The following is a 63,014-nucleotide window of genomic DNA, read 5'->3' on the forward strand; positions in this document are numbered from 1 at the left end:
GGACAAAACAATTAAATAACAATATTAATAATTAATATATATATATATATATATATATATATATATATATAAATTGTTAACAGCAATCACATTCCTATCATGCCCAGGCATACCCAGATTCCAGGAGGCACTCGCAGACTTGGCATGATAGGAGTATGATTGCCCTATCTACCCCTTCTCACTCCCTTCTGCACTATCTACCCCTTCTCGCTATCTACCCCCTATCCCCCGTCTCACTCCCTTCTCCCTATCTACCCCCTATCTACGGTCTCCTTTTTAAATAGCGCTACAGAATCTGCAAGTGTTATACAAAAAATGTGATATAATGGGTTAACCAAAACGTATTAGACTGCAAGCTTAGGACTTCCTAGTGTCAACGTGTAGCATGTGCCTTCACTTTATCCAAAGATAGCAATAGTAATCCCTAATAATCTGATATTATCCATTAATAATAGGCCATTTTTTACATGTATAAAACCCCAAGTTCTAGCACAGACGGAGTTACCATTAAAGAAATAACGTTTTCAGGCGTTTTGTCAATTAACTTGCATTAACGGCTACATGTTTGCTTATCTAGGACTCTAACAAAAACTTGGAGCCCCCTTCTAAATAGACAGGGTGAACCCTGGTTTGTAGAGGATTTGTTAAAGTACTTTAGTTCATTAACCTGTAGAGGAAAAAACAAACTTTCCTTTTGGAGAAGCTGCAGCTTCAAAGCTGCAGTCCACCTGTCCCAGTTTTACACCACTCTAGGCCAGTGAGCGGCAGGAAAGCTTCCCCATGGAAATCAGTGGGAGCGCTTTCTGCGTGAACTGGGGTTCTCGTTTCTTTCTTATGGAGACGTTTTAGCCAAACACATTTCCAGCTGGGAGCAGGTAAAGAAGCAAGTGCACGGAGGTGGTGGATACTCCACGTATTTACAACGGGGCAGAAAATGACAATTTAAGGGTCAATCACCCGTCATACTCATTAAAGCACATATGATGGCTGAAGTGTCCCTTTAAAGCCGCTCTGTCACTATTCCAGATCCTGCCTTTTATAGTTCAGTACACAAAATAAATTAAAATAAACAGAACGTGTATTAGGAACGATAAGAGCAGCCATTCTAACTTCCGGTTCTCAGGAATTACGCGATCTTCCAGATGACAGAAGAGTGTGAGATAGAAACCCTCTCTCCGGTCACGGTAAGAGTTTGGAAAAAATGAGTAAAATTGTTATATCATTGTTTTAACGGGTTTAACTACCGTATTTGCGCAAATATAAGACAAGGTTTTTTCCAGAGCAGCTGTTAGTCTTTTATTCAAGTCCGTTTTATAATACGACCTTAAATGGAGGTCTGACTATAAGACTAAGATCTGGATCCCCTGCAGAGCTGCAGGGGACCTGGATCCTCCTCTCTGGCAGCGGGTGAACTTCTGCGCTGTGCAGACAACCCCCGCTGCTGCCTGGCACTTCCTCTGGGGCTTCTATGATGGAGCGCCAGCATGACATGTCCTTCCGGTGCTCCGCCCCTGCGGAAGTGCCAGGCAGCAGCAGAGGATGTCTACCCGCATCGTGCAGAAATCTGCCGGCTGCCCCCACTAGATACCAGGGAGGCTGGAGCACAGGGCAGCAAGTCTGGGGGGGCAGATTGGCATATCAGGGGGTATAAGGCATATCTGGGGGGCAGAGCGGCAAGCCGAGGGGCAGATGTGCATAACTGGAGGGCACGCTGGCAAATAAAAGGAAATAAAAAAAAATAGATTTTTCTCAATCATAGTTTTTGTTAAATACGAAAAATAGTTTACATGTGAATTAATATTTACTAGAAAAACTTTTCTATAGGGTAGTATTATATTCAGGCTTTTTCTTTTTTTTCTGAATTAACATTCAGATTTTTTTGTGGGCGTCATCTTAATCGAGCCAATAAGGTATGTTACATTTCTGGACAAATGTTTATAGTGCTCATTTGCAGAAAAATACTACCGTCTGAACTTCAGGTACAGAGGACATCTCAAACGTCTTTCCTTATTTAGTTTTGTATTTTAGTGCTAATAGGGAAGGATCTACCAGCTCCGGTGCACCCCAGAGGGTTTAGCCGCAGTATATAATATAACACTATAGCGACACAGTAACTGCTTAAGACACTGGAAGTGTTTAACAGTGGGACACCTGGATACATACATACCTACTATGTTTAAAGGCCTCAAGCGGTATAACAACGCTAGATATGTGAACAACAAAACAATGTTTCTAAGTAAAGTAGGAATTTAACTAATGATGAAAAGTAAATTTGCTCAGGAGGTTAAACCTGTTACAACCGTCCAGTGACACCAAGCTTCACCATGGAGAATTACCATCCATCCATTTCTCTAGTCCTCCGCTGATGTCTCTCTTCTCCGGGAGCTCAGAATATTTGCTGGGTATCACACAGGGAAGCCACCAGAAATTTTGGGGCCCTTACAGGACAAATGATCTGGGCCCCCCTCCACAGGTGACACCCCCCCACACACACAACCAGAAATTTCGTTTCTACTCGTTTATTTGGAAGCAAAGATGGCACAGACAGGTTTATTGGGGCACTGACAAGCTGTTTAGGGACAAAGATGACACAGACAAACTGGGGGCATAGATGGCACATACATGCTGTTTGGGGGCAAAGATGGCACAGACAAACCATTTTGGGGCACAGGCAAGCTGGAGCAAAGATTTACAGACAATCTGAGGACAAAGATGACACAGCAAAGCTGTTTGGGACACAGACGGGGCAGATAAGGTATTTGGGGACACAGATGGCACAGCCACACTTTTTGGGGGCAAAGATCACACTGACCAGCTGTTTAATATATATATATTAAAGGATACACTGTGCTCTCACAGTGTTGAGGTAATTGAGTGCAACTGGTACAAGACTGATTTTACCCCTTACTGGCCATTGCATGGTAAAAAAAATGGGGGCTGATGGTTGCTTGGTGGCTCCAGTCATTGTGTTGGGAGCTGTTGATCTGTGCTCGGCAGTACCAGTGAAGAACCCCCCCCCAAAAAAACGTATTAATTGCACCAGCAGTCAGCTGTATTTCAGGTGCCCGTCACTGCTGCAGCCAAGCATTTTTTGAGGATAAAGCGTTGGGAGTCTTTCTCTCCCTGAGCAAGCCCCCCAAGTCAGGTGACCACATCGGCCATGCTTTCCAGGACACATACAATTTTTACATATTACTGATCAGCCCAGATAAAATGCCGCTCTGCCTTATGTGAGGTGTATAGACTTATGGAAGGGAACCAATTATAGGTCAGCATTATGTAAAAATTATATGTGTCCTGCAAAACATGGCTGATGTGGTCACCTACAGCCAGGCCCCTTACAACTGTAATAGTTGTACCCCTGATGGCGGCTCTGGTATTAGTGTTCTACAGCCCTAAAAGTCAAAATAATGTGAATAGAAACACCAGACTACTTTCTGTACGCCGACCAGTGCAGGCATTCTTTAGTTACTGGAGATAGAGAATTAGTCTCATCTGACTCCGCCCCCAGCTGCCTCTAATAAAAGCAGGAAGTGTACCTCAATAAACATCTTGCACATGCTCACTAACGCCTCCATTCTATTCTGAGCACTGATTTGCTTGCATTCATGGAATTGGGTACAGCCCACTCTGAAACTCCTCCCGATACAAAAACACATACACATTAATTTCATTAAAAAAAAGCTTTTTTGTGTTTTTGATTTACAAAATGGGCAAGTGAGTTTTTGTGGAGCACAACTCCTGTTACCCTCAACCAGACTGATAATAAGGGCGGTGGGAGTTGTAGGCATTAAAAAGTCAAGTGCACCAGAAGTGCTTGGTATATTTGTGGAAATGTGTATTTTCTACCTTTTTGTGTATTTTGTTTCATTAGCAATGAATTTAATGCCTTTTGTGTAATGTTGTGTTAAACTATGGATCTATGTATAGCTTAACACCTTAAGGACAATGGGCTGTCCCTAAACCCATTGAAAACAATGCATCTTGAGCCCGTACATGTAGGGGTTAACCGTTGGCCATTTTGGATATATACCGTCTTGGAGTTGGATGCCATTCTTTAGAAGTTAGGTGTCTATATTTTTCAAACACCACGCTGAGCTGATGCTTTATGGCAATGCTAATGAAGCCCATTCTTCCATAGACTTCCAGTGTCCAACTGGGTGATTAAGACCAGGCCATTCTATTGTTTCCCGCAGGCATTATAATAAGAAGTCAGGGTGTTTTGTCTAGTAGATAGATAACAGTTCTAAAACACATACACGTGGCAAATACACAGCTGTCTGAAAATACTGGATTATCTAAAAATGAAAACTTTCAAGACAGGAAATAATATTTAGTGGGTATTTTAGGGGAAAAAAAACTCTTTAAGCATCATGGGGAGGTGTTATCGTTATTAGCTGACACCATTGACAATCATGGTGTCCTTTGTGGGTGTTCCTCCTGTCTCTTGGGAATGAATTGTCGTCTAGACTACCTGTTTTATTCTTGTTTCTGGTGTATAACAACAGAAAGCCAGGAGACCGCACGTTCTCACAAAACCAGCTGGAATATGCAGCGCGAACCATAAGCAGCCATCTATTTAAAAGTAGCATATAATAATTGTCAGTCCATGAGCAGGCCTGGACTGGGACGAAAAATAGACCTGGGCATTTAAGACTGAGCCCCCATTTTTTGTTTTTGTTAAACCAAATTCTGACAAATTTAATATACCATTTCTTGTTGTCTATTAGCTTTATTTCAGCATGCTTTTGTCACTGTAATCAGTTTGTAATTTGTCAGTCACAAACTCACAGCACTGCAGGGAAACAATCTTTAAAGCTGAAATGCCCCCCCAAAAACTAGTGTGGCACTGGCTTGACTAGGCCTCTGAACCTTGCCTCCTTGGGCCTTGGCTGGTCAGGTCACCCTCACGACAAGTGAGTCTGTCAGGCACAGACTCACAGCACACACAGCAGGGAAACAATTTTTAGAGCTGAAATGCCCCAAAAAACTAGTGGCAGTGTGGCACTCCTTGGGCCTTGGCTGGTCAGATCACCCTCACGACGAGCGAGTCTGTCAGTCACAGACTCACAGCACAGCAGGGAAGAAACTCAGACCACCCCAACTGAATTGCGGCGCTCAGCCAATCCTATAGGCGGAGCAATGTGACGTCCGCTAAGTATAACCCATGAGCAGCCTCCCAGGACTGCAATATGCGAATAGCGAGATGGCCGTCTTTCAAAATGAAAGACAGCCAAAACTCGTTATGAATTTTTTCCCCCTCAATTATAGGTCGACTGGCCCGGCCCGATGGCCAGTTCCAGGCTATTTAGGCTCAGCAGCAGGGGGCACCACAGGCACGGGGCATTAACCTTTTCCGATCTCCCAAAGCATAGTGATTCCGAATTGCTTTCATCATTTCTTGAATTAATTGACTTTAGAGTCTCTTTAGAGGTCTGCGTGGCTTCTCGCTGAGGATTAAACATGGCGGTAGGAGGATTTCTTTAGCTTCATGTAATGTGGTTATTATGGATCTTGTGCCCCAATCTGCTTGACGACACCGCAGAGTGAAATCAGCACCGCGGGATTGTGGTCTCCGCGGATCGGGTGGCAAAATCATAACAGTCCAGTCCGCAGCAGGACTTTTGGGAGGTTTGATAGTTAAGAATGGCAGGTATATAAAGCCCTTACCAAGCAAGTTAAAAGCCCCAGGGAAGGATATTTAATAGGCAAGTTAAATAACACATGGCTTGTGAGCCCCCATGGACTGGCCACCTGGGTGCTGCAGTGTGAAGCCAACGGCTGGATATGCCGGCCACACGCTACGTGAGCATAAAAACAGAGATGACTTAAGTGCCATAATAATATATATTATGATGATTTTAATATATACGTGTCACTGATGTAATGAAATTTAATTCAGGAGCCATATGCCAGTCCCATGCATGTTTTAATTCCCTCACTGTATTAGCCTCTACCACATCTGCTGGGAGGTTCTTCTATTGAGCTACTACTCTCTCAGTAAAAACACATGAACCAAGCTCCCAGCAGAATACGACGGTAGAGTCTAATACATGTATGGGATACACATATGTCTCCTGAAGATGTGACCGATTAAGGTCTGAGTCTTTACAGAGGGAAAAATGGGAGACTAGACTGGGGCCAAATGGGGCTGATCTGCCGGCCAATTTTATGTTTCTATTTAATATAATCAACTTTTTTTTTTTTATTAGATAAGCAGGTGCAGGAAGTCACATTTAAAATAACAGGGTCAGGGTCCGCAGTTTGACTGCCAAGGTTCCAAATCAGCGGCCGACGTCGAAGACTCAATGCCGGGTAGATAAGGCTAATGAAGTATGAATTGCTGCGGAGTACAGTGAGAATGCCAGATTACAATTCCAATTACACGCTTTCATCACACCTATTCGCATGGCGTTCCCAATAGCCTGGAGGACCTTTGAAGGTGATGAATGCGTGTTTGTAATGGGAAATCGAGAGATACCTGAAAGCTGTATAAACAAACACGCGGTACGTTATATAGAAACCCCACGCCCCACAGGTTAAGCAGCTGATATGTCATCCAACAAATATGTATTCTGTGTTCTTAAACTCAATCTCTTCCTTTTGTACATTTCCATTTTTGATGTTGAAACTCTTTCTTACGTCCCCATCATATGATATGATATAAGGACAAACCTGTAAGAGATAAAGAAAGTAATATGGAAAAAAACGGTATTTACGGAGAAAGAACTCTAATTAGAGTGACTGGACTGCCGCGTCGAGAAATCAAGGACTCGACAATAGAACATAAAAGCTCTACATGTATTAGACTGTCATCTTATTCTTTTTCAGTATTCAGGTGTTCTCCCGTAGTATAATAAAATAGGTGCGACTCTCTCTCTTTGGGGCGCACATTCTGTCCATTAAAATAACATGATATGGATGAGAAATACAGCGCAGACGGGGTTAATGTTGTAAATGACTATTGTAGCTGGAAATGGCTGATTTTTAATCTTTATCACTCCCATCACTCCTGTGTTCCAATGGCCCTTTATCACTCCCATCACTCCTGTGTTCCAATGGCCCTTTATCACTCCCATCACTCGATGGTTAGAAAACCCTTTTGCAATTATGTTACAGCTAAAAATGTTCTTGTTTTCCATGAAAACAGCTAAGTGACCCCAAACTTTTGAACCATAGTGTATATGTTTGCCATGGTAGCAGCCTCCTTAAGTTCCTGCCAAGCCATTATTTAATGCGGGCAATAGGGGTCAGCTGCACCGGACCCAAGCATGTGTGTCTCGCCACTGATGCTTCCTACCTCGAGTTCTGTGCATCATCTGCTGGAGTGGTCCATTGGGATATGACATCATATGACATCACTCAGAAGCAGGTGGTTCATAGAAGGTGATGGAGGAAAGAGTCCCATAGGAAATGAAGCCTTGTTTACTTTTCTTCGGATGAGTGGGACTGCACGGACCATCCTGGAGAAGTAAGGAGGAAACCCCAACTCATGGTCCAGTTTCTAAAAGGTCCCATTTGGGCAATGTTTCGGTAACAGTATCCTTTCTTCATATACTGACAAACTCAACTAATAACAACTGGGTATGTTGCATTGTTTGAAAAGTGGTCTTATCACCATAGCAACCAATACAGTGTTTTCACTGATTGGACCATGTCCGTAAGACCATAACTCGCTCCGTTTTTTGCAGCTTTCCTTCTTTTTTTTTATATTTGGAGAATTAAAGGACCCCAGTGAGGATGTGACCGCTATTCCTTCTGCTTCACCCGCGGTCCTTCCAAAGCCTGAATAACGTATAAGATACAGAGGTAGGGGCTCCTCAAAGTTCCACCAGGAGTATTAACATGGAGGGTTAGACTTTTTCCTGATTGTCCAGGACCTCTCCAGAAGCTCGGGAGGCTTGGTTATTTCATGCATGTTTGTAGCAAATCTAAGCATGAGAGAAATATCAGGGCACCAGGATATATTCAGCGGTAGAATGATCACAACTCCTATCACTAGTGGAAATGTTCCAGTTGGGGACTACTTGGTGGACCTTTCATAGAAGCGAGTGCCACTCCATCCCCAAGCAGAATATTTCACAACGAAGACATAACTGTAATGAAAAGAAATACTAATGGGGTCCACTGTAAAGAGAAGTTGGTAGATAATAGGAACAGCCTCCCAGCAGAAGTGGTAGAGGGTAATACAGTGAGGGGATTTAAACACACATGGGATAGGCATACGGCTTCTAAATCTAAGAGAAGACCAGGATTAAGGTTTCGTCGTCCACAAAGTGACCCTGATATATCTGTTAGTATTGAGGTAGATGACGAAGGTGCGAGTGGGACTCCTTCAAGCCTGGTGCTTCCCTGCAGATATGTTTCTAAATACCCCTTCAGCTGTGAATCAAGACAAAAAAAAAGGGTTACATTCCATATAGGAGCGATAAAGCTTGAACAAGGGGCCTTAATACTTCTGTGTCTGAGAACAATAATGAGATATTGGAACAACGTTCTGTTGTGTGCCTTTCTGTATTGTAAACAGTCTTGTTTATATTGTTTGTTACAGAAACATAGAATCTGCCGCAACTTCGGCCCCATTCGGCCCCCGCCGGTTTTTCCTGCTGTAGAGACCTTAAGCGGTCCTTGGTGTCGTCTTACTAGCAATCCAAAATTACCACTCCACTTATGAGTACACCCTAATAGCAGTGAATGGGTTAAAAATACAGATTTCCATTAACACTCGCGTTGCCGAGGGTTATTAATGTTCCCCATATAATTGTTACATTCCAGTAACTAAGTATTACATTTTATCAACCCAGAACTCAAAGAAGAAAAAGAGACCGAATATAAAGGCCGGCGTACGTAGCCGAGAAAAGACTAAAAAAGGGAATTATGCTCAGAATTAGATCCGTTAAAAACAAAAAGCCAGCCACGCGTTTCGCCCGTTAGCTCCGACCGCTATTCAGACATTTGCACCGTTCTAACTCGAATAATAAAACACTCTTAGGGGCCGTTAATAAAAGTTACATTTTAACTTGGTCATTTTGGATTGTTATTCTTTCGTTTTCTGAGGATTCCATTCCCGAGTTTGTACTCGGCCTCAGACCACTTCTGCTGGGAGGCTGTTCCATTTAACTACCACCTTCTCGGTACAATGTACTTCCATCCTCAGTACACTTTATTTCTGTTATTAATGTTCTTTAGTTTTTTGTTACATTTCTAAACATTTGGCGCACAAAACAGAAATATGTTCCTGGCCTTTCTTGACCAACATAAAATTAACTATTTAACGTTTATTTTTTGGCTCTCTTTAACAAACTGATATTATTGTTAAATTTGTCTTTTTAATATTATTATTATTATTACCTTTTTTATTTACAAATATACGTTAATACATAGAGACTCAGGAGTCGGGAACCCGGCCCGTGAGCTGCCATCTCGCCTAATGGTACTTTATACAAAGTTACCGGCAAGAATGTTGGGCTTATGAGGGCCCCGCTCGTGAGTTAACAATCTAAAAATGTAACATGAATATATTACAAATATATGACTCACGATGGAGAAATATCTGTGACCTTGCCAAGTTTGACTTGGATTCTCGGGGTGAAATGCTGCTTCCCTGGGACTCCGGGTAGTTTCTTCAATTTCTGGGCAGAGGAACGGGGACTCCTTGCCAAGGTTCTACCCGCTTCCTACCTATTTACTACCCTCTGCCACCTACCTTCCATCCACGAAAGGCTGGAGCTAGGCATGCTTTAGGTTCCCCCAGCTCCCTTTTCTCTGTGCAAAGGGGTGAGGGGCACACGGCGGTCCGGTGTCCCTGGTGGTCTAACCGAGAGCAGCTCTTCGATCAGCACAGTTCTCTTTTCTCCTGTTCGTTGATGGCTCATGTATTCCTATCCACTTAGGGGTCAGGATATGTCCTCAGCAGGGCCATGGACAAGCTGACAGCTCAATTCCCTTTTGGGGCAAGCTGGTAAGTCTTGCAGTTAGAAGAAGATACTTTAATTCTTAGCTTGAGGTTCTTGTGGAATCATCACCATTCATCAGACCTTAGCGGACTTGGTTAGTTGGTCTTTAAAGGTCTTAAGTCTTCACAACAACTGCCTAGAATCAGGTTACCTGGTGGCTTTTAATTTTTAAAGCACCCCAAATCTATCAAAATTGCTCTTTCCTCAGGAAACTGGAGAAGAAAGGTCTGTGTATGTGAGAGGTGCAAATATCTCAGCTTCCTGACTAGGTTGGTGGGTAGTAGAGGGTGAGGAGAGGTCAGGACCCTGTGACCCAGGCTTTTGTGGCAGTTGCAGCTCCGTCAGCCTCAGTAAATGTGTTACCGGAAACACTGTATCAAAGTTAAATTATTTAAAAAAAAAAAAACACTCAAAATGAGTTGTGCTTAGCTGCTCTTTTTCATGAAAAAAGGCTTTTTTAATAACTCTACAAAAACACAGAATTTAATTCCCTCTAGAATGCAAGCATGTACTGGGACTTTAAACTTAATATGGACAGTAGTTGTCAAGGAACGGTGCCTCCCGTCTCTTTTTCCCTGGGTTAATGAGTTAATATGTGATGTATCTTAATAGATCGTTACTATTGGTAAATAGGATGCTCTGGCACTTTCTGGAAGTGGCGTTATTTTAAAAATGTGTTTTCCCCTTCATGATGATAATGAGGTACGAAGAATCAAGCAGTGAATCAGATCTTAAAAATACTCTTCCATTTCCTTTACTGGTAATGAGCAGCACGGGCTCGGTGTCATCGAGGTGAGGTTTCTTAGTAATCAGTTAATTATAGAGTCAAACAACCTCGATCTCTAGGGGAGGACTCGCAGCTTCTGGCCCAGAGGACATGTAAATCCAAGAAGCGCCATGCTCCCCATCACCAACTATAATTAACGCACACACAAACACTAACATACACGCTTACATGCAGATTAATACATATTCACCTTGTGTGGCGCCTGAGCTTGCATTCATAGCGGCTGCGCTACTACAGGAGAGTGGTGGACTACAGAGGGGTAGCGCTACCGAGCCCACCTCTGCTAGCCGGCCAGGCCTGTATGGAGAATAGGGGGGAGATTGAGATCTGCCCCCTGCACCACCAGGCCAGCTTGCCCCGTTGGTCACTCAAGTAGCTGAACATGATGAGGACAATACTTGGAGCAGGCTGAAGTGGAACGGTCATTTAGTTTCAAATTTGATCGTAAAGTAGCTGGGATCTGGGGCAAAAGATGATGGCCCAACTCGCATTATCTCTCGAATCAATGTCAAAATTCGTAATTCTTCCTCTTGCTCTTACATAGGCTGCCTAAACCAATCAATGACAATCAGGAACTCTAACAAGAGATAACTTAATGCGGAGGGTTAAGCATATAGATCATGCGAGTGTAAAGTAACGCAATATGGGGGTCACGTTGAGTGCCTACATTGATTTTACGCATATTATCAAGTGTGACATAAAAAGGAGGGGAAATGATGTCATTAAACAAATACATGCGGGGACAATGCCAGCCGCTCTCTGATGACCTGTTCATTGTCAGAGGTCATCCTTACAGAGTTCATGAAAGGAATGTTTGCTTAAAGCAACCAAAAGGGGTTCTTTACAGTAAGAGCAGTAAAGATGTAGAATTCACTGCTCACAGACGTTAAATATGGGCTAGAGAATAATATACTGGGATATAACTGGTAATAAGGGCGGAATTAGATGTTGCTTGTTGATCCCGTGAGGAATCAGAGGCCATTTTGGTGTCAACAAGGAATTGTCCTCTTTTTTTTGAGGCACAAATGGAAATCCCTTCAACGTTGGTTTTGCCTTCTTCTGGATCAACAGCGTGGTCAAACTTGACGGACTTGTTACCGCGATCATCCACCAATCAGCTTTGAGCCGTCACAGATAAAATTCCACCTGTGAGAGGTCTTCACAGTCCATTGCATTTTGAAGCGATGGTCTATATCGAAACCTGTGAGACGGATTATATAAGTGGAAGCTCTATCTACACGTATGTATTGTATGTTTACCCCGAGGTAGGGCAAGGAAAGTATTGAGCCCTCCAACCCTTGTTAAAGTATAACTCCCATGAAGCTCAGCTAACCTGGTTGTAAAGGTAGCTCTTTAGCTAAAAAAAAATTAAATGCCATTCTTCACATGAGCATCCATAGCATGGGGGCACGTGCCTCTCCAGAGATGCCCCCTTTGGACACGGTTGATATGTAGATACCTATGGCTCTTCCTTGTCCCTGATTATTTTTTTTTTCTTCACCCTACTGGTCGCCTCTGACTTCTTTGGCCGTAGACTTTTGGAAGAATCCCATCGTAGCGCTCGGCGGAATACGACGTCGGAATTAAAATCAGTTAATAACAATCCGATGAAGAAACCCAACGTCTCAAAGGTCACCCTACGTTCCTTCTGGAGATAGACCAAACAAAAGAGTCTTTAATGGATGACATCGCTATGAGAATTAATACGTTGTCGTCGGTCAGGTTCACCGGGTTTAAAATCCATGACTGTTGAAGAAGTCGTTTACATCCCTGTCATTGTCTATTCCAGATAACGAGCTGACAGCCTAAGGCTGGGTATTCGTTGTCTGTATCCTCTTCTATATCGCTGTTGTTTTTTGTTTGTTTTTTCTACATTTTTACATGTGTTTTTTTTTTTTTCTACCGGATTTCTAGTGTTGAAAGGGTTAAACCCGGGGAGGCATCTGACTAGTCCGTCCGCAGGGAGGTGTAATCTGGCTGGGGGAGGAGGAGGAGAGAACCTTATACCTGTGTCAATAGGTAACCCATTGCCATACACAGCGCAGAGCCACAACATCAGGGAGTCCAGAACGAGAGAAATCCCGATGAAGGTAAAAAAAACCCCCCAAAAAACCAATAATCGTTACTAGTCGCTACAAATGTGATTTCCTCCGATATACAGAAAAACTGTTACGACATAACAATTAAATATATATATATAGCATGTTTTAACGGGTTTTGTTTATACTGGCTTAAGGCTTAATCGCTCCGTGTTAAAGAGTCTTGGGTTGGCTCATAAACAGCACATCGGGGTAAAATCCGGATACCAACTCCTATCATTCTCAGTACCATCTGAGTTCTATTGCTGGTCGTTTATCAATGTTTGAGTATATATGTGTGGGATCTGAAACATTCTATAAATGTTATTTTGTCCCATGGCTCTGTGCTGTAATGGATGGGATATTTTGTAGCATTTTTTTTACCTTTTTACTGAAGTTTTCCTTATGTTCCGTGGAGTCTTTATTTTAAAAAATGTTGCATAAAGAGAATAATAAAAAAAATAATGTACATATTTATATATACAGATATCTAAAGTCTAATTGTTTTGTATTGTACGTATAATTATGTCAAAAGGGGCTTTGTGAGCGTTTAATATATATATATATATACATATATATATATATATATATATATATATATAGATAGATATATTATTTTTTTTATATAGATAGATATATAAATCTTAAAGAGATTTTTATTTGTCTGAATTATTAAACTCAGATATTCTCTGTTGGCAAAATTATTTGACGTTTTAATTAATAGATTTTTTTTTATTAATTTAGAAAATTAAGTAGATATTACCCTTTATTGGCTACCTAAAGTATAACAGATTACAAGCTTTTGAGCTCTCTGCCCTTTTTTCCAGGCATATTATATTAAGAGCTGCTTAGTCTCAAAAGCTCGCAATCTATTCTACTTCAGTTAGCCGATAAAGTGATCACCTTCACCGAATTTGCTATTTCCCTTTATACGGCCGACACGGCACTGCTCGATACCTTTCATACAAATAAAATGTTCATTTGTTTCATGGCAACAATGGAATTCTTCTCGATATTATGGATTTCCGGGCCGCCGTTATACCACCAATGCCGCCGATTATGATATACCCGGCGCGGGGGTATTTAACGGCACCCTATTTACTAAGGAGAAATAGGATCCAAATGCATTAAAGCAGGTGTCGGAAGATTAAGACAACCTCATCAAACCTAATTCTTTTTTTATTTGCAGCAAATAGTTTAATCAGTAAAAAAAACAGCAGGCGATGAATGAAAAGTCACCGCGTTATCACAGCGTCGGGCTCATTGTTCGCGAGGCGTTTGTTCCGTCCGTATCGTGATGTCAGAAGGGGCTTTGCGAGAGTTTTAAAAAGTTACTATTCATGAAAAGCCGCGATTGCCTCTAATTTGTTCCAAATAAGACTTGCGCTAGTAGTTTATTTTAAAAAAAAACCAGAATATTTAAAGAATCTTTGATGAAATTCTAAAAACTTTCCGAAAAACATAATTGGAATACTTTTCTCTCTGTTACTTTCATTTTCAAATTAATTTTTTCTTAAAATGTAGTTTTTGGGAGTTTTGTTTTTTTTTTTTGCATAGTTTTGTTGATTGATGTATTTGTGTCGCCTTTTATAAAGCCCTCTCTTTGATTTTAAGTCAGTTTGAGTGGTTTAGCGTAATATGGGTAGGCATTAACGTAGATCTGCCACTTTTGCCGGCTCCTACTTTTTATAGTTGTGTTGCGGGGTCAGACTGGTAATGATGCGCCGGCACTTTAAGGCCAGCGGCCGCCCGGTCACTTATTGATGTGGATCTGCTCCGGGTTCGTGTAGTTCGCACCTGATGTGCCGCCGGAGCGAGCGTGTGGCGCTGTCGGCCTGTGGCCTATACCATGTACAACACTATCATAAGGTTTTATTCTCAGGATCTGATTCATCCTCCCCATTAAGTTAACCATGCCCTATTGTTAAGTTGCTGGTTGCTTCAGGCGTCTGCTCAGGGCAGGAACCTGATTGGATAATGCTGGCTCTGCCACGAGCTGCCTCCCAGGGCTGGCACCCCAGGTGAGAACTCTCTCCATAGAATATTGATGGTTATTTTATGAGCTTCTGTCCCCTTTCTTGGGATGATTTCATCGAAATAATAATTAATTCCACATTAAATTAGATCTTTGTCCCGATAGTGTCCAGACAACTACCCCCTACAATCGAGACAAAGCAAGGGTTAAATTCCCTATCGGAGCATTATAGCTTGATGGAGGGTCCTTAATACGTCTGTGCTTTGGTACAAAGTCCTATTGTGTGCCTTTCTGTATTGTAAACAGTCGTGTTTATAGTTTTTGTGATAGAAACATAGAAGCTGCCGGCAGATCGGCCCCATTCGGCCCCCATCTAGTCTGCTGTTTTTTCCTGCTGTAAAGACTCAGACCATAATCAGCCCTTGATGTCGTTTTCAGGAGCCATATGCCCTCACTATATGAGCCTCTACCACTTCCACTTGGAGACCATGCCACTTATCTACCACCCCCATCAGTAAAGTAAGATAGATAAGGTTTAAAATTTGACGTTACTCCTCCATGAATGATTTTTGCGGGGTTAGCGGTTGTTTCCGTAGCCTGTCTTGTTTTGAGCAAAATAAACGATTTCTTACGGCTTTCTATAATCTATTTAAAAACTGTAAACACAATATTACCTAATATTCATATTACTGATTTACAACAAATATTCTGCCGTCTCAGATATAACCCGGCACTAATGAAGTGATATCACATTATTTAATACATAATAATAATAATTAATAATAATAGACATTAATAATAATAAAAATCTAAATTAATAATAATAGAAATTAATAATCTAAATTAATAATAAATAGACATTAATAATTAATAATAATAAAATAGATACGCTGTGCACTTTGATACTTGTGATAGCGGAGTCTCTGGGTTTTTGCCCCATTCTCAGGGTGAAGGGGCAGATTCTCAAGGTCTGGAACTGACTCCTTCCTATATACCCCCCCCCCCGCTGTAACCGTATATAAGACTCCTATAACCTGCTTCCAGTATGTTTTATGGTCGATATCCCTGCTTGAATGCAGGTGACTCAATTATGTGCATTAGAGCCATTTGGTCAACACAATTGGCAAGTCGCTACATACAATCTTCATGAAGGGCTATTAAAGGGTTAATTTTTCAAGGGTATGGCGAACTGTCAGCAAAAGTAATATAGTGATACCCTGCATCACCTTCTATTGGGCCAACACATAGAAAAGATGCGGAGGAGCGTAAGCTCTTGAGGCCTCAGAAGTCTCTTCAGATGGAATACTTGGCTTTCTTTTCTTATGTTGAAGTCTGAAGGCTACGCAGTATCTTCGCCACACTTATTTATTGTATGGCGGATGACGCCGCTCCTCATTCTATGGTAACGCTTTTTATTGTTAGATGCAGGAATAATGCATGTTTTTGTTTGCCTGAATTCTTTGACTTTTAAATCGAAGCCCTTTGTGTCTGTTGAGTAATGAATCCCCAAAAAAGTGACCTTTGTTAAGAAAACAGCGTTGTGCGCTTAGCGTGTATTGTTGCTGATATTTGCATTGAATGCCGCGCATGACGTTCGGTGACACAGCTCTCCTTCTTGGAAATCCAAATGTTTGTCTCCTCTCCCCACTATCAGCAGGCGGCTTTAATCCCGAGCGAGCTCCTTCCAGGTCCTTCGTCGCCTTTTCTTTCTTTAAGCCCAGATTGTTCTGTAACGCACTACTTGTTATGTCCCTTTCACCCACTGTACAGCGCTGCGGAATATGGTGGCGCTATATCAGTGCGTATATATTTATATTTCACCCTGGCATACCGTATCTATCAATCGCCCCTTGCGCTGATTTTAAGATTTTGGGATACCGCCTAAAGCCTTTTCTTTGGTATTAGCGACAATGCTAGCATGGCGTCTAGCGTTACAAGGGTTAAAGGCTGACTGGATCCTTTCTGTGTTCCATCCACGTGCGGTCTATACAGTCCCTTTTTTAAAGGATTTAATGTAATAATAAATGTAGTAATAATTTTTAAATAAGAGGTAATATATTTTCCCTAGATTCTAGTATGATTTTGCGCCACTTTGGTCCTCTGGTCAATGTTCTTTGACCCGCATCGTTCCATTCATTAAAGCAGATCCGCCATTCTACATTTTATTTTATATAGAGAATATAGATATTTCTTATTGCGGTTAAATATTAAAATAATCAAATATATATATCTTTTTATTTTTTTTTTTAAACCCACCTTATGTGTATACCGTGGTGAAAGTATCTTAATATCTTGTTCTTAGGACTATATGATTATTCCTCCCCTTTACGTTAAGTTGTAAAATTCTTATGTAGTGGAGAATTTCATTATTTTTTTCTAAATAATTTTTTACCTACTTATTTATTTATTTATTTATTTATTTACCAAGACCAAGGGGGATACGTCGACGTTACCCCAAGGACTGGTGCTAAAATTATTTTTTAGTAATAATTAAAAAATAAATTAAAAAAATTAAAAAATAAAAGGCAGAGAAGTGTTGCTCCGCGTAACTTGTCATTTTGAGTGGTATTTATAAAAAGTATTTATCAGTGTACATTGTCGGTGTCCACCCTTTTTTTTTTGTGTGTTGTACATATTTTAGAAGGGAGCGGCTGCCCTGTCGAGGCAGCAACGGCAGACCTAGCTTAGGTTCTATTACACGAAACAAAAAAAATCTATATATATCTATTTTTATCATTTACGCCTTTTATACTTTAATCTATTGGTGGAGCCGGCGGGCTAAATGTATCCCAGATAACTGTACAGCGCTACGGAATATGATGGCGCTATATAAAAAACAATAACTAATAATAATACTAGAATTCAACGATATACCTATTCATGTATATAAAGCCTCTACATGTTTATTGAATTCCCAAATTCTGAATTTACCTCCTACCCCGGGGTAACTCTTTTATCACCATACCTGGGGACTCGCTGGGTATGACTCAGAGTCTCGGGGGTTAAGTACTGCTGCCCCCGCAGCTTAGTGGTAGACGCTAATACAGTAAGGGAATTTAAACATGCATGGGATAGGCTGTGGCCTCTTTACATCAGGAAAAACAGCCGGACTAGAAGGGCCGAATGGGGCCGATCTGGCGGGAGATACTACGTTTCATTATGTTTCTTTATTTTTGTATTGAATTGCTAAAAACGTGCTTTGGGCTAGAGGACTGCACTGGGAGGCGGCTCCCGCGGGACCCGCCAAAAAACTTGCGGGCGGTCTTGCTGGGGCTGTGGGCGGGAGCGGGCGGTCAAGCACTGTACCTGCGGGTCCCGGTAATCCCGCGCAGTCCCGCAAGGCTGCCTTCTTGCTGCTCCCCTACAGCGTCTCCTAGCTTGCTCCGCCCAGGAACAAAACGGAGTCACGTGATGTGACGTCACTTCCTGTGACTCCGCCTTGTTCTTAGGCGGAGCAAGAGAAGAGACGCCGTGAGGGAATAACTCGAGGGCAGCCGCGCGGGACTGCGCGGGAAATCAGGTAAGGAGGCGGGCATGATTGGCCACAAATGTGGCGGGAGCGGAACACCCACATTGCGGGAGCGGGCGGGGGCGGGATTAAAAACCGCGGGAGCGGGATTAATAAAGTAGTCCTATCTATGAGATGGATGCTGTATCCTCTCTATGGCCAGACTCCATTGAAAATAATAAATCAAATAATAATAATAATCAAAATAATAATAATAATAATAATAATAAAAACAATAATAATAATCAAAATAATAATAATAATAATAATAATAAAAACAATAATAATAATCAAAATAATAATAATAATAAAACCAATAATAATAATAATAATAATACATGTTTTTAATGGCAGTTATATCCTTTTTTTTTTAGGATCATTTAACATAGAATATATAAATCAGGTTTGTGTCACTGCCCCCTCTCCCGTTATAATGCGTGGGGTTCCACCGAGGATGGCTGCTTGGCTCATGGCTGCCTCCTGACCTCAGCGGTGCCAGACACCCGTCCATGCGCGCACGTGCGCCCACACAAAGAAATGAGCTAATGAAAACATACTTTGTTGGCATTGTTACTCCGCTTATTGCACCGTGACGGCTACCGGCGTGCCGTGAAGCTTTGTTGGGACGCCGCCAGCGCGTGATTCTGCACGGTGACTGCGCACGTTTAACGCAAAGGACTTGGTGACATCACACCTCGTCCGACTTATGTGGGAGCGTCAAAATGTCACGTTACACTCGTAGCACGTGACACCTGCTACCTGAACCCTGAACTCCTGCCAAGGGATTAGAAATCGGGGAACCGGTCAGGACTACCTGCGGCCAAAAGATACTTCCAAGAGATTTCATCTGAAAAAGGGACTTCCGAGGCCTGAACAGTGTCACAATCTCCTCTTATGGCTACATCCGGCCTATACGAGCGATGTATACTCTTGACCGGCAGTGGTCACGGGATAGACAGCGTGCCCCCCGTAACAAGGCTGTGGTGCCAATGGGGACTTTTGAACACTAGAAAGCCCCCCTCATTGAATTGCATACCGTGGTAGAGACGTTGACCACCCAACATGCATTTGGCTACTAAGCCTTTTACCCCACTGCACATGGAGAGAACCAGCTGGGTGCCCCTGTTTTTTGGGACCACGGAAACCCTCAGCTTTTTTTTTTCTTGTACTTCATGTATTTTCCTTTCATCTCTTCGTTAGCCGTTTAATGGCACGGCTTAGCGAGTCACGCGCATGCACGTGGGGTTAGGAAGCGCTAATTTGCATGATTCTGGGAATTTGGTTGAGGTTTAGCTGTGCTCAGCGAGGGTAAAGAGCTTAGACGTTCCCACAGGGAAACCATAAAAAAATCCTCGGCTGCTTTTTATTGGCCCATCCGGACACCGTGGGGAGAAAGCGAATATACGCCGTTTCCTCACAACTCCGAGAGAACCTCGTAAATAACTGAAGGTTTCAATGGAATGTAAACGCTAGCCATACATAGGGGAGGAAAAAGCCACACAGAGGCAACACTAAAGAGGATGAGAGCTAACAGGAAGTGGGCATAGCCTGAGCGGGAAGTGGGGGGAACCAAACACATTACCCTCGCCATAAACACAGAAACGTAGAATTTGACGGCACATAACAACCATTCGACCCCCGTCTAGTCTACCTGTTACTCCTGCTGTAAAGACTCAGACCTTAATCAGTCGTTGGTCTCGTCTTAGATTCGGGAGCCGTATGTCTATCCCATGCATGTTTAATACCCTCACTGTATTACCCTCTACCACTTCTGCTGGGGGGCTGTTCTACTTATCTACCGCTCAGTAAATGAAAACTTCCTTACATCACATTAGATTAACATGAAACGGATCAGAAATCCAGCGCAGGCGGGGTTAATGCTGTAAATGACCATTGTGGCTGGAATATCTTCATAGGCGTACAGAGGCCCTTTATCACTCCCATCACTCCTGTGTTCCAATGGCCCTTTATCACTCCCATCACTCCTGTGTTCCAATGGCCCTTTATCACTCCCATCACGCCTGTGTCCCAATGGCCCTTTATCACTCCCATCACTCCTGTGTCCCAATGGCCCTTTATCACTCCCATCACTCCTGTGTTCCAATGGCCCTTTATCACTCCCATCACTCCTGTGTTCCAATGGCCCTTTATCACTCCCATCACGCCTGTGTCCCAATGGCCCTTTATCACTCCCATCACTCCTGTGTCCCAATGGCCCTTTATCACTCCCATCACTCCTGTGTTCCAATGGCCCTTTATCACTCCCATCACTCCTGTGTCCCAATGGCCCTTTATCACTCCCATCACTCCTGTGTCCCAATGGCCCTTTATCACTCCCATCACTCCTGTGTTCCAATGGCCCTTTATCACTCCCATCACTCCTGTGTTCCAATGGCCCTTTATCACTCCCATCACTCCTGTGTCCCAATGGCCCTTTATCACTCCCATCACTCCTGTGTTCCAATGGCCCTTTATCACTCCCATCACTCCTGGGTTCCAATGGCCCTTTATCACTCCCATCACTCCTGTGTTCCAATGGCCCTTTATCACTCCCATCACTCCTGTGTTCCAATGGCCCTTTATCACTCCCATCACTCCTGTGTTCCAATGGCACGCTGTGATCGCTGATCCAAGTTTAAGTTTAAAAGGATAATTGATGGTTAAAAATCCCTTTTTATAATTATTTTACAGCCAGAAATGTCCTTGTTTTCCATGGAAACAGCTGAGTGACCCCAAACTTTTGAATGGTGGTGTATAAAATGGAATGAACCCCTTTCGGTGATGACGTCTGCGTAATCCGTTCCAAACTGCGGGTTTTACGTTAATTACCCCAGAACAATAATTAACTTTCTTTTGGGACTCAAAGGGTTCCCTGTTCTGATCCTTTTCCAGCCGCTGTATTAAGTTGTCTTTTTGTTAAACCACAAAATCATTAACTCTTTCTCGGACTCTGAAATCGATGGAATGCTTTGACTGTGTGTGTGAATCCGCCTCTCCCGGGCAGGCAGCCAGCCGCGCATGTTTCGTTGCAAAGTACAGATCCGCCCTGTTTGTTTTTCACGAAGCCCTTTAATCCATGGGCGCCTTCGGAATTCCGCAGGGAACGTTGCACCGCTTTCCTAGACCCCAAAGGAACCAAGAAAAGTTAAGCCAACACGTAGTCCTCCAGTGGCCGTGGAGCTACAACTCCTACCATCCACAGGCAGCTTTAGCATAACTGCCAAAAATCCTAACTCATATGGGAAAGTCCTTAGGTTCTTTTACATGGATGTTCCAACCGAGGTTCTCCTGTTCTAGAACCGTGTGCTCCACATTTTTTCCCTTGAAGCCCAAGGTGCTTCTCAACCGTCGGGAACAACAAAGGTCGTGGTGGGAGCTCCAAAAGTGGTGGGGCCACGGTGGATACCAGGTCCTCAAACCTCATCTCCTGAGGCCGCGCTCCCACAAAGAGATTCGCTGCCCCTTCCTTCCCTCCCAGACCGAAGCGGAGACTCACTGAAGTGTTCTGGAAGGAGTGGAGGCCAAAAGGGACAACTCACCCCCCCACCACCACAGCCGAGTCTTCGATGACCTGGCTCCACTATATGAGTGAATCCAAATTCGGCCCCAGCCCACGGCTGGTAGGTTAAAAAATTACCCCTCCTCCACCAGAAGTGCACAAACTCAAAATCAATTCTCTACTGATGATGTCATAGTTTCAAAGTGCATTCCCTCTTACAAAATGTTAAGAATTGTATTATTGTTCTTTCCGTTGAAGCCTTAATCATAATAAATGATAATAAAAACAACATGGTAACTTTTACGAAGCATTTTTCAGCTTATATGGCAATAACCAATCCGTGTTTGTGTTTTGGGTCACATGACAAATAACCCTTCCCAACCCAAATCATTAATAGGGTAACATGTTACATTATTGAAGAGTTTGGATATTCCGGAGTGCTGGGAGTTGTGTTTGGAACGCTGCGTTCAGTTACATTCAGCAGAGTAGGTGGGACGGCGCCTTTAAAAAAACAAAACTATTCTGAAACTATTTGGGGCTGAAAGTATGAGATCAGAGGCGGCGGACCTGTTCTGCTGGTCCTGCATACGCTGAAAACAGAGCTTGGTCGTTCCCCTATATTCTTACTATTTATTATTTTAATATAGCGCCGTCATATTCCGCAGCGCTGTACAACGGATATACGTAACTTTTTTTTGGTGTAAGATGTCTTTTTTTATTAATGGATTTTGTTTTGTTTGTTACTCTTCTTTTCTACTTGCAAGATAACGGCTTGTTAAGATGTTAGCCGGTACGTAAATTACACAGGACCATAGAATTTGCCTGCAGATCGGCCCCATTCGGCCCCCGTCTAGTCGCCCATTTTTCCTGCTTAGGAGACTCAGACCTTAATCAGTCGTTGGTCCCGTCTTAGATTCAGGAGCCGTATGTCTATCCCATGCATGTTTAATACCCTGGCTGTATTACCCTCTACCACTTCTGCTGGGAGGCTGTTCCATTTATCTACCACCATCACGTTAAAGTAAAACTTCTTTACGTTAAATCTAAAATATAGTGGTATGAAATGCTTCTGCTCACTCTCTGTTTGTTAAAGAGAGCAGGTCATTTATGTTCTAGAGAAAAAAAGGCAGAAAAAGTGCCCGGATGAGAATAAAAACAATGGCAACATTCTGCCTGCTACGAAAGAGATAAGAAGTACATTTTTGAAACATTGTAACACCTAAAACCAGATGTAACTCTGTCTTATACACCACCATTCAAAAGTTTGGGGTCACTTAGCTGTTTTAATGGAAAATAAGGACATTTCTGGCTGTAACATAATTACAAAAGGGGTTTCTAACCATAAATTACCCTTTTAAACTTAAACTTGGGTCAGCAAACACAAAGGACAATTGGAACACTGGAGTGATGGGAGTGATAAAGGGCCATTGGAACACAGGAGTGATGGGAGCGATAAAGGGCCATTGGAACACAGGAGTGATGGGAGCGATAAAGGGCCACTGGGACACAGGAGTGATGGGAGTGATAAAGGGCCATTGGAACACAGGAGTGATGGGAGTGATAAAGGGTCTCTGTATGCCTATGAAGAGATTCCATTAAAAAGGAGCCTTTTCCAGCCACAATAGACATTTACAACATTAACCCCGTCTGCGCTGGATTTCCGATCCATTTCATGTTATTTTAATGGACAAAATGTGCTTTTCTTTCAAAAACAAGAAATGTTCTAAGTACCCCCAAACTTGTTAAAGTGTAGGTGACCCACAAGAGACACTTAACTGATTGAGGAATCACAACTAACAAACAGCTAGATGCAGAAGGATCACTCAAAACATAACTCACCAAAGGCACCGGAAAGCCTTCCATAGGTGAACGGAACGTAAGAGCTCTGCTCTGGTGCGGATTTAACACATATATTAATGCATAAGAAACACCGGTCCTACTGATATTGTTTAATGCACAAAACCTTGCTAGGAACGTAACATTTTTGTTAAATAACTGCCCAGAAAAAAAAACCACCAGATATTATCTGATTTACAAAGGAATCAATAATTTATATCTGGAATTCCGATGCACGATGTATGTGCGGAATACGAGAAAGTAAATACTCTCCGTTTAAGTAACTAACTAAGGTTGGTGAAAAGATAAAGTCATAGAACCTGTGCTTTTCGAAAGTCATTTCTATAATTAGAGAGTGTAGTTGGGGTTGGAATTTTAATAGATTTGCGGGTTATTTTGTGTAAGAATGCATTCAGCCCTTGACACCCTGATCCCCAGGCCATCCGCAACCCAACGCAATGCCGACAAGTCTTTTTCAACTCAACCGAAGATCAAAGAGCGTTTCGAATGTGGTTCTCAACTATCTCCAATAAGTGGACACGTGAGAGGTCATCTCATAGATGCCGGTGAGAAGGAGTTTGGGGGATTCTGGGGGATTAACATTGAGGAATTCGGTTGTAAGTTACAGCATTAGACACCAGAGAAGAACCATTCGTCCAACTTGGTCTGCCAATTGAAATCAGTCTCATGTTCATGCTTATCCCATGGATGTTCAAAGTCCACCACTTGTGTTGAGACTGGTAAGTTATGAGGGACAATTAGATGTGAGGAAGGATCCACATGACTCGCTACAATGTGGCAAAGGTCCATCTAATATGGAATGGATGTTCGTGAAGCTATTCCTCTTCATAGTCTTCAAAGTCCTTCCTTCACCATAATCACCGATGCAATGGATCAATTAGCAAAGTAGAACTGAAACGAGGAACGCTTTGTCACAACTTTGTCCACTATTTGCAAATGTTCTCTTAATATTGTGTTATCTGGAAAGACTGAACGTTCTCAAGGAAGTAAAAAGCTGAAACCGGGGAATAATTTCGAAACAAGTCCCTTTGTGAGAGGTTTTAGCGTCTATCGGCTGATAAGAAATGACCATAAATATTTGTGAGCCCGTTTTAATTACATGGCTGAGAAGATAAGGGTTGGTACATTGTGATCAGATGGGTTGACGCATGGCGCCAAGGGCTACGCAAGGTGGACCCATAAAGAGAATTTACGCAAGGATAGAGTAGGCATAAGGCTTTCCGGAACATGAGACGAGGCCGATGGCAATGGAAGGCTTGACGTCTTACAACAAAAAGAAGAAAGAGCAATATAGATGGTCCTTGTGGGTCTTCAAACCATTTTTACAGCCGGGTAGGATTGCACTTGGCTTAGAGGCATGCCTAGGGGATATATGGAAACTTTTTCATAGGCCTGAGGGCCCAGTGGGCCACTGACCTCATCATGGCCAGTCTGGCCCTGTAACCTCCTGAACATAAAACAAGATCCAAGGTTACCCTGTTGTTTTCAGAGAAGGCCCCAAAAATTTCTTTTTTTGACTTTTTCGACACCTTTTACCCCTTCTTCCCCATGAGTATTTTTCTCCGACCTTGTAGTGTCTTCAAATTACTTATGGAGAAACATCAGAACGTTAACACGATCTTTATACCTCAATTAGTTTATCCCAGCTTAGTTGGGGTTCTTCTACCCAATGTGATGGCCACGAGGTCTGGCTTACTGAAGACCCCTTCAAGCTTTCCTTTTACTTGTTTTTTTTCTGTTCTAGATGCAAACTCCTGATATCTACCTTTTCATAGAAAAAATATTTGCAGGCGGACAGAATTCAGCCCTGGGCTCGTGCTTCGTCGATTTTCTTGCGCCTCCCAGATAATTACTGTTTAATTGTCGGATCTGAACCTCTGGCGGAGAGTGCATATTGACTCTAGGCTAGGCAGGTGAACTTTATACACCGCGTCAACACCGGCCACCAAGTCAGTGTGGAGCTCAATTCATCAATTAATCAATAGGACGCCTGAGAAACAGGAACAAAAAATCCCCTGTTATATTACTATCTTAGTCCTTTATCTGTTAGTCCTCCCCAAAGACTGCAGGACGTAAGGTTTTAAAAGTGTTTTTGAATTAGGGGAAAAAAAACCACAAAACACAAAGTTTTAAGAAGGATTATAATTTTCTATGGCAACAGCCTATCAGTGCCTGTTTTGTTTTTTTCCTACCTTAATGGGAACAGTGATATATTATGGCCTAGGCCAACTAGGCATAGAGTGGTAGGTCCAGTGGGACCTTCGCTGGCCGCTGCTGAATGGGACCAGTTTGATCTCCCCAACTGGACCATTTACAGTATGGAGGCTGTAGTCAGATATGATGTCATGGCGCCCCACCATGAGGACGGCGACTGGAGTGGGTGGCTGGCTCATTTGTGCCTAGAGGGATACCAATTGCACTCCACTCATGGAGGCTGAAACGCACATCTCAGATTGTTGGTTGCCATTGTTGTCCGTAGTGTGACGTTCCCCTGTTCAAAGCCACATTGAGCTTAGACCTTTATTAGTCGGCATGTCCAGATGGGTGATTAAGACTGAGCCATTCCATTATTTACAGCAGAGCTTGATTATATACTCAGGATTATTTGGAACTGCCTGAAAACATGTGGGGGTATAACGTATGGTTATTTGACTTTGTTATCAATGAAACAATCGTCCGGAACACAATGACTTCCACTCTAATTCTTTTTCAGATCTAATGAACCAAAGTCACTGAGTATTTGGAGACTGGGATTGTTAACGAGCCAGGGGCACGATGTATTACCCGGTACGTTTATTTTGTTAATTCTGTATTTTGTGACAAGGCGCGCCGGTTGGTTTGGTAGCCCCGGCATTGGAAACCGTTTACAAAGCTTACTCATCGTGGCTTTGTGGCCGCACCGTATGCTGAAATTCTTAAAGGAGCCATTATAGCGATTTCTGGCTATTCTTACTATTGCTGATGTGACCACGACCAACGTTTCCAGCCTCGGATGTCACTCAGAACCTTTTCCACTCCAACCAACTTGGTCTTTGAATGGTACGGTGTTGTGGACGGCGCATCGCCCCATATTGCAGCATAATTATATAAATCGACTAAGCGAAGAGTAGACAGCCGGCTCCACTGGATGGACTCAGAAACCTGTTCATAAACCTATCCAGTGGAGCCAGCTGTCTACTTTTATACCGCTGTGGCGAGCTCCTGGGCACAACTTTCATACACCTGGAGACAGGGCCGGCCCAAGGCAAAATGCCGTCCCCCCCTTCCCCCCTTATCTACCCTTCCTCTCCCTCCGTCCCTCCCGCCCCCTCCCGCCCCCTCCCGCCCCATTCCGCCCCATTCCGCCCCATTATCTACCCTCCCCCCCCCGTACTTACCTTTCAGCAGTCCTGCGGCGAGACTCCCTGTTCGGTCTCGGTGCCGGCTTGTAATGTTGAGCGCCGGCACTCAGCATTACAAGCCGGCACCGAGACCGAACAGGGAGACTCGCCGCAGAGGAGAGAGGGGCGCCAAGCGGGTACTGACCACTCGGCGCCCCTTTCTCTCTCTTTCGCTTTAAAAAAATTAAAAAAAATTAAAAAGGGGCTTGGGGCGGCGAAGTGCCGCTCCTTCAAAAGTGCCGCCTGGAGCGGTTGCCCCACTCGACTCCATTGTCGGGCCGGCCCTGCCTGGAGATCGCTTGAATATCCTGTCTACACGCGTGGAACTCTGCAGTGTCACCATGAACATGCCTTTATACGCGTTTCTATCGAGGGTTTCCACATTGTGATATTAATTAACGCCGACATTAATGAGTAATCGAGTGGCAAAGAACCAGGTTCTGATCGTTACATGAATCAGCAAGCATGAAACTGTATCTCAGATACGTGCCTTCCGTACCGATGAGGAGCGATACCTGCAGCGATAATTGCTGTATCTCATGGCACTGTGCCTTATGGGGAAACGGAAAAAGACTAAATAATGACCCAAAGGAACAAGAAACGATGGGAAATGTCCCAAAATATTCTTAATAGACGCTAAAATTCTAATGCATGGAAAAGCAGGCGAAAGTCCTCACCTTACGGAATAAGCATGTTGCGTTGCATGTTAATGAGTTTGACAATGAATATTCCGAATTTGTCTTATTCATATTTTTAGGAATTTGATTTTTTTTGTATATATTTGTTGAGTAAGCAGACAATAGCAGTGGTTTTCATACCAAAAAAAACAAAGGGGCGGGGCTAACATTATTAGACAAAAATACCAAGAGAGATGTAAGACCCATTGTACAGCGCTACAGAATATGATGGCGCTATATAAAAAAAATAATGTGTGTCGCTCACCAATAATAATGGGAAACTCTGCCCCCTACAGCCCTCTCCACTATGTTATTGCACCCCTAATGAAATAAGTGCATTAATGACAATATACAAAGTAATAGAATCCGGCAAATGGCAATAAAAAGCAGCAAAACAGCAGATAAAGATCTGGTCGCGGGTTCATCAGAAGCAGGTGGGGCAATTATACCAAACGAGGTACGAGATCCGAAGCTAAATATTTTATGGAGTAGAATGAGGGAGGCGGGGGAGGGGGGATCTGGCTATATCCAAGCTATCGCAGAAACCCAGGTTAGGGCCAGCGGACATCGTGTATCATTCTGGCCCAACCACTTACCCGGTAGAGTTATGGCCCAACTCAGTGTTCAACGTGCATATGAAATACCTGCCCAACTCATACTGACCTAGAAAACCAAAAGGAGCACAGAAACGATCAGGACATGATGTAACTGCTGCCCAAAATTGTCTTAATTACTCTACGCCACCTGGTGGCTATATGAGGAACTGCAATCACTCTACACTTAACCAAGGCTTCTGAGAGTGGCTGAGATTATTCAAATCAGAGGAGCCCGGGGTTATTTACCCCTTTTCCCATGTTTCTGCAGAATTCTGGGTCTGAAGGGCCAGGCAGCCATCACTAATCTTGGCCTTCGGTATTCCGGGTGGTTACACCGATCCTACAATTTGTACAGCTGTCCACGGGGGTTTTATACAGTAAAGGATGCCGTACGAGTTCTGACGTCAGCAATGTTTTTGTCAACCTTGAAAATATGTGCTTGCGATGGCAAACACACCCTAGGGGTTTCTTTTCTGTTGTCAAACACATTGTTCTCTCCTGTTTGTTAACTCTTCTGCATACCTGGGAGCCTGAAAATGAGCGCGCTCTAATACCCTTCAAACCATAACCTTTTACAAGCCCATCACGTACATTCTATTGTTGTGACTCACTAATGACGGCAACCGAATAGCTGTACAGAAAGTCCTTACGACTTAGACGACCTGTATTCAAGGAGGGATTTCCGCAGTAGTAATAACAATAATATTGAGAAAAGCCCAAACCAAGATATCATTAAATCACAGTAGAATATGATGGCGTCAGCTACCGATTCAACTGCCGCCATTGCCAGTCCGACCCTGGGTAAAAACCTCGGGACAGTTCCCACGTATGGTTATCAGCAGCTCACCAATCATTTATGCTGAGCTCTGAACAAATATTTGCAGAGAGAGAAAACAATGATCCCCGTACGCCGTTATTGATCCAACACAATGCATCGCAGAACCCTGATACGGAAATTGATTTTAATGTAACTTATCAGCTAAACGAGCAAATAGTCAAAGTACCAATTTAGATACACAACTGCATGTTTATGTTATCTTCAACATATACCTCGCCGGGGCTCCTTCGTAGAAATGCTGGGCTTATTTCATATATGTGTGATTGTATGTCAAATCCCTGTATTAACTGCATTTAATTTAATTATGGCATTTTAATATAATCTTTGAGAAAACAAACGAATTTAATTTGTATGCCACCACCTTGCGTCTTACTTGCAATCCCTTATGCAGCGACCAGGGGGCAATACAACGACTAATTGAACCTTTTCTAGGTTCCCTTTTTGTTAAACTCTTTTGGACAAGAATACGCAGAATAATACATTGGATGATAATTTTTGGACCGATTGGCTGGGATTGCGGCTGAATATTACCTAAAACAAATGTTTAATAAGGATCTCTGCTGCTATGGCAACCTAATGGCTTAACCTATCAGTACCATCTACTTCTGTCCGAGATGGGAAAGAGAAGCATTGGGTTATTGTGCTTTAGGAATGGAAATAGATGACTTTCTGCCAAGATAAAACAGCCTTAAAGTACTAGTAATGGGAAACATGGAGGCATTGTATTCAGGAATACGTTTTTTTGTCGTTCTATAACACTTTTTTTTTTCCTATTTTTGTTTTCTTGTCATCATAAAGAATTCACAGAATGTTCATCCCCACGGACCTTATGACAATCCTGGCTTCCAGCAAGATTTCATATATTCCAATATCTTTGCATCAGCTCCACCTCCCGAACCCCAATTCCCTGCCGTGCCGCATTACATCCCACAGGTCTCCGCACATCACACGATTCCAGCGGCCCAACAAACCAAGCATCCTGTATGGGCAGGAAGTAAGTGGCTTTTCATGGACTTTAATTTTGGGTGTACATGTAATCAAACGGGTATGGATCAAGAAAAGGTTGCAGAGGGAGATGATGGATCCCCATTGGCATTATGGGGAAGAACTTTAGCTGTCTTTAAGTTTTAAACACCTATGGTAAGTGGATCTGATACATTTCCCATACCCTGCATTTTACTATTGAGCACACTAAATATATGCGGGAAATCAAGCCCTGATTGGCAAATGGCTAGTAGGCCACTGGCCAACATCGCTGCATTCTCACCCAATCTGCCACAACACCATACCTGTTCTCCGAGTCGACACCCGAGTCCTCCGAGTCGTGGTAGTGAGGTCCTGAAGCGCTCTTCTTCCCAACCATTTCCCCCTTAAATGGGGATTGTGTCCCGCGACGTCAGCAGGAACGCCCACTGACGTCGGCAGGACCACCCGCCACGTCAGCGGGACCACCCACTGCAGGTAGTCCTGGCCGCGTCCTACAAGAGTAGGCTTCGGGTGCCAGGGCCACCTTGTTCGATCCCGTGTGTAATAATGTTTCCAGGTTATATAAGCAATAGATACATAACAGAAACTTGGAAGCAGCCTCCCTATTTAATGATCTCCCCCCTGTTGGGAAGTTGCTGATTGTTGCTGATTGGTTCAGGCAGACTCTGTGTGGGTGGTCAGGGAAGCAGGAAGTTAATTTAATCATTCCTGTGCCTTTCATTTAAAAAAAAAACTTCCTTTTTAAATTTGGCTTTATTAGCCGCAGTTATACATTGGGTATATTTTAGAGGATTTATTAAAGAAAATAAAATTACTAGATCCAAATCTTCAAAATATCATAAAAAGCGTAGAAAAGATCAATTAAGAATTATTCCTGCATTTTATATTTTAATGCTCGGTGTAGTTTTGTTTAACTTTTTTGTTGATCCAAATACATGTTTCATCATTTTTAAAATAGGATTTTTGTAAAGTTTATTTTACTAAATAATTAAATAATACAGGATTAGAGAGTTTTACTTTAAAAATGAAAAAATATATATTTTTTTCATTATCTGATTTCTTTCTTTTAGAGAGAAAAAGAAATATTCTCATTGTTACTGCTATCTGTGTGCTTGTGGTGGCCGCGATAGTAGCTGCTGTTCTTGCTTGGTATTTTGGTAAGGACCATTTACTTTCTTTTTTTCTTTTTTTTTCTTGGAAATCGAGTTATCTGTGAAACTAAAGATTGTTTATACTTGGTTAATGCTTTTTTTATTGTCATGTACTCCAACGCTGTATCCTATTCCGCTTGCTTAGTTATCTTGAGAATGTTTCCCATAATACCGTATTTGCTCGAATATAAGACAAGGTCTTATATTCGAGGTCATCTTATTGGTATTGGTAAGTCTGGGGAGGCAGAGTGGCATATAGGGGGGGGTTTAAGACATATCTGGGGGGGCAGAGTGGCATATAGGGGGGTATAATGCATATCTGGGGGGCAGAGTAGCAAGTCGTGGGGCAGATGTGCATAACTGGGGGGAGGTTGGCAAATAAAAGGAAATAAAAACAAGAAATTTTTGTCAACCACAGTTTTTATTAAATATGAAAAAATAGTTTACATGAATTAATATTTACTACCAAAACTTTTTTTTCCTATAGGGTCGTCTTATATTCAGGCTTTTTCTTTTTTTCCTAAATTAATATTAAGATTTTGGGGGGGCGTCTTATAATCGGGGTCGTCTTATAATTGAGCAAATACGGTATGGTCTTCACACATCAAAGCGTTATTTGTCACCTATTCCCCCATCTATTCCCCCATCTTTATCTAAAACGTTTTGATAACGTTAAATAAATTGGTGTGATTTTTTTACCCGGCTCATGTTGGTGTCCCTTGGAAATCTTCTCCTTGGTTTGTGTTTTGAATCCGGGGAATTTTCTCTATTTGTTGCAGGACATCGATCTTCTTGAAGCCCAGTTTTGACAGGAATCTGATCAAATTTACTATCCATTGTCTAATCTTACCCACATTTCACAGTTTTTTGTCCTGAGAGCCTATGTTCTTCTGAAGCCAAAATAGTTCTCAAAAAGTTGCGAAATGTAACTTTTTGGTGATTCAGAATGCATCAAATATAAATATCAAAGGGGGTGTCCTACGGACAGCACCACGTTTCAAGCCGCTGAGCTCTTCAGTAGGATCCATTCTACTGCCAATGTCTGCATGGTGATGGCTGCCTATGGGCTCGATTTCATACATGAAGTCATTAATGAGAAGGGATAGCCACATACTTTTGGCCATAGAGTGTAATCTTTGCATTTTAACCTCCAGTAGTAGAAATATTGTCATGTTCTCCTGATTTGTTTCCCCAAAGTGACGAATGCAAATTGCGACATGAAATGTGGATCATCTTCAAGTTGCGTCCAGTCCTCCAAGTGGTGCGATGGTAACTACGACTGCCCTTCAGGAGAAGACGAAACTTACTGCGGTACGTATTGTGACTGGCCAATGGCACCCCGTTCCCCCGTTCCATTGCTTGGCCTTTACAGAGTATAAAACCAATATGGACAGAACGTTAGCAGTAGGGTCACCCTACGGAGAGTGCTTCTACTGAACGAGTGACCATCAAGGAACGTGAGTGGAGCCATTGGGCGCCGTCCCACCGGAGGTCCGACCAGTTTGCCCAATGACCAGTCCGGCTCATAGTATAGCACTCCAGAACATGTCACTGAAATACTTCACGGACATACCTAATAAATTATTTAATAAATAAGATTGTGTAATAATATAATTATTAATTAACCCCTTAATGACAAAGCCCGTACATGTACGGGCTCAAAATGCATTGTTTTCAATGGGCTTAGGGACCGCCCATTGTCTTTAAGGGGTTAATATACAGGGCCAGGGGATGCTGACTTACGCAGAAAACTCTAATAAATAGCTGGTACCAGGGATACTTAATTTCTAATTAATTCGTGGACTGGCTAGCCAAAGAGGGCCCAATGTGCCAGATCCATATAAGTGACATTGTGTCCTTTAGTGACAGCGTTATTTTTGGACAGTTTGTTATCACAGCTGACTGTTCTATGATCATTAATATTAACCCTCTGACAGCAGGGCAGGGTATCGTAACTTGCGTGGCGGTTCTAGATCCCATTCGTAGCTTTACCTTTTATTAGTAAGCTCGCTCGAGCCGGGCCCTCCTCACCTGTTAAGTCAACTTGTTGTGTTCTATACTACTTACGCCCTGTCTACCCGTTGTACTGCGCTGCGGAATATGATGGCGCTATACAAGACAATAAAGAAATCATAATAATAATGGTTTTGGCGACTGTTTTTTTGTTACAGTTCGCCTGTACGGACCAAATTTTGAGCTGCAAGCCTATTCCCCCGTCAGGGGCCGGTGGATTCCTGTTTGCAGTCAGGGCTGGAACATAAACTTCGGAAAAGCCACCTGCCAGGAGTTGGGGTACAGCACGTGAGTAATGAAGCCCCCCCTTTCTAATCAATCACATTTCTGCACATATTCTTTTGCTCTTTCATTTCTGTGATTGTTACTACGGAGTTCTTTTTTGATTTTCTATGAAAATAAAGTATATTTTTTTTATGCGTGGTTGTATGTGGTCACACAATAGCCCAGAAAGTCGCACGCCCAACCTTAATTTGCGTTCCCCGCTGGGAGCAGAGCGCAGGCAGAGCTGTTTATAAGATAATCACGCAGCTGCTTACAGCACAAGGAAGAATATTTCCCGGGAAATGTAAATGCACAAGGGTGTGCCGCTCGATTGTGACAAATGCATTTGTCACGTAAGGTTTAGTTACTGTTATATTTGATGATCACATCAGTGTTTACAATGGAATAGGTTCTTTAATGGGAAAAATACATGTAGAAGGTAAGAGGTTTCAATATAAAGTATTTCGTCACTGAGGGGGTGGTGGATGCATGGCAGACCCTTCCAGTAAAGTGGCAGATATTAATAAAGTCAGGATATGAGTATGCATGGGGCAGACATAGAGCTATACTGAATAAAAGAAAAGCACATTGACCCCAGGGTAGGCTACCTGGAACTCTCCTCCTTCTGTGGGAGTCGCTACATATAGGGGGTGGGACTAGTATAAGCAGGGGCGGGACTAACCCCAGAGGGCCTTTAGTGGGAGGAAACTGGGTGAGGGGCAGGGAAAGTTGGAAGGGCATAGGAAGAATGTGGGCGTGGTCAAATGCAGCTCCCCTGCTCAGAGAAATAATAAACTGACCCGGAGACTCGGGAAAAACGAGACTTCCCCCGGAGACTCTGGGAAACGAGACTTCCCCCGGAGACTCTGGGAAACGAGGCTTCCCCCGGAGACTCTGGGAAACAAGACTTCCCCCGGAGACTCTGGGAGACGAGACTTCCCCCTGGAGACTCTGGGAGACTAGACTTCCCCCGGAGACTCTGGGAGATTTCCCCCAGAGACTCAGGAGAAACGAGACTTCCCCCGGAGACTCTGGGAAACGAGACTTCACCCGGAGACTCTGGGTCAAACCAGGAACACGGACAGGCATGACTGTGACTCCTACCATATTGTTAAACTGTCCCCTGGACTCTCGGGGAGACTTCCCCCGGAGACTCTGGGAGACTTCCCCCAGAGACTCGGGAGAAACGAGACTTCCCCCGGAGACTCTGGGAGACGAGACTTCCCCCGGAGACTCTGGGAGACGAGACTTCCCCCGGAGACTCTGGGAGACGAGACTTCCCCCTGGAGACTCTGGGAGACGAGGCTTCCCCCGGAGACTCTGGGAGACGAGGCTTCCCCCGGAGACTCTGGGAGATTTCCCCCGGAGACTCGGGAGAAACGAGACTTCCCCCGGAGACTCTGGGTCAAACCAGGAACACGGGCAGGCATGACTGTGGCTCCTACCATATTGTTAAACTGTCCCTTTAATATGTTATTTGCCCTTTCCTCATACTTACAACAGCTTCATATACTGTTACCCTCTTAAGTTTTTTGTCTACAAATTCTCTACCTTGTTGTTTTAACCCTGTATCAGAACGTTTACCGGTTAGTTTTAAACTGTGTTTTTCACTTGCTTGGTCAGAAATGCTTTCGGGGACTCCCGAAAGCTCGTCTATTATTTTAAATACTGTTAGTCCAATAAAAAAGGTATTACGAGATTCTGCAACATTCTGTTTTTTTTTTTTTTTGCATTCTTATACACTGGACTAATACGGCTACCCCAAACTACAGTTATTACGCATTCTAACCATAAAAACAATTTGAGTTTAATTGGGTTTTTCTTCTGAATTTAGGAGCAGCTATTTAACATCGGAATCTACGGGGTCCGTATCCACAGGGGCCGGTAGCTTTGCAGTGCTAAATACAAGTTCTCCAAGCGGCTCATTGAGAACGAGCTTTTCAGTAAGGTATCGTACTTTCCACTCTTCTGGTCGCTCGCTTAATAATAATAATAATAATAATAAAATAATACATTATAACTTCTGATTTCCAAATTCCCCCTTGTCTTCTTCTGCTCCCCCGATGCCCCTCTTTCCTCCCCTGATGCCCCTCTTTCTAGGAGCTCAGAATGTTTGCTGGGAATGAGGGTGTCGCAGGGTTCTACAGCCCTAAAAGCCCCAATAATGTGTATAGAAACAGCCAGAAATGGATTTATTAACCATAATTAAACGTTTCTGATCGCCCATAACTGCAGTCTATTTTCTCATTCATCCGTTGATGTCGGAAATCGGAGTTTATCTCCCTTTATTACCGCGGGAAAAAGCTGAACGTCATGAGCGTTGCTTGTTTATTTTGCAGGGATAATTGCCCAACATCCCGTGGCGTTTCGTTAAGATGTATAGGTAAGTGCCGCCTCGCTGGCATCTTTATTGTTCTTTTTATTTGCCGTGGTATTAGTGGGAAGTGGTGATTATGACGCTGGGTTTTCATGACACACATATTTAATATTATATTACATTTATTACTATATCCGTAATTTATAAATACATAGTAACTCCACAGTTTGCAATAAAACATCTTTACCCTGTTAAAATCTTAAATTAAATACATTCTTACTACTAATTCATAACCTAACCTATTTTTTTTTTTTTTTTTTTTATATTTTTTATTGTCTCTGGTGTCAACAACATGTTATTGCCCATAATAGACACAACTTTCTGTTCAATTTGCATGTTTTATTTTTTATTATTATTATTATTACTTTTTATATATATATATAAGTAAACTAGTTCTAATGGAGAGTTTTTTGATAACCAGATCCCTTTTTCTTCCCCTGATTCCCTCTTTTTTTAAAAGCTCAGAATGTTTTGCTGGGTATGAGGGTTTTACAAATTCTACAGGCCTAAAACCTTCTTACCTAAAGAACTATCACAGACCTCAAACAACACTCCCTATAACAAAAGTGCCCCTTTTTTATCCATTTTAAAAAAAAATGTCTTTTTTTTAATACATGTTGGAGTGTTACACAGACTCCGATGCATTTTACTGCGTGGAAATCGGCGCAGGCAATCTTTAGTTATTGGATCGAGAGTTCTGTGTTATTTAGCTCCGCCTCTGGCTGTCTCTCTTGAAACCAGGAAGTGTACGCAGGAACCTACTTCCTGTAGACAATTAAAGCTGAGCTTCTAATGATTTGGGTGGGACTAGTAGCAGCCAATCGCATGTATGCAAGTAAAACATCACTGTAGCTCCTATGTGATTGGCTGCAGCTATTGCTTTCTAGTGGTGTCGAATATATAAGAAGTGTACATAGGTACGTATCCTGATTTCAGTTGAGGCTACTGGGGGAGGAGTTTATTGAGACAGAAGTCGTATTTTCTATTTCCAATAAAGAAAGAATGCATGTACTAAATTTCACCGAGTAAAATGCATTGGAGTCCCTGCAAAATAGACTCCGGTATGCATTTAACCCCTTAATGACAAAGCCCATACATGTACGGGCTCAAAATGCATTGTTTTCAATGGGTTTAGGGACCGCCCATTGTCCTTAAGGGGTTAACCTGCAAATGGGGCTGAAGTGCTCCTTTAAATTTTGAGATATAGAATCTTAACATATTTTTGCATATTACCAGAGCTTTGGATCTTTTTTAATTTTATAGATTGCGGCGTGAGACAAAGTTCAGCTTCTTCCAGTCGGATAGTAGGTGGAGTCACCGCTCAGCCTGGGAATTGGCCGTGGCAAGTTGGTCTTTTAAGCAATTTCAGATTTACCTGCGGCGGCTCTATCATTACCTCTAAGTGGATCGTCACCGCTGCTCATTGTGTAGAAGGGTAAGTTGTTGTTTTTTTTTTAATGATATATCTGCAGAGCATCTCAACCTTAAGATTAATAGAAATCCCACCTTGAGCCCAGGCGTTATAATCCAAATGTTTAGAATAGGGTTAAATCACTTGTGTTCCTTATAACAATAAAACATTTTCATGCAATAACTACCTGAAGCATGAAAAAAAGAAAAGTAGACCTGGACTGATGATCTGACACAGTGGGCACACCGGACAATTTCTGCTGGGCCCCTGGCAAAAAGCTCAGAATTTTGCTCTGAAATACGTGAACCCACATTCACTCTCACACACTATCATTCTTGTTCTCTCTCTCACGCTCTCTAAATGTTTCCCTTCTCTGCCGACCACTTCTGCTTCCATATCGTCTTCATCTTCTTTTTTTTCCCTTCTCTTTTCCATTTTCATCCACATCTCCGCGGACATAACCCGGCGGGAAGTTCACTTAGGGCAAAATGGTGGCGCTTTCAGTGACGTCCTCTGCCCTGACCCTCCATCCGGTCTTGCCGGAAGTCTGTGGACATGTGGATGAATGTAGAAGAGAGAAAATAAAAGCTAAAAGATGAAGAAAAAGCAGAAGTGATTGGCAGAGAAGGCAGGGAACATTTAGAGAGCCTGAGAGAGTAAACGAGAATGAAAGTGTGAGAAAGAATGAATGTGGGCACCGGGCAACAAATTAAAAATCCCCACCGACTGATTGGCCAAACCGAATGGGCATGGAGTGTAATGCGCTGCCCAAAAACAAATGAGTAAAAAATGAACCGAAAAATAATTTTTGGCCCATGTACATATTTGATATATATATATATATATATATATTTTTTTTTTTCTAATTGTCTGTATTATTATTATTTATTTTTTATTATTGCAATTTTTTTTTTAATTTTGCTAGTAAAGTAAACTAGTCCTAATGGACAGTCCCTCTTTGATACTCAAATCCCTCTGTCCCTTTTTTCTCCCCTGCACCATTCTGCACATGAGCAGTGTTCATTCTCAGGTGTCCCGGTCACCAGAGAATATAACGGGACAGCGGGTTGGAGTGGGACTGTCCTGTGCAAAAGCAGGACAGTTGGGAGGCATGCGACTTTTCTGTAGTATTGGAGGATTTGAATAATTGGAAGGTATAGAATTTTTTTAACATTATGGAACATATTTCTGGGAAATCATTGTTGCTATGATGGACTCTGATTTCATTTCAGGAGCAACGCAAACGCCGGAGTATGGACAGTTTACTACGGATCGATATATAAAGGCCAGGGCATTTCTTCATCTGTGGAAAGAGTTATTGCGTACCCAGGTTACGATACAGAAACGAAGCACAACGATATCGCTCTGATGAAACTCCGATCAGAGATAACATTTACTTGTAAGCTTATCATTTCTATTCTTCTATTAAAAAAAAAATAGCATAAAATTAGGCAAAATTAAATTGAAATGTCACCTAAAACGACATAGAAAATTATTTACTAAAAGTCTGCCTTTTAGTGTTCCAATGGCCCTTTATCACTCCCATCACTCCTGTGTTCCAATGGCCCTTTATCACTCCCATCACTCCTGTGTTCCAATGGCCCTTTATCACTCCCATCACTCCTGTGTTCCAATGGCCCTTTATCACTCCCATCACTCCTGTGTTCCAATGGCCCTTTATCACTCCTATCACTCCTTTGTTCCAATGGCCCTTTATCACTCTCATCACTCCTGTGTTCCAATGGCCCTTTATCACTCCCATCACTCCTGTGTCTCAGTGGCCTTTTATCACTCCCATCACGCCTGTGTTCCAATGGCCCTTTATCACTCCCATCACTCCTGTGTCCCAATGACCCTTTATCACTCCCATCACTCCTGTGTCCCAATGACCCTTTATCACTCCCATCACTCCTGTGTCCCAATGGCCCTTTATCACTCCCATCACGCCTGTGTTCCAATGGCCCTTTATCACTCCCATCACTCCTGTGTCCCAATGGCCCTTTATCACTCCCATCACTCCTGTGTCCCAATGGCCCTTTATCACTCCCATCACGCCTGTGTTCCAATGGCCCTTTATCACTCCCATCACTCCTGTGTTCCAATGGCCCTTTATCACTCCCATCACTCCTGTGTCTCAATGGCCCTTTATCACTCCCATCACTCCTGTGTCCCATGGCCCTTTATCACTCCCATCACTCCTGTGTCCCAATGGCCCTTTATCACTCCCATCACTCCTGTGTTCCAATGGCCCTTTATCACTCCCATCACTCCTGTTGTAAGTTTAAACCCTTTTGCAATTATGTTACAGCTAGAAATCTCCTTGTTTTCCACAATAAACAACTAAGTGACCCCAAACGTTAGAACGGTAGGGTATAAGTGACATTTAAGCTTAAACGTGTAAAATAAGCTTCTGTGAAAACATCAAAGTTCAGGGGTTGATTTCCTTTTAATTTTTGAAAATGTTAATATTTGCAGCGACCGTCAGACCCGTGTGCTTACCCAACGACGGAATGATATGGAGAGCTGCAGATACCTGTTGGATTTCTGGGTGGGGAGCTATGTATGAAGGAGGTAGGACCACTTGGATTCATTCTTGACATTAAAAAGAACGCTCAAGAAGATGGCCAATCGGACCCAGCAAAATCAAACGTCTATTGTGAGAATTAATTATGAACATGAAGCATGTTTTGGCCACCTTATGTTTGATTCAGTAGCGCTGGACCACAGAACAATTACTTTTATTAATGGATTTAGTTAGAAGTCTAGAATTTATGGTTACTTGAAATGTTGTTGGCTGCATCTCAAACGTTGTATGAGAGAGCCACCTCCAGCCTTGGCTAGCAGAGGACCTGACCTCATGATGGAGTTGGTGATGAGTGTCCACCTAACTAATAAGTTGCTTTATAGTAAAACTGTGTTAATTACAAAATATATATACTTGGCTTCTCAAAGTTCTGTTCTTGGTTACAGGATCATCAACTGAAATATTAAGGGAAGCTTCGGTACGTTTGATTGACAGAACGGAATGTAACAAACCCTCCGTATACAACGGAGCCATCACTCCTGCAATGATCTGCGCTGGTTATCTTACGGGAGGGATAGATACTTGCCAGGTAAGCGTTCTTTGGTATCTCACGTACTTTCAGAATTTGAAGGCTTAGCGTTAAACGTTAAGAGCAATCCTGTCGCAACGCAGTGAAAGCGCAGCAGTCACCATACCGACCAATGGTTACAGCTGATGGCTCCACTTTTACCGCTGTGTACCAGAACCATACCACCCATTATCTATCCATTCAGACTGAGAATAGCCCCAAAGTCAACTAGATTAAGAAGTCCTGTGGTCATTTATATCCTAGTATTATTCTCACCATTCTGGGTGTTATAGAGAATGGGGGGGGTTAAATCCTCCAGGTACATATTTGTTTTTCCATCTGGATGAATGCAATTAAGAATATCATAGCTGGAATATAACAAACGTCATCATTTTGTATCCCTAGGGTGACAGTGGAGGTCCTTTGGTCTCCAACACAAACTCACTGTGGTGGCTCGTCGGAGATACCAGTTGGGGAACCGGATGTGCCAATCGTAACAAGCCTGGTGTATATGGGAATGTTACCGTTTTTCTGAGTTGGATTTATCATCAAATGCAGGTAATTACTTTCAGTTCTGGCAATATTATATTTTTGCATCATTTTAGCAATATCCCTGTGTATTTTTGTGGTGGGTGGTAGGCAAAAGGAACTTGGGCATAAAGGAACAGTGGACGGAGGATCATGTGGTGGAGAAGGGTCTGGAGAACTTTTTGATACAACCTGAAAAATATGTGGGTGCAAGAATGGACGATACGCAATAATCTAAATTAGGTTCCATTGGTTCTAGGTAGAGATAGACCCTTTCCCCTCTTCATCAAGAAGCCATTGTTATTATCGAATGTAGTATCTCCCTGCTACTGTTTGACGTTGGGAAATAGTCCACAATCGGTCCTTAAACCTTCTCTGGTGACCCATTTTTGGGTGCATTTGCTGTCTTCAAGATCTTACCTTGAGGGTTTATCAGAACAATAATATCTCAAGTAATATGGAATAATAAAAAATACCCATAAACGTTCCATTATATGAGAGGGGGGCCAATGGGAACCTGGCCAAAAGTTGTGGATCTACAATTTGTAATCAGCTAATTGTCCAAGCGTCAGGGCAAGCACCTTATTGACTAATCCTGGGGTATATGATACGAGGATAAATATTACCAGGAAAGGGATCTCAATATAAATAGCTTGGAGGAGAAAACAGAGGGAAAGGACTGGAAAGAGACGTTCACATGCATTAAATAATTTAACAAAGTACATTTATTTCAATCGAGGAGAAATATCAGAACAAGAGTTTATAATCTAAAACTAGAGGGTCAAAGGCTTATCTAACACGGGGAAGTTTTACTTTACTGAGAGGGTGGTAGATGCAAGGAACAGCTTCCCAGCAGTAATAGTAGAGGCAAATTGAGTGACACGCATGGGATAGACATATGGCTCCTGAATCTAAGACAAGACCAACGACTGATTAAGGTCCGAGTCTTTACAACAGGAAGACTAGATGGCACTTAATGTCTGATATGCCATGCCGTTACATATTATGTTTCTATGAGCGTGTAAAACTTTTTACACTTTTAAAATTTGTCTCAACGCTGTCTAACTTTTCCAGACCTACAGATGATGTCACCAACAATCCCTTCTTTTGCCCTGGTTTCCTCGTCAAGCATCAAACAGCCTTAGACTCTTAGGCAGCCATATTGGAATACCGTGGACTCCTCGTCTATTCCATACCTCTTCCACAATGGACCTATCCCCCACGAGATCTACCGGATTTCAAAATGTGCCCCGCTTGCGTCTGTTTCGAATGTAAAAATGCCGAAATGTAAATATATGTAAAATAGAATTTCTTTTTAACCAAAAGTGCCATTTGCAGTAACTTTGTAACGTTCCACATATTAATTCATCACAATGATTTTATTTTAAACGGGAGATTCGGGAGAAATGTATTTATTTTGATACAATGTGCGGTCAGGAACAAGAATGATTGATTGATATTGGTTAACAATAATAATATTTCAATCATTGGGTGCTATCTTGGACATTAGACGTGCAGTAAAATTAAAGATTGTGTTCACTGAAGGGAAAGTCCTTGACCATTTATTACATTTTACTCGCGGCAGCGTACAGAACAAATGCTGGATGAAGACAAGGGTGATATTGTTTACAGCACTGCTGCAAGATTAACTAATAAAAGGGTAAAAAAGTGGAAATATGTAAAATGTGCCAGAATTGAAGTAACACCTGGGCATATGCTAGAATTGCTACCCGGGCAGGAGAGGGCTGGCAACATCCAGGGGCCCTGTAATAAAGCAGCCCAAGACACACTTGGGTGCACTGCTGAGAATGTATAGGAAATTAATACAAGGATCCAGTTATCATGGAAATTCCACCTAAATCTACTGTTATACAACACTGGAAAAAGATTCAGATAGTGACCCAAAATCTTTACCTAAATTGTCCCCTTGTCCCGCCTTGCCAGCCCCCCCCTGTTCCCTTGGTGGAAAATGGGTGGCGCTGGGGCAAATAAAGCAGGACTGGCTGCTCTGAGCTCCCTGGGGGAGTGGCTGTGGTTAAGGGGAAGGGCTAGTTATGCGCAGGGGTGGGGTCAGCTCCAGTTAGAATTTGTAGGGACAGAACAAAAATCGTCCCTCCCCTGCCCAGAGATTAAAGAGCGGTCCAGGGTCCCCAGTATGGTTATATGTGACACTATATGTATATACTATAGTATATACTGTACTATATGTAGATTTAATGCTCCTATGCACAACAAAACCTCACAATTTTAGTCTTTTGTTTTGTCTTACATTTCTAGCATGTTCTGTTTTATCAAGCACAGAAGTAAAAATAACACCCGAAATTACCCTTAAAAATTGTATGTATTTTATTTGTCTGTGTTTTTTTATGTATAAAGCAGTTCTCACAATGATTTGCACTTTAATCACTATCAGGTTTACAATTTGCACTGGATTAGTTAGAATTTATAAAGACGTCTGAATTCTGGAATATTTCTTGTGGCGTCTTTTTTTTTTTTTTTTTTTTTTACGGTCTTTAGGATTGAAAAAAAATTGTATCGCAGTCTTTGAATGTTTTTAACTTGCCGCGTCTAGAATCATTTTATCGGACCCGTCTACCTCGATAAAAGCGAATGTCTGGTTAAAGATGGAAACATTACAAGCAGGGCTGACAACTTGTCTTTTTCTAGGAAACCTGGAAAGTGTATAAAAGATGGTAATAAATATTTGATATCGCATAGAATGTCCATTTGGGATTTATTGTGCCAAAATCAATGTAAAAGTTCTGTATTGCCTGGGGGTATATAGCTCATAAATATTTTATTTACTGGTGTAAATTGGACAATATGTATAACTTTAATAAACACATTTCCTGATTTCTAACCGTATTGTATGTGTGTTTAATATTCTATGCTTCATAGAAGAGGGTTGTCGTCGCGTATGGTTAATATAGAGTCAAGCTGGATTGTAAGCTCATAGGTGCAGTCGGGTTTTGCCGCTTCGCCAGGTCTCTGGATCACTGCTGAGAATATCCGCAATATCCTTCCTGAATTTTGCTAATTTCTACAGAGATGTTTGCAATAATTTTATTTTATATTTATTTTGTTACAGAAATTGTGACAACCAATAATTTTTTTAAAGTATTTTATTCAATACATACCCTGCCACATATGCTACACACAAACAGTAGCGTCGCCAGGGGGGGGCCATGGCCCCCCCTACATTATGCTGTGCCCCCCAGTGTGCCCCCCCAATTGAAACGCTATACCATTGACCCGTTGTGCCGGAACACTAAGCTCTAATTGCAGCCGATGCGGCTGACAGTTTCAAAGCGGCTGTAAAACCGCCTCCGCTGGCTGCTTAATGGCTTGCAGGCATGCCGATCACTGACTGAGGCTCTTCGTCCCGCCCCTTTGAAGGGGGCGGGCTCTTACGGAACAGTTGCTTGTCACTTCCTGACAGGGAGAAGAGCATGAGGGAGAAGAGCAGCCTGCTGTGTTACAGTGGAAGAATGAAGGCCAGCAAAAAAAGTATTTTATTTTAAATAAATAGTGGAGGTGACAGAAGGAGGGACATTAACAAGGGGGGGCTGCATTGGGAAAATTAAATAATACAAAAAGATGGTGGCTGGGGACATAATTACACATCAGGGTGGTTAGAAGGATGTCACATATATCAATACACAAACGGGGGGGGGTTAATACACATGGGTATGGGGGCCATTATATTAACCAGTACAAGGGGTTGGTGCATCAATACACAAGGGGGGGGGGCTGGCTGGGGGCATCAAATAAATCAATACACAAGGGAGGGGGGCTGGCTGGGGGCATCAAATAAATCAATACACAAGGGAGGGGGCTGGCTGGGGGCATCAAATAAATCAATACACAAGGGAGGGGGGCTGGCTGGGGGCATCAAATAAATCAATACACAAGGGGGGGGCTGGCTGGGGGCATCAAATAAATCAATACACAAGGGTGTATTGCAAAAATGTACAAAGGGGGGTGGCTGGGGGGGCACAAATACACAAGGGGCAATACACACAAACAGAGCAATGTGGAAGGCATTTTATATGGTTATCCCATCCTGATGTGGGGGTCCATGAGGCAGCAGAGCCTGTCCTGGTGTATGTGTTTGGGTGTCAGTGTGGCAGAGCCTGATATGTGTTTGGTCATCTGTTTCCTGGCACTTTACTTGCTGCAGAGGGTTAAATAGAACTTTGTAATTTTTATTTATCCAGATTTTGTTGTCACTTCAGAGGACAAAACTTTCTAGGCCTAGAAATCAGAGGAAAAGTAAAGGTTTTGTGTTATTTACCCTTATTTTAATCTGAATATATTATTAAAAGTTAGATGTTGGTGCAGAGTTTGTGAAACTAAATTCTTGATTTCATTATACAGGACGCTATTCCCCTTTGGTTTCACGGCCTTCACAGACCAAGTGCTACTCAGCTTAGTTATATGCAGCTGCATGCATTGTGTTATCTGTGATGAGGCGTTCATTTGGTGATGCAGAGCTAAGATGGTTGTGATGCATTAATGGCTAAAAGTTTTGTTGAAGTTTCCATTATGTCTAATCTCCTTAATTTATTTGGGCCTTTTAACTTTTTTGATTTCTGGGATTTTAATAATGTGATAAAAAAGAATGATTTATAGTTGTTTGGATGTCAAATAGTGTCTCAAATTCTGTTGATCTGTTTCTGCTATGTTTCCATACATTATTTATGTATACCTGCAAATGCAGGTTTTTTTTCTCATTCAGTTGCGTGTGCTGTTTCGATGTGTTGTTTATTTGATCTATACCTGAACTACAGGGTGTAAGTAAAAGAGCGGTATGGTTTAGTGAATGAGGGGACAAAGGGACTGTGGGGATGATTACAGGGGAGAGGACCTCTCAAAGTCCCGGTGCAGTCAGAAGGAGGGAACACTGCACTGACTCTCACTGTCTTCCCCTGATCTGCAGTCAGTGTGGCAAATATATTGGCAGCAGGGTCTAATATTAATATATATTGGCTACAGGGGATAATATTAATATATATCGGAAGCTGGGACTAATATTTATATATATCGGCAGCAGGGGCTAATATTAATATATATTGGCGGCAGGGCCTCTATCAATAAATATTGGCTGCAGGGGCTAATATTTATAAATATTGGCTGCAGGGACTAATAATATATATCGGCAGTAGGGGCTAATATTAATATATGTTGGCAGCAGGGTATAATTTCTATGTATATCGGCAGCAGGGTATAATATTAGTATGTATCCGCAGCAGGGGCTAATATTAATATATATCCGCAGCAGGGGTTAATATTAATATATATCGGAAGCAGGGTGTAATATTTCTATATATCTGCAGCAGGGTCTAATATTTATATATATTGTCAGCAGGGGCTAATATTAAAGAATGAAAAATAACTGTCACTTTAGCTGTTATTTTGAAATCATATTTTAATCACAGTCTTTACTTCAAAGAGATAAATACATATTATGTAGTTAAAAATGCACGTCTAAATATGAAAGCTGGAGACGCCACTGCACAACTAACAATAATAAAAGTATGGATACATTTTTTTTTTCATTTTTTTTGGGGGGGGGGATGCCGCGGATTCGCAATCTGCTTCTGAAATATTCTGTACAGGCCATGTTAACCAGGGAATTTGGCAAGTCGTCGATGTGCTGCCTTGAGACGTTTAATTTTGTTCTTCAGATTATTTCTCTCTCTGGAGACGTTGTTCTTCTCCTGTAGAAGGTAATCTAACTTCTCTCTGTCTTGAATCAGGTGCATCATTTGAATTTCCAAGTTGTTCGCAAACTCGTGGAGAATATAATACTGGATGATCAAAGGAACTTGATTGGAAAGGCGGCTAGTCGCGCTCTAAAAAGTAATAAAAAAAACAAAACATTGTTCCACAATGTAATTATTTTATAGAAAATATGAAAGTTTATTCACAAAAACAGACATTGTAGATTGTAAGCTCATGTGACCAGTGCCTCCTCCCCTTTAGTTTCTATAAACCCCAAGCCGTTGTGTGTTCAAGTACTGATTAAGGTCTGGGGTCTTTACATCTGTGAGCAGACTAGATGGGCCGAATGAGTATTTTCTGACATCAAATTTTATTATAATAATAAAAAATCTAGAAAAAAGAAAATTATGATTTTTTTTTGGTGTTTTTTTCCAATAGTAGCCTTTTTAAATTTTTTAAAAATTTTTTAAATTTTTTTTTTGTTGGCTTGTGATTGCGGTAAAAGACATGAGGTTTGCTATAAAGAAAAGAGAATTCTAAAAGTGTAAAATAAAAATAAAAATGTTTGAAAAGAAGGTTAGTGGAGAACACAAACATAACACACGGCAGGCGAAGCTCACCCTGAAATACGCCTTTATGTGATCCGACATTTCATTAACCGACAGCTGCAGCTGAGATGTCTGAGGAAAGGGGAATTTCACGGGGGCTGCAGCTTCTTCTCTTATTTTCTTCAAACTCCCGCCATATATGTTGTCCTGGCAGTAGATGATGCTTTCCATTTTGAAGTAGGTTTTGATGATTTTTTCCGCTTCCTGTTGCTGGGCGTAACATATATCTTCGATTTTGCTCTTATAGAAAGTAGAAATGACATTATGTAAGCAGGGTGATCACTTGTTCTAGATTACCCAGGACCGGGTCCAGACTGGGAGTGCAAAGTTGCACTGGTACCAGAAGGACCCTATTTTGGGTCCCAAGCTTCTAGAAAAGAGGGAAATAAGGAGAGGAAAAGGGGACAGGGAGATTCTGGTCTTGCAATGTGAGTTAAAGTAACCCAAGAACATGTGCTTTTCAAAGGCTATCAATATTTTATTGCGTTCAAGTCAGTTATACACGCCTACCTTGGCTTTTCGGTAAAGATTTGGGAATGCCGTGAACTGTTTTGAGGCTATTTCACTAAAAGCAACCTGGACAATTGCTAAAGAAAAAAAATGAAATGTTCATTAATAAAGACCATAAAAAATGTATATTTGGCAACCATAAGAAAATAAAAATGAATACAGAATATTACCGTATTTGCTCGATTATAAGACGAGGTTTTTTCCAGAGCAAATGCTCTGAAAAATACCCCTCGTCTTATAATCGGGGTCGTCTTCTCAGACCCCCCCAAAAAATGTCTGCTGGGGCCATGCTGCTTACCGGTCGCGAGCAGCGTCTCTTCTGTTAGAAGCAGGAGGACAGGAAGCTTGCAGCGTCCTCACAGAGCTCTATCTCCCCCTCCCTCCTCTGGGGGCGGGGCCAGAGAAGTTGCTCTACAGCCGGTCCCCTGCAGAAGTCTTCGAGTGAGAGATCTGCAGTTCAGGTAAGGGGGTGGGGGAGGGTTTTTGGGTAAGTATGTGTGATTAATGTGTGTTTAATGTGTGAAGTATGTGTGATTAATGGAATGAATGAGTATTTAAATGTGTTTGTGTGTGATAGCATGGATGTGTAAGGGGGGTGGGGGTTGTAGCATGGCATAGGGAGGCTGTAATCCCACTACTATCATCCCCAGGTTCCAGCATGTACTGGCTGCCTTGGCTTGATAGGAGTGTGATTGCTGTTAGCAGTTTGATATATATATATCAAACTGCTAACAGCAATCACACTCCTATCAAGCCAAGGCAGCCAGTACATGCTGGGTTAAAAGGCATATCATGGGGCTGAGTGGCATATAGGGGGTTAAAATGCATTTCTGGACCTCCAGAAATGCATTTTAACCCCCTATATGCCACTCAGCCCCATGATATGCCTATATACCTCCAGAAATGCATTTTAACCCCCTATATGCCACTCAGCCCCATGATATGCCTTTTAACCCCCTATATGCCAGAGTGGCATATAGGGGTATAAGGCATATCATGGGGCAGAGTGGCAAATAGGGGGGTATAAAGCATTTCTGGGGGCAGAGTGGCATAACTGGGGGGGGCAGGTTGGCAAATAAAAGGAAATTTAAAAAATATATTTTTCTCAATCATAGCTTTTATTAATCATGAAAAAATAATTTACATGAATTAATATTTACTGGTAAAACTTTTTTCCTATAGGGTCGTCTTATATTCAGGCTTTTTGTTTTTTTCCTAAATTAATATTTTGATTTTGGGGGGTCGTCTTATAATCGGGGTCGTCTTATAATCGAGCAAATACGGTAGTTACCGCATCCCGGTGCTCCATATTGCAACCAAGCACTGGCCATCTGGCACACTGGGCTAATGACAGAGCCACGCGCTCAGCAGATCTGTCGCAAGTATGGCCAGCGGCTGGATATGCCCTACCGCACGCTACGTAAGCATAAAAACGTAGGGGGCATGTATGGTTATATGTATGTTGTGAGTACTAATGTGTATGAATAAGTGTATGTGAGCATGAATGTCTATATACTGTAAGCTCTATGCTTGCCTCTAAATAAACATGTCTATTTTTTGCTGAATTGAAGAGTGTTCACGGTCTATTTATGTATTCGGAAAGCAGTTAAAGCTCAGGACGGTAGGATCCCATTGTCATTAACACTTTCATTCCTTCAAAAATAAGTTAAGATGGGTTTTCTCGGGTAGGATTCATTGGCTTGACACATAAAAATGAGCGATTGAAGTAAAAATAAACAAACGTGTGGTATTTCGTAATAGTCTCCTAGGAAACTAGTTTTTTTATATGGACCAACTAATACTCACCAGTGATGTCTTTCAACTTTGTAATGGCTGGTTCTTCAAACGTCTGGACTTGATGCCTTACAATATTCTCAAATGTTTTAAAGCTAACAAATCCAGGAAACTCCCGGCCGCGATAACGATTCTCATAAAGATACATATCATCTTTTAATTGGCTGGAGACTAAAAAGAAATAAAAAAAAAAAAAAAAGACAAAATTGTTTACATTTTCTATGTAAAAAAAGTTACACCAGAATATATTTTTGTTTAATTTTATTTAGCAGCTAAGTTGCGGGTTCTTTAACTACTTGCCTACTTCATTATACCTTCCCACTGCCCTGGTTTTGAAGCCGTACTGTCCTGGGTAGCTGCCCGCTGTCCTGTTTCTGCAGATAGTGTGGGGATCAAGGGCCGGTTGGTTAGATCAGAGGATCTCCCCTGACCAGCCAAGGAAGCTGCAGCAGCACAGACCTCCATTGCAGCTCTCAAGTGGCCACTTCACGATGCTCTGCAGCTGAGCGCCAAAAGGTGGCTCTTCTGCTATGGTGGGTCGGTAGGTGGGTCAAACACCTTCCCACCAAAAGCCACCGACAAAGGTCTCCAATTTCATTCCATTCCATTTATTTTTTTACATTTTTTGTTTGTTAATACTTACATTCACTTGAAGATTTTGCCAGAAAGGCTTCCCAGGAAAAGAAGTGCTTTCGCACGTTAGTGAAAAGCTTTAAGAGGCCATTGGTTGTCTCTTCTTCTCCTTTGGTCGCGTTGCTTATTTCACTTGAAAATTGTCGAATTTTCTAAAAGCAAATTTAACAAACTAGTAAGAGTAAACAGTAACGCCTAAGTAAATGTATTATGATCAATCAAGAACTACTAATATTTTTCTTTGTTGATTAAGTACAGTAGTGAAGAACTGAGGAATAACTCCTTTTATCTGCAGACCCAGAGGTCCCTATTGCCCTTCTAAAGAAGTAATTGCCCCCAGAATTTCATCAGTCAGAGAATCTCTCCGGGTGATTACAGAGGACCTGTTGACTTTGATATTGGTTGAATAACTAAACTCATTTAGGGTAACTGGAGGTAATGTTTTTTGTTTTGTAATCAATAAATTAATTTGGATATATTTTGGGTTTTTTTCCATGGGTGATGAGATATGTGGCAAAAGGTGGCAGAACTGGAATAACGAAAGTTCTTGCCTTTCTTCTACCCTCAACCTTTCAAAAGTTGCCTAAAGCAGTTACTACCAACAGTAACTTAATTATACCGAGGAATAATCTTCTAAATCCGCTTAGACAATACGGCATGTGAAAACTATAACTATAATTTTTAAAAATCTGTATTTAAAGGGGAAATGTTTTCCCATTTATTAATGTTTTTTTTTAAGATGCCATCAAAGAGAAGAACGAAACCCCGGCTTACATCGATAAGGAAGCTAAGTTTCTCCATCTCTGTTTCCGGAATTCCCAAACCGATCATTTTCAATATTTCTTCTGCTTCAGAAAGCTTGGTCTTGATTTGATTCTCTAAATACGGCAGATTTTTCTGGGGGAAAAAAAAAGGAGTTTGAAAAATAGCTATTAAATATGTGATTTGTGAGTCCACATTGTCGCCTTATGTGCTATTTATTTACCTATTGTACAGCATTTAATTAATAATAATAATAATATTAATAATAAATACTCTTTGAGACTAAGGTCACCAGGTGGTTGCTTTAGTCTTAGTGATAGCTTTGTTTTTTTTGTGTGTGTGTTGTGCTTTCTCCTTTCCATCCATAATTCCGTGTACAATGCATACATAATCAATTCAGAAACAAAAATATTAAACATACAATATACATTTGGACTATATACATATTTGGGGATATAATTACCATATTTCCCCATGTATAAGACGCGTATGTATAAGATTTTTAGAAAAAATTGAGGTCTAAAAATTGTTGTTTTTTTTTTAAACTAACTGCTGCTTACCTTCATCCGCCGCTAGCAATCACACTCATATCATGCCCAGGCAGCCAGTACAATAACTTTATGTAATTTTAATTTTTTTATTTTGGCCCCACAAAATGGGGGTGCGTCTTATACAAGGGAGCGCCCTATACTTGAGGAAATACGGTAGTGTGTTTAATACTCACACAGATATGTTCCACTAATTCGGTTGTAAGCTTCTCTGCCAAACAAGGAATAGTTGCATATCCTTCTGTCAGAAGACAACTGTAGGAAGCACATTGGGAAAGGGAATGAAACAATCCTCAGAAAGCATGACACACACACAGTTTCCCTTACCCTTTACAGCAAGCAGCGTATTTGTATTCATTATTGAGCTTCATACAGTTATTACTGTTGGACACTTCCATGAAATTATTCTTAAAATTTCAATTAAACCCGTTCCTACTCTTTTAAGGAAAGAAAACAGCACAATGTTTAGAAAACTTAAATTTAATATGATAAAAATCTAAAAAAATAAATAAAATACGTTCTTCTTCCACACAATGGGGGCTTCCTGCCTCCTGACTATATTTCTTGTAAATTAGTGTAACTTGTTGTATATGTTCATTTTATTTGATTTCCTTTATTTATTCCAAGTATTTATTATAAGTAAAAGAAACAGGTAGGGGAGCTGCATATTCACCAATGAAAAGACCTCACACAACCAGTCCAAATGTTACCTAAAATGTTCATGTTCCTCAAAGAATGCCTTCTCGTTATTCAAAGCCTCCTCCAGAGAAAGTTTTTCCTGTATCTCCTTTTGCCCCCGACACTTGACGATCATGAAGCCTTTATTGAGAGCGTAAACCTGATTTCGTACGACGCTGATAACTTGGTTTTCCGCTCCTTTGTCAACCAAGTCCGGTTTAGTCAGTATACCTGTTACGTGTAGAAGACAGCATGATTACACCAATGAGCTTAAAAAGGGAAAAATAAATATTCCTCCTCAATCAGTAAATCAGTGTTATACAAAGTTACAAGGTTCTCTTCCCCAATAAACAGAAATCCCTCTGGGTGATTAAAGAGAATCTGCCGCCGTCTTTAAATAACTCAATGAAATAATTATTATATTATAATATAGTTAGTTTAAACGTCATGGATGCCCCTGTCCCTTCCACCAGCCCAACGTGAAAAGGCTGCCTAAACCAATCAACAACAATCAGCAGCAAGAGGGCAGAGATGAGTTCAGGGCCAGGGGTCGGCACCAACATTGCTCATGGTGGACATTTACTGGGGTCTGTGGTGGACAATTCAATGATGTTTTATGGACCTTCACAAACGGACCTTGCCACGGACACTGGTGTCCTCGTACGGACACTTTGACTGTTCCTGTTCACCATATAATAAGGACTAAATGTGTTAGATTTAGCCAGGGTTGATTGCTCCAAAGGTCTAGGCCAGACTAGGCCACTGACCAAACGTAGACTTTGGGAAATCATGCACTAAACTATTCTGCAAAAGCAGACAGCCACTGGAGCTCGGTGTTCTGGGTTATTTCCAGGTCAATGAGAAAGGGACAAGCTGTAGTATATATGATAGGAAACAGAGAACCATTTGCTATTACCTAACGTTCTTTCCCCGCTGGGATCCACCTGGCGCGCCATCTCAAGAGCTTCAGTTGTTGCAATGTCAACATTACTGGGAACCACAACCAGGCTAATGGTCTGTTGCTTCAGGATGTACTTGTGGATCATATTCTTGATCTACAAACAGAAGAATATATATATATATATATATATATATATATGTAATGTCAGCAAGACTGTTTATCAACAGGATAGAAATATTTTAATCTGGGGGGGCTTTAAATATGTTTTAGTCTGTAAATTCTATTACATGATTTTATTTAGTCTATAGAACTGTAATATTCTTTATTCCTCTTTTCCATTGCTAGTGTGTGACACTCCATTATCTTAGCTGTTATTTAAATAATAGAACTTTAACATAAAGTATGAAAGGGTTTCGAAATCCATTCGACAAGTAGTGTCTCGTTGTTACCAATGCTTACAATGTCATAGATATTTCAGAAATGGATAACATTGGATATAGTTCAATGATTATTCATATATAGACTAGCAGACCTGTTGTCCAATGTCTTTGCGTTGATTAGACAAAGCGATCCGTGTGATTCCAGGCAGATCAATCAAGGTTAAGTCAGGAACATTCGGAGCTTCGATTTCCAGCGTTATTAGATCCTCACTGACGTCACTCCCGGTGCCAGCCATGCAATCTTGAGCTACAAAGAAAAACAGATTAGAGAACTTCAGAACCAGCAATTATTGGTGAACTGGTGGAACAAAAATGTTTCTCCGGGAAGAGTCGGCATTGTATAACAGGTGGTGTCATATTGGCAGACCCATTGAAATGTTCAAACTTGATGATGACACGTGGTTTAACAAAAAAAAAAAAAGAAGTTCTTTGTCAAGCGCCTAAAAACTGACTAAGTACCGTATTAACTAATAATGTTCTTGGCTTCCCACCATCTTTTACCTCTGCTTACTTCACCCTCCACTTCTCCAGAGTCAGCGAGCTCTTTCTCATGTTCCCCATATTTAATTTTTCCTCTCCAAGGACAGTCTTCTTGGGCCTTCTTCAGCTTCAGTTCCAGTGGGCATCGTGTAACAATCCCTGTGCAGAATAGACAATATACAGCACAAAAATTAGAGACCAATAAGACACGGATAGGGTTAAATTGGGGCATTTTTTTCCCCCAAAAAAAAATTCTGAGCTGGTCTATTTGGGATATGACTTGTAAAATGTGGATGAGCATTGCCAACGTACTATATATATAAAAAAATATACCACCAAAGAAATAAAAATAATAAATTAACCCAATATTGGTTAAAATACCACAGTGAAAAAGTATATAAAAGGTAATACTCATTTAAACAGTGCTAAATGAGCCCAAATGAGAGTCTTCCACGGCATTTAAATGTCATTTAAATACGCCATATATGGTGATAGAAAAATATTTTAATAAATAAATCAATAAAAAGTAAGATAAAAATAAATAGAATCTATTTATTTTTTTCTTACTTTTTATTGATTTATTAAAATGAATACTGTGGCCAGAACGTGTTAGTCTAGAGCCCCCAGTGGACGTCTGTGGAATTGCAACCAAAGTGCATGTTCTTCAAATTTAGATTAGCTGAGGAAGTAACTGGAACATTTGCTAGCGTTCTTCTTATAAATGGATTTACAGCAGATTGAAAAATGGGACTAAAGTGAACCAGAAGAATTGTGTAAAATTCTAATTTTGTATTATTAAGTGTTCACCTTAAAGAGGTATACTCACCACTGCCTCTGGGGAGAGTTACTCCAGATAGGGCTTCCAAAACAGAGCTTTTCCCTGAGCTCTGATCACCAATGACAGCAATAGCCGGTAAGGCCAGGTCTTTTTCAACCCCTAGAGCCCTCAGCGAGTCAATGAGGTCAATACACGGCCGGATCTTCTCCTCATACTGGCTGCACAAAATGTTATTCATTCTCTCTGTCAAGACGCAAGATGTGTCAAAGTGTATGAATATACGGCCACAAATACACAAAACTAAATTAAAAGCTCTTATAATCACAGCTCTCCATTTATTCCATGTCTAAACAAGTGAGCGTCTAATTAGCAGAAAGAACAATTGTAATTGATAGCGAAGGTCATTTCCACAGCAGAAGCTCATTACAGCCGATGTGGTACAGCTAGAACACATAAAAGTGGCTAATATGAAGCTGTCAGCATACATTGTATTGCACAAAAAACTAGATCTGATTTTTGTGCAATACAATACAAAAAGAAAACTGCACAACAAGATCCTTACCTACTGAACTTAACCCTTTCTGTCTTCAGATTATCAGCAAGGAACAAGCGGTAGAATTAGGCGCTGAACAATAAGGTTATTTTAGCCTTTCGTAGTTCTTTTGTAGCAGGCAGCAGAATATGGACAGAAAAAAAACAATAATAAAACATATAACTTAATTAATATTTTTACCTATTCTTATACAAATGTATCTACAAGGTCTGTCACGATAGTGAGGCCTTATTGGTAAAATTCTTGTAAATGTTTGTTCGGTACTTGTCACACAGTTCTCCTTATAGGGGAAGCCCTACGCAAGAATATTTTTCTTCAGGAGCATAACCCCCAGCGCTGTATACACTAATAACCCCCCCAGCGCTGTATACACTAAAAACCTCCACCATTCTATACAGTAATATCCCCCAGCGCTGTATACACTAATAACCCCCAGCGCTGTATACACTAATAACCTCCCCAGCGCTGTATACACTAAAAACCTCCATCATTCTATACAGTAATATCCCCCAGCGCTGTATACATTAATAACCCCCAGCGCTGTATACAGTGATGTAGGTTGGCAGTGACAAAAACCTTGTTTTATCTCATTTTGTTCCAATAAACTCTCTTAACTGCACACCTGGAGACCCCCATTGTTAATATTTTGGGGGGATTTTCCCTGCTCAAACACCGGTGGGCGAGTCTGGAACAATATATGAGGGGGCACATAAGATACCACAGTCAAAACTGGGGTGGCGCTAATAAGTTCCACCACTAAATCATGCCACTGAAAAAAACTAAATATATATATATATAAATAAGATGCCAAAATACCGGAGTATTGCAGTATGCAGTGATACCTTTTTTTATTTGTTTAACGTAATACTTAAAAGACGAGCTTTCAAAAGGTTTCCTCTCTTCCTCAGGTATTGCTTCAGATCTGAGAAAGAGAGGAAAACTCTCGAAAGCATTTCCTTATAGTTTATAAGTGCAGAGACGGCGCAACTGGCTCTCGAGCTGCCTGGTTGTTGTGAGCAGCGCTGTAGTTGGCTCCTTTTGCGCCTGAGGCAGGAATGGAATATTGTGCCCCCCCCAGCTATTTTTATTACAGAGGTTATTTTATCTACACTGCCCTCACACACACCAGCCCATAAACACACATATACACATACACTGGGCTTACACACACCTCCCCACACACACTGCCTTTACACACACATATACACATACACTGTCCTCACACACATCTGTCCATACACGCTGCCTTTACACACACACATAGACATACACTGCCCTTACACACGGCTGGTCATACATGCTGCCTTTACAAACACCTGCCCATAAACACAAATATACACATATACTGCCCTTACACACCCGTATACACATATACACACTTTTTATTTATGGCAATGTCAATTTAGACTGAGACACCGGAGAATTAAATAAGAACCGTGGGATTGCAGTCCCAAATCCCGCCGAGCTCTACCTCTGTCCCGAAAAGTATTATGGGGCAAAAGCTAGAAAAAACAAAACAGTAAAAATTATTTTTAACTTGATGCTTGTAATAAACAATCGTGGGAGCATCACCCAGATATTTTTTAGAGGGTTTCATTTGTACGTTGCCAACTCTAACACCCAGGTTGTCCTCATTTTCAGAGGAAGTATTTCTATGCATTCATTAGTAATTCATCCAACACACGATATCAGAGGGACCCTCCACCCCATCCAATCAGGGTCAGCAAAGCCTCATAGCAAACCTTATGTTAAAGAGCTGTATTGAAAGCAAAACCTTTGAAAACAAGCTAAGAATGAAACATAGTAAGATTGTAAGCTCTTTGTGCAAGTCCATCCTCACCTGTTCTTTGTGTCTAATTGTTATGCTATTTACTACTTGTCATGTCCTGGTTACCGATTGTACAGCGCTACGGAATATGATGGTGCTTTATAATACAATAATTTTTATTATTATTAATAATAAACATGAAAATAAAAATAATGTGAAATATCTGACTTTTGAAGGAAAAAAACATCCTCACTTCCGACAGGTTTTTTTTTTTTTAAGTTGTATAACAAAATATATTTTTGAAGGTCATTAAATGGTTACATTTCAGGAAGCTTTTGCAATGTAACAACTTCAGACCCCTTGTTATCTAAGTTTCATTATTCTTGATATAATATAATATTATATATGACATATATTATTATAATTATATATTATTATTATTATATATTATTATTATTATTATTATTATATGTTATTCTGAATGACATCTCATAGAGATGGATGTGCTCACCTTCTCCGCTCAGCCTCCTCCACTATGACTGGGGTTTTTTTCCAGGAGAGCCGAGAAAAAGCTTCTTCTCCTCCCGGTTCACCAGAAACGAAAGCGAAACTTATCTAAATGATGTGATGGGAAACGAAATCTGTGCAGAAGTTTGACCCTTGCGTCCACATACTCTTGGTGGATCCTTATCATAGAAACATAGACGACAGAAAAGAAGCATTCGGCTCATCCAGTCTGCCCAGCCTCTGAATACTTCCGTTAGTCTCTGGCCTCATCTTACATCTAGCTTAGCCTTATGCCTATCCCATGCTCACTTAAACGCCTTCACTTTATTAACATCTACCACTTCTGCTGGAAGGCTATTCAGTTGCCACAGCTCCGACCATTTTTCCAGTTTACCAAAATCATTTGCTTTTCTGGGTCTCGGGGGAAACTGCGGGTTGCGGGAGTGGCGTTGCGGCACGCTCTCCGCTCCCCATGAGAAATAGCATGCGTCCCACGACGTCAGCGGGACCGCACACAGCCTTCAGCGGGACCTCTGACCCGCATCCCGCAAGGGGGGGCTCCCGGTAACCGGAGGCAGAAAGTTCCCAGGTACGGTCGTTATACATACTGCTTGGGATATATAGTGTGACGCTATAAACCCCAGGGAGATGGTTTGTTTGGGCACAAGTGTTATACAATTCATATATATGGCTCCTCGGGGTGGAGAAATTGGAGAGCAGGGTGGGCCAATGCTCCATTCCCCCTTCAACTGCCCTAGAGTACTTTACTTAGGATCCCTTAATTGAGTCACCTGCGTTCAAGCAGGGATACCATCCATAACATAATGGAAGCAAAAGCACCAACTGGGACTCTTAGATATGATCACAGCGGGGGAGGATTGGAAAAAGTGAGCTTCAGACTGCGCGACCCTGAGAATCTACCTCTTCACCCTGGGACAGTAAGGTTGGTACAGCATAACTCCCATCATGATATACTGAGCCTGAAGGTGATACAGAACATTAAACTGCCCCTCTAAACTCCTGTACTCCAGCACTTCACAGACGGTCCTTCATTCAATAACGGCAAACATATTTAGAACATACAAACACTTCTCAAGTTTAATGGACCTTTCCCACTATGAGGTCCTAACAAAGCAAACCTGTTTGGTGAGCGCGTCGGGTTTCGCTAACAATGCTCCCTGTGAACAAAGTAGAATTATGTAGAATACTTTTCTTTTATTTCTTATGGGATTCATATTCCACCGCAGGATAAAAGCGAACGGCACAATCATAAAACGAAACATGGGGTCAAAGAAAACAAATTAAATGACCCCGGGTCAAAAGTCTTCATACCCTTAGTTGTTAATCCTGTGTATTGCCCCCTTTAGCATCAACGGCAGTGTGCAATCTTTTGGAATAGTTGTCTATGAGACCCCAAATTCTGGTAGGTGGTAAAGCTGCCCATTCGTCATGGCAAGATGGCTCCAGGTCATGCAAACTCTTTGGTCGTCTTGCATGAACCGCACATTTGAGATCTCCCCGGAGCTCCTTGATGATATTAAGATCAGGACACTGGAGGGTCAACTTGGCCTTATGCTTAGGGTCATTGTCGTGCTGGAAAGTCCAAGGGCGTCCCATGCGCAGCTTTCGTGCGTTTCCGAATTGTCGGCCAGTATTTTCTGATAACACGCTGCATTCATCTTGCCGTCGATTTTCACGAGATTCCCTTGGCCTTTAGAGCTCAAACACCCCCAAAACATCCGTGAGCCACCTCCATGCTGGGGATGGTATTCTTTTCGGTATAGGCCTTGTTGACCCCTCTCCAAAGATAGCGCTCATGGTTGTGACCATAAAGCTCTATTTTGATCTTGTCACTCCAAATTACGTTGTGCCGGAAGCTGTGAGTCGTGTCAAGGTGTTGTCGTGCATATTGTAACCGGGCTTTTTTGTGGCATTGGCGCAGCAAAGGCTTCTTTCTGGCAACTCGGCGATGTGGCTCATTTGTGTTCAGGTCTCGTCGCGTTGCGCTCCTTGAAACAACCGCACCGTCTTGTTCCCGAGCTGCCTGTATTTCTCCCGGGGTTACCTGTGGGCTTTTCTTTGCATCCCAAACAATTATTCTGCCAGTTGTGGTTGAAACCTTTCTTGGTCTACCTGCCCTTGGTTTGGTATCAAGAGATCCCTGAATTTTCCACTTCTTAATAAGTGATTATTGATTATGAAAGTGATTGATTATTGATTATTAAAGTTCCATTACCGTGTTCCGCAGGTCTTCTGACACTTCTTTTCTGCTCCCCATGGCTCAGCGCGTCCACGTGAGAGCTGACAAACCCATTGACTATTTATACACGGACACTAATTGCAATTGAAATTAACCTTTAATTCCCATTTTAACCTGCGTGTGTCACCTTGTGTGCCTGTAACACGTCCAAACATTCAAGGGTACGGAAACTTTTGATCAGAGCCATTTGGGTGATTTCTCTCATCATTATCATTTGAAAAGGAGCCAAACAACTATGTGATAATAAATGGCTTCATATGACCACTAGCCTTAAAAAAAAGGTTGAGCCCCTGATGAGCCCCCAGCCGGCGACCAATAGAGTCATTCTATTGCTCACCATAATATATGGTGATAATGAGTCAGTGTGCATGTCTAGTAGATTAGGCTAAAAAATAAAAACAGCTAGAACACATGACAAATACCCACCTGTGAAAATACTGAGTTATGTAAACATCAGAACCATTTAAGAAAGAAAACAATACATTACTTTTGAAAACTTATTTTTAATGTAATTCTTGTAAAAAAAAATAAACTTTTACGTGGGAGATCCCTTTAAAGGGAACATTTATTTTAGGGATGGAATCAATACCAAGGTGACAATTATCGTCAAAGCAACATAAACTTCCTTATAGATTGTAAGCTCTCAAGAACAGAGCCCTCTTCTCCTTCTGTACTGGTATGTGTTATGTAAAGGAAAGTCATAGTTAACTTGGATATTAATTTGTTATTTTTTTTATATTTTTCTGTGTTGGCCAAAAGATAAAAAAGTATCAACTTCTTACATGTATCCCTTTACATTAAAAAAATAGATTTTTTTGATTTTTAACATATAACAGAATTTTTTTTTATTATTAATAGCCCTTTGTGCCGGTATCAAAATGTAAATTTTTTTTTAATTTTTTTTAAAAAAAATCCCAGCTTCCATACCATAATGTATACCCCTGCAATGCCTATGGTATACAGGTTCTTGGGTTCATATGGAGCGAGCAAGGTTTCTTGCTGCACAAGTTATTACCAGACATGGACAAGGTAGCTGTTATCATATAACTTACTTTTATTTGAGCAAAATTGCTACCTTTTTATTTAAAAGCTCCATAAAAAAAATGAACCGCTTTAAAGACGCGTCGTGACACGGAGAGAGATGTCACAAATATATTTTGCAGGGGACGGGGGGGAGAGCCTTTACCCAGCATAAGTATGCTGTATCATTTTTACATAACATATAATAGTTATATACTGTGAGTATAATATATATATATATATATATATATATATAATATATACACATTCACACATCTACACATATACACACACACACAATTTAAGATGTAAATGGCTCAGGGTCTGTGTGCATGGAAGTCTTCCTCCTCCTGTGCCATCGTGAAAGAAAAGTCTCTTCGGTTTATAGTAATAAATCCCAGTACCCTCAGCCACAGTCTGTTCATTTAAAAATAATAACCCGCGCAATACCAGCCGTTTTATAACTTAGAATTCCTTCTTCTCCTGTAGTTGAAGTTTTGAGACCAAAGACAGACCACATAAGAAGCGCTCCATTTACTGTTTTGGAATGCAGCCATCAATCTGGATCTCCGCCGGCCAGCCGCTGTATCTGTTCTTCGTTTCATGTGAATGGTTTATCTAAAAAAACCAAAAAACAACTCATGTGTTTATATATATATATATATATATATATATATATATATATAGGAGAAGAAAAACTACCACAACAAGAGGACATAGTCTTAAATTAGAGGGGCAAAGGTTTCAAATTAATATCAGGAAATATTACTTTACTGAGAGGGTAGCATGGGATAGGCATAAGGTTAAGCTAGATATAGGATAAGGCCAGGGACTAAGGAAAGAATTCAGAAATTGGTCAGACTTAATGGGCCGAATGGTTCTTATCTGCTGACACGTTCTATCTTTCTAGCTGTAACATAATTACAGAAGGCTTTCTATAACAATCAATTAACCTTTTAAACCTAAACTTGGATCAGCGAACACAACATGCCATTGGAACACAGGAGTGATGGGAGTGATAAAGGGCCATTGGAACACAGGAGTGATGGGAGTGATAAAGGGCCATTGGGACACAGGAGTGATAAAGGGCCATTGGAACACGGGTGATGGGAGTGATAAAGGGCCATTGGAACACAGGAGTGATGGGAGTGATAAAGGGCCATTGGGACACAGGAGTGATGGGAGTGATAAAGGGCCATTGGAACACAGGAATGATGGGAGTGATAAAGGGCCATTGGAACACAGGAGTGATGGGAGTGATAAAGGGCCTCTGTACGCCTATGAAGAGATCTCATTATAAATTAGCTGTTTCCAGCTACAATAGTCATTTACAACATTAACCCCGTCTGGAACTAAATATGAGATCTCCCATATGTAAAGTGCAAAAAATATTTTAGAAACACCACTAGAGGGCAGTAATAAACAGACTATAATTCCTCTGTTCAGAACACCACGATGATGAACGGAATATTAACACGTGTTTTGGGTAATAATATTTGGGTATGTCTTAATTATTATGTAGTTGATTACACTGGTTGAGCCGCTTGCTAATAATACAACCGATTGTCCCATTTATTAATTTCTCCCAACATTTCCAGGGGCCAAAGAGGGACACGTTGGTCAGAGGTTTATAGAATGTGTCCCAGTCACCTAGTCTTAAAACATCTTAATAAGCTTAATGGGATAAGCCCAATACAGCCAATCGGCACGGCAGTATCCCCATTTTCTATTGGCTATTTCCAATCTAAAGCATCAATACCCTCAATCGAGCCATGGACATATACACTGGGTGTCGCGACGATTATTTTTGGAAACTGTTCCGAGGGAGAGATCGGACGTGTGAGCCTGTAAAGCACCAGGATAATCGTACCTTTTCTTTTTCCAAGTTTTCGGGCAATTGTGCGCCTTTTGCCGCCAGAAATGTCCACGCCGACCTGAACTTTATATTACGAACCTCTCTACTTCCAAGACTTTCAAAGAGTTTCTTTGCATCTTCAGATAACCTGTAACAAAAACCAAAGTCTTAAAACTCAGCAGCAATGCAGTGATCACTAAGGGCACCTAAAGGAGGCTTTG

The 63,014-nt window shown here is 41.6% G+C and overlaps 3 protein-coding genes across 3 annotated transcripts in view; 1 reads left to right on the forward strand and 2 right to left on the reverse strand.

Annotated features, from left to right (window-relative positions):
* Positions 1-12,680: 12,680 nt before the first annotated feature.
* On the forward strand, positions 12,681-42,632 carry TMPRSS2 (transmembrane serine protease 2). The gene is made up of 14 exons (XM_053455735.1): positions 12,681-12,833; positions 26,374-26,447; positions 29,950-30,145; positions 31,209-31,295; positions 32,487-32,600; positions 33,461-33,590; positions 35,401-35,514; positions 35,906-35,949; positions 37,207-37,378; positions 38,587-38,753; positions 39,830-39,925; positions 40,325-40,467; positions 40,852-41,004; positions 42,049-42,632. Exons 2-14 carry the CDS (start codon positions 26,436-26,438, stop codon positions 42,058-42,060), a joined length of 1,440 nt encoding a protein of 479 aa, XP_053311710.1. The 5' UTR covers positions 12,681-12,833; positions 26,374-26,435; the 3' UTR covers positions 42,061-42,632.
* A 3,752-nt stretch (positions 42,633-46,384) lies between these two features.
* LOC128473499 (interferon-induced GTP-binding protein Mx2-like) lies at positions 46,385-57,701 on the reverse strand. The gene is made up of 14 exons (XM_053455734.1): positions 57,663-57,701; positions 55,393-55,489; positions 54,879-55,073; positions 54,074-54,211; positions 53,665-53,819; positions 53,148-53,286; positions 52,264-52,462; positions 51,730-51,808; positions 51,018-51,140; positions 50,254-50,395; positions 49,623-49,781; positions 47,817-47,893; positions 47,319-47,546; positions 46,385-46,829 (listed from the first exon to the last, which is right to left on the reverse strand). The coding sequence occupies exons 3-14, from the start codon at positions 55,066-55,068 to the stop codon at positions 46,599-46,601; spliced, it is 1,860 nt and encodes a 619-aa protein (XP_053311709.1). The 5' UTR covers positions 55,069-55,073; positions 55,393-55,489; positions 57,663-57,701; the 3' UTR covers positions 46,385-46,598.
* A 3,672-nt stretch (positions 57,702-61,373) lies between these two features.
* The window catches only part of FAM3B (FAM3 metabolism regulating signaling molecule B), an 18,317-nt gene continuing 16,676 nt past the window's right edge, over positions 61,374-63,014 (reverse strand). Inside the window, exons 7-8 of the mRNA XM_053455736.1 lie at positions 62,809-62,941; positions 61,374-61,556 (exon numbers count right to left, since the gene is read on the reverse strand). Coding sequence (XP_053311711.1) covers positions 61,473-61,556; positions 62,809-62,941 — 217 coding nt within the window. The 3' untranslated portion in view covers positions 61,374-61,472. The remainder of the gene's footprint in view (positions 61,557-62,808; positions 62,942-63,014) is intronic.

The sequence above is a fragment of the Spea bombifrons genome, chromosome 2 (assembly GCF_027358695.1).
Source record: "Spea bombifrons isolate aSpeBom1 chromosome 2, aSpeBom1.2.pri, whole genome shotgun sequence".
NCBI classification, from domain to species: Eukaryota; Metazoa; Chordata; class Amphibia; order Anura; family Pelobatidae; genus Spea; species Spea bombifrons.

Coding starts and splice junctions, on each gene's coding strand:
- TMPRSS2 (XM_053455735.1), top strand. Junction 30,146..31,208: donor GCATCCTGTATGGGCAGGAA/GTAAGTGGCTTT, acceptor TCTTTCTTTTAG/AGAGAAAAAGAAATATTCTC. Junction 33,591..35,400: donor CAGGAGTTGGGGTACAGCAC/GTGAGTAATGAA, acceptor TTCTGAATTTAG/GAGCAGCTATTTAACATCGG.
- LOC128473499 (XM_053455734.1), bottom strand. CDS start 55,068: ATGAATAACATTTTGTGCAGCCAGTATGAGGAGAAGATCCGGCCGTGT. Junction 53,820..54,073: donor GGAGGGTGAAGTAAGCAGAG/GTAAAAGATGGT, acceptor TTTTCTTTGTAG/CTCAAGATTGCATGGCTGGC. Junction 52,463..53,147: donor CAGCGGGGAAAGAACGTTAG/GTAATAGCAAAT, acceptor TACACGTAACAG/GTATACTGACTAAACCGGAC.